Source organism: Olea europaea, chromosome 13 (genome assembly GCF_002742605.1).
Source record: "Olea europaea var. sylvestris chromosome 13, O_europaea_v1, whole genome shotgun sequence".
In the NCBI taxonomy this organism is placed as follows: domain Eukaryota; kingdom Viridiplantae; phylum Streptophyta; class Magnoliopsida; order Lamiales; family Oleaceae; genus Olea; species Olea europaea.
In genome coordinates, this window is record NC_036249.1 from 26,251,127 (window position 1) to 26,322,634 (window position 71,508).

Here is a 71,508-nt window from a genome sequence, read left to right on the forward strand (position 1 = left end):
CAAATCAGTTGTTATTTGACAATCATCTCAGCCATGTCTCTGCACAACTCTAGCTTCTCTCTTGGGAACCACCTTTGTTAACATATCCGCTGAATTCTCATTTGTGTGAATCTTAACTAGTCTTAGCAATTGTTCTTCCATCACCTCTCTTATGCAATGATAGCGGATGTCGATGTGTTTTGTCCGAGAATGATACATTGAAGTCTTACTTAAGTCAAGAGCACTCTTGTTGTTACAATATACTTTGTAATCTTTCTTCTTGATTCCTAATTCTTGGAAAAATCACTTTAATCACAACATTTCTTTACCAACTTCCATCGCTGCAATATATTCTGCTTCTGTTTTAGATAAAGAAATACACTTTTGTAGTTTTGACTGCCATGAAACAATTTTCACTACAAAAGTGTAGAAAAATCATGGAGTAAATTTTCTATTATCAAGATCTCTAGCCATATTTGAATCCGTATAACCTTCCAAGATTGAATCAGCTCCCCAGTAGCATAGACATATCTTTGATGTACCTTTAAGGTACCTGAGAATCCACTTGACTACCTCCCAATGTTCTTTTCCAAGACTAGAGAGAAAACTACTGACCATGGTCACTTCGTGAGAAATATCTGGCCGGGTAAATACCATTGCATACATTAGATTTCCAATAGCTAAAGAGTAAGGTACCAATGACATCTCATCTATCTCTTTCTTGGATAAGGGGCATGAGTTCGTGCTCAACTTGAAATTGTTGGCTAGTGGAATGCTCACAGGTTTGGCTTCATGCATGTTGAATCTCTTGATCACTCGTTCAACACACTTCTCCTCGGATAACCATTACCTTTTATTCTTTCTATCTCGAGTTATGTGCATTCCCAAAATCTGTTGAGTTGTTCCTGAGTCCTTCATGTCAAAGGACTTGGAGAGTTCCTTATTCAGCTAGTTGACTTTTGTTGCATCTTGTCCAATTATTAACATGTCGTCTACATATAATAAAAGAGCAATGAAGTTGTCATCTGGAAACCTCTAGATATAAACACATTGATCTGCAACAGTTTTTTTGTAGCCTTGGCTCAGCATAAACGAGTCAAACTTTTTGTACCACTACATTAGTGTTTGTTTAAAGCCATACAAACACTTTTTCAGTTCGCGAACGAAGTTCTCTTTTCCTGAAACTTCAAAATCTTCTAGCTGCTTCATATAAATTTCTTCACATAATCACAATGAAGAAATGCAGTCTTGACATCCATCTATTCAAGCTCTAGATTTTAACTGACTACTAATTCAAGAGTAACTCGAATTGAGGTCATCTTTACAACAGGTGAAAAAATCTCATCAAAGTCAATTCCCTTCTTCTGAAGAAATCCTTTGACTACCAAACGGGCTTTATGTTTCAACACCTTTCCGCTACCATCTTTCTTAAGCTTGAAAACCTATTTATTCCTCAATGCCTTCTTTCCCTTCGGAAGCTCAACCAACTCATATGTTTGATTCTTTTGTAGTGACTCCATCTCATCCTACATTGCTTGTATCCACTTATCTTTGTCCACGTAAGTTTGTGCTTCCTGAAAGTTCTCATTCGTCAGTGAGCAAAATGTACTCTGATGCTGGATATCTTGTTGATAGAATCGGTCCTCGTTCATATCTTCTTACATGTGGATCTTTGGTTTCAAAAGTTACATCATCATCTGGTTGATGTGGTGGTCTTATAGCTTCCAGTGAAGAGGATTGTGAATTCCCCTTATCAATATCCTCTTCTTTATCCTCATGTTCCTTCTGGCATTTCCTCATGCACATCATCATTCTCTATGGTGATTTGTGCTGATACTGGATTTGGAACAATATTTTGGGCACCAAAGGAGATATTGTGAGTTTTCAATGTCTTCTAATGTCGGGTTTTCATGGAACATTACGTCCCTGCTTCTGATGACCTTCTTTGTCTTTGAGTCCTATAATTTGTTTTCGAATTCCTCATCTCCATAGCCTATAAGGATGCATGGAGTGGTTCTTGTATTTAGCTTTTTATCTTAGCTCCTTGGATACATGTGCAAAGGCTAAACGGTCGAATACTCTCAAGTGAAAGTAGGAGGGATATTTACTAGACCATACTTTCTCCAAAATTTAAAAATTTAACGGTATTGATAGTGATCTATTGATCAAGTAGCAGGTGGTTCGAACAACTTTTCACCAAAATGGCTTTGGCAACTTAGCCATATTTATTATGCTTCTGACCTTTTCCATGATCATATGATTCATCCTCTTGACAACTCCATTATACTGTGAGGTGCGTGAGACTATTTTCTCATGTCGAATGTCGTATCTTCTGCAATAGGCATTGAACTCTTTGAAAGTGTACTCATCTCCATTATCTATACAGAGACAGTTTAGCTTCTTTCCTATTTCATGGTCTACCATAGCATAAAATGATTTGAAGTTACCTTACACTTGGTCCTTCATCTTCAAGAAATATACTCACACCTTTCAAGAAGTATCATCAATGAATGTCAAAAAATACTTGTTACCACCTAGTGATTCAACCCCCAAGGGACTACAAACATGAAAGTGTACCAGATTAAGCAACTCTGATCGTCTCATCAAAGAGAAATTGAAGGAGACTCTATGCTGATTACCAAATAGATAGTGACTGCAAGGATCTAGCGCAGCTTCCTTGGCAACCGTGATTAGCTCTTTCTTTGTCAAAGTAAACAACCCCTTCTCATTCATGTGACCAAGTTTTTGGTGCCACAAATTTTGAGAAGTTTCATGTTCTATTACGTTGAGGCTATCCATATGCATTTTTACATGAGTCTTGTATAAAGTATCACATATATATTCTCGAGCGACAACCATAGAACCTTTCATTATTTTCCATGTGTCATTGCTAAATTGATTGATATAGCCCCGTTTGTTAAAAGCTATCCGTGAAAGTATATTTAGTCGAAGATCAGGTACATGTCTAACATTCTTCAGGATTATTTTGCACCCAAGATTTGTTTGTATCTAAACATCACCAATTTCCACGATCTCAGAGGAACTAGTATTTCCCATATGTACTGTACCAAAGTTTCCAGCTTTATATGTTGTAAGAAGTCTCTGCGTGGAGGGGCATGATAAGATGCTGCAATGTCTATTATCCACTCAATATCTTAGTTTGAGACGTGAAGACATGTCTCCTCATGGATGGAACAGATGGTCACCTCCCTAGAAATAGTGATTAGTGTCTCTCCTTCCTTATTCTTCGACTGCGAATTGTTCTAACCTTGCTCTCGTAGCAATTTTTGACATTTCTTCTTCAAATGGCCCTCCATTCCATAGTAATAGCACTTGTAAGCAGGCTTCCTTCCATATGTGGATCTACCCTACTTTTGCTTTTACCTCTCTCCTATCTCAAACACCTCATTACTGTCTTTCCCAGTTCTCTGTGACAAAGGCATGTAACTGATCTGTGTCGACGTCCTTTCTCCTGGTCTTTTCATTAAATAGGGCATCCTTAACCATAGACATGATAAGTTAGCCATTAGGGGTTGAGTTGCTAAGAGATACTACTAGTGTCTCCTAACCATCAGGAAGAGAACTTAAACGTAGTAAAGCTTACATTTTATCCCCGAGCAGCATCTCCACAGATGAAAATCACCAAGCTCTAAAATTCATTGGTGTGCTCGACAACGGGATTTTTACTCTTTAACTTCAGATTCATCAAACGCCTCATCAACAGGGCTTTATTTCGAGCGGTCATGGCCTGGTACATGTTATCCAGAATCTTCTAGAGGACATGCATTTGTCTCTTGTGCCACATGGTGAAAGACATTATAGTCAATCTATTATCGAATTTGTTTTTCTATTTAGCTTCTTCCACTCTGTTTTCTTGGTAGGATCGGGGTTTACACCTTTGGCTTCCAGAGGTTCATACAAATCCTCACAACTAAGGAGGTCTTCCATCCGAGGCCTCCACAGTGTATAATTGGTGGCGATGAGCTTGATCATGGCTCTTGATAAAGATTTCTCCATTGACATGTTGGCTTGAAAATGCTATATCAAAACCAAAGCTGTATAAAAAAAAGTACAAGGGCCAGTTGATATACCTTGCTCTGATGCCACTTGTTTTGATACTCCGATCACGAAAAAAAGAAGATAAAAGAGGAAAAAAATACTATATTTCTTACTTGAATAAAATTATACAAAGGAGTATTACAAACTCTTAAAAAAAAAAAAAAAAAAAAAAATCTCTCTAATCTTTCCCTTTTTTCTTCTCCGTACTCTATTTTTCTTCCTCTCATGGGACTTGTTTCCCTTTGAGGCAACCTCTATTTATAGAAAATTTCAGCTACAAGAACTGCCTCAATTTATGGCCAAATTCTACCAATTAAAGGATAAAATGGAAGTCAACAAAAGTTGTGCCTTCATGCATGAAGAGGCTGGTTTTAAAAATTTTATTACATGCATGGAAGCTTTCTTCATTAAGAAAACCAGATTTGTGGCTGTTAACCAATCACAAAGGCAACTGAAGGGAGTTTTAATCTAATTTTTCCACTTTGCATGTAGATTGCTACTTGTTTCATGCTATACTATACATGGTGGTTTCTTCTTCATTAAGTAGGCACTTGTGGTTGAATTTCAATATCCTCAGCTTGAAGAAATTGAAAAATGCAACTAGACTTATCGTAATTAATCCACTTTCTTCTTCGTCATCCTCATCTTCTTCCCTACTCTCTACAGTCAGAACCCTACTGTCTCTTTCTTCTACTTCTTCTTGTTTTTCCTTGTGGTCCTTCTCTTCCTGTGAAATTGCAAGCTTTTCTTTAGTGGCATAAATCAGGCCTGATGCTTCTTTATCTTCAGGAGGCGTAGCCTCTTTCAAATTAGAAATTGGGTTCATGTTTTCGCTATTTAAGGAAGAGTTGAAACTCAGGCTCTTGGCAAAAAATCCAAGAATACCCTTACAAAGAAGGAACTCGTATTTTCTACTTAGAGCATGAGAGAATATCAATGGTGAAAATTGAACATTATAGGAGAAGCTGAAATCGAAACTTGATGTGTAAGAAAATACTAAAGATAAGATAGACATTGGAACTAGAATTAGTAATAATGCTCTGATAAACTCATCATACTTACGAGTTTCTGGAGCTGTTTCAATCATCTATTCATCATTTTGATCCATCTTGTTGTTGGTCCTGAAAGGATTGTAGTGAATGAGATTAATGACGCGATATGAAGTAATGAAGATCGCAATAAGAAACAATATTTAAAAGTTAAGAAATTAACAAAGAGAGTTAATTGCGGAAACACGACGTTTTATTAATCAACAATACGGAGAAAAATACAAGAACTCAGCATTCTTACCTAAACAAAACTGAAAGAGAATACCACTATTTATAGGTATATCGCATAACATAAAGATAAAAAAATGTAGAATAAGGAAATAATATATTTTCATAAAAATAATGTGAAATATAAGGAAACAAATTTTTCCATATGAAAATAAAGAAATAATTTATATTTCCAAAAAAAATCATCCTAATTTGGGTCACAAACCTAACAATCTCCACCTTGACCCAAATTTTGGTGCAATGAACGAATCTCTAAGATTTCAAATCCGTCTGCATCAAAATAGCCCTCAACACAATAACCAAAACTCTCCAACAAAACTGTCGTCTTCTACAAGGCGTCCACAAGCAACACCTGAACCCAAATCCTAGATTCTCAAAATTCCACCAAGGAATTACTATTTACCAAACAGGATCGAAACACACCCTGTAACAAAAACCATACCACATGTTGCATCAGAAGGCCCATTGCTAGAACTGTCGCCTTTAATGTTCCCAAAAGCATCCTAAACATTATTGACACCACAGTACCCAGGCTCTATGACTCCAACCCTAGCAAATGAACACAGTGTATCCGCTGAAATTGGTGGCAAAATGAAATCACCAATGTTCTTCTGAGTAATGTTCTGAATCGATTCAAAGCCCGTCACAAGAGGTACTGTACCAAACTGAATATCCACCACGGTACTGAACTTGTCCCAATATATCTAAATTGATTATGTGCTTCCTTGCAAGATGTACAACTGAGACCTTCTTAGTCCTTCATGTACAAACCAGACACTCCTTCGGACCTTCAAAACTCCACCTCCACCAAAAATTTTATGCCTTTTTGCATCCAGGGTACTCAGAGAGATAAGATTCCTTTTCAGGTCAGGAACATGTCAAACCTGATCAATTGTTCTGATCATCCCATCCTGCAACTTTAATCCGACTCAATCGATTCCAGCAATACGACAAGATTGGTTGTTTCCTATCACAACTCCACCTTGCTTGACAGCCTCATATGTCCAAAAGAAATTGTGATTGGAACACATACGATGATAACATGCTAAATCGAGAATCTACTCGTCGTCCGACCTATATTCCATGTCAGATACCACGGTCAACTTCACATCTCCTCTGTCTGAAAAATCCTCAACTGCATTTGTTTCTTTTGAAGTCAAAGGTTACGCTCCACAATTTGTAGCTAAATCACATTTAGTCTGCAACTTATCACATTTCTTCTGAATATGTCCTTTACATCTGCAGCAAAACAAATTACTGTTATTCTTCGATCTGCCCCTCCATTGACCAGCATGAGATATAAGAACTTCCTCATCCCTCGATATAGCACTAACTAAATGCTTCAACTTCTCATTTGAGTGTAAAGTATCATAGACATCGTCTATAGTCAAAGTATCCTGACTATACAAAATGGTGTTCCGAAATGACGTATAAGAGCCGGACAACGAACACAATAGGATCAAGGCAAGATCTTCTTTACTTAACTTCCAACGTTTCCAAATCTACGACAATTTCTTTGAACACGATAATATGGTCTACCAAAGACTCTCCTTTCGCCATGCGATGGGAATACAACTTCTGCTTTAGAGCCAATTTATTGGTAAAACTCTTGGTCATACATAACTGCTCCAGTTTCAACCACAAAAAAAAAAGTTGTTTTTTCATTCAAGACATCCTGCAGAATATTATTGGGTAAATGAAGATGAATCAGCGACAAAGCCTTCCAATCCCTCTATTGTTTCTTCTCCGTTGTCCAATTAACTGGCATCTTCTCAAATCTCAGTAGCGCATCGTCCAAATCCAATTGCGCCAGAATAACCTTCATCTTTACTTGCCACAAAGAAAACATTGTATTATGATCCAGCAACGAAATGTCATACTTCATGGTAGTCATATCTGAAAAAACCTCATCCAATCTTCAAAAGAAGAACCAAGCTCTGATACCACTTGTTGGACCCGAAAAGATTGCAGTGAATGAGATTAATTATATAATATGAAGTAATGAAGATTGTAATGAGAAACAAGATTTACAAGTACAGAAATTAACAAAGAGAGTTAATCGCAAAAGCATGACGTTTTATTACTTGTCTAAAAAATTCAACAATTCTTGTCTAAAAAAACTGAAAGAAAAGAACACTATTTATAAGTACATGGCATAGCATAAAGATGGAAATAATGTGGAATAAGGAAATAATATATTTTCACAAAAATCACATGAAATATAAGGAAATAAATTTTCCCACATAAAAATAAGCAAACAATTTATTTCAAAAAAATTCACTTAGTATTCAATTTATAAGTGTGAGGGAAAACCTCACCTCTTAAACTAGCTTTTGGGGTTAAGAATGTCCAATATCACCCAACACTGGTATCAGAGCCCAATTTATCAATAAGTCACCTGCCCATCAGTTTCTGAGATACGAGATTGTACGAGGATGAGAAGCGTTTGGTCTCCCTCAAGCCCAGTTTTATGAGGGGGAGACGAGTTTGATCTCCCACAGGGCCGATGTGTGGGGGAAGACGTGTTTGGTATCCTGTAAAGTCCGATGTGTGAGAGGCAGATTGTTGGGGTTGTCCCACATTAATTGTGGATAGGGTTGGTATTCAGTTTATAAGTGTGAGGGAAAGCCTCACCTCTTGAGCTAATTTTTGAGGTTGAGAAGGTCCAATACTACTCAATACTTCTCCTCTGTAAAGTATAAACCTAGCTAAGAGAGAGTACATGAAGAACTAGTGGCGGCAAATGGCTTGGAATTTGTTGGAATATGCACGGGTTGGACCATAGAACGTGTATACATATTGAGTTCAATATAAATTTTTTGATCTTTTGACAGGATTTTCCTGTTAATCTCAAAAACAACTTTCTACTTTTCAGAAGTGAAGGTATCAAACTACCTAAACTATTATATTGAATGCCCTTAAGTATCGGGAAGGGGCTCTGAATGAGTATGTGGAGAAGTCAATTTCTATGACAAAGGTAGATTTTTCCATAACAAATTAAATACAATATGTAATTGGAAAATGAGAATAGAAATTTCTAGAATTCACTGTAAAGCAGCTTTTTCTATCATTTTTTCCCCTCTTTCAACATATAGCAGGATAAAAATCAAACATAAGTGACAGGGACAAGCTCAAAATTTGAGCATTTTATATTCATATTTCCAACCTTTTTTAACTTAAAACCCTAGAGTTATAATCAACTGACCTGAAACAGAAACAGGAAAGTCATGTGATCGAAGTTGTATGTACTAAAAAATAAAAATAGACAAATAAAAAGACATTGCCGTCACTGAGCGATTTTGTAGTGAACGAAGGATTCGTGGAGTAAAGTGTATGGTTCTTGACTTATGTTAACGAGTTCTAAAAGTTCCCGATGAATTAAATAATAACATAAAATAGGATCTAATATTTACAGTTTCTTCAATCGAATCGATTAGAGTCTAATTAAATTTGGATAAGAAATGTAAGTGAGCGTCTGAATTTAATTTTTTTTGGTTATACTAAAGTACTTCAACTTTCATATAAAATTTAGTATAATGTGTTTGTCGAGAGATATATTAAGAGAAATGTAACTGAAATTAGGCCCTGTTTGATTACACTATATTTTTCATGGAACTTGAAATTCGAATTCTAATTTTCACTTTTGGTCTGTTTGATTAACATAATTTTCGAGGGAATTGATTTTCCATGATTTTCTAAGTACAAATCGGTAAAGCATGAAATTCCACCTTTTATTTTCCCATGGGGTAGGTAGTTTTTGGAATTCCACCTTTTATTTTATTTTATTTTAATTGTTGACAATTTGAACAAATTCTAGGAATAATTGTAAAAGATGATAGTCCTTAAATTGACAAATTCTATGTAAAACAAAGCTAAACGAACACCAAAATATAGATAATTTTTTGATCTTTTTTTTTAGTTGGCAATGGAAACAAATTCGAGGAATAATGGTGGAAGTGAATATTCCTTAAATTGAAAACTTTCATGAAAATTAATGTCAAACGAACACCAAAAGACATTTTTATTTCAACATTTTTCACCTAAAAAATTATACCAATCAAACACTACCAATTGAAAATCATCAGTAAAACAATTTTTAGGCAATTCAATTCCCTGGAATTCATTTTCTTTCCACCCAAATTTCATCTTTACAATCAAATAGACTCTTATATTTATTTTTAAGTATCTAAATGAATAAAGGAATAAAGGAATAAAGGCCAAACTGATAAATGCAGGCGTAATATTCATAGGTTTCTACATTTTCAAAATGGAAGTTTTTTAAATTTATTTTTGAAAATAATTTGTTTCCACAAAGTATTAGAAATAACGCTATCTATTGATGAAATCCAAGTTGATTGGACCAAATACATATTTCCTAAAGGAAGAATTTGGCAAAATTGTTAGAAGCTACAGATTTAAATGGTTTGAGCCTTCGGAACGAAATCTAACAAGAGCTCATTTGGTCAGATTTCAGTTTTTAACATTTTGTAGAGAAAATTTTAAAAAATCACAATTTACCAGCTTTTCTTTAAAAGTTTGTCTAATAGACAAAATATTTCTTTAAAATTATCCAAATATATTCAAAACTATTTTTTAGTCTTTTTACTTTTTTCAAAGCCTTACCAAACGAACTCTAAGCAACTTTTAAAATAAAAAATTAAATTACCATTAAAATATGTTAGTTAATATAGCATATAAGATGTCATATCAATTAATATTACATAAGACTATTAACAAGCCTTATAAGAATTGAGCGATCCCAACTCTAAAGTAATGAATTTTGTCGCCGTTAAAGGTGATGTGGCATCTTTCGACTCAACTTGAAAAAATTATGAAAAGCTAAGGAAGTGGAAGGTTGGAATCTAGATTGTGCCCGAACTCGAAAGGTAGTATGCAAGCCTGAAGTGTATAATTAATAAGAGAGAATTTGATTGTTAATCCCCCTAAACATAAGTTCGGGCCATGTCACCCCTAGGAGAGGTCGACTTGAGCTCGAACCCTGTTTCACCTAGCTAGGTTCCTTGTGTAGAACAGGGAAATTTTTTTGAAAACTTATTTTTTTACATTTCAGATTTTTTTTTTTTTTTTTTTTTTTTTTTTTTTTTTTTTTTGGTATGATGATTTTGCATATAAAAAGGCAGTGTCACTACAATTTTTCGACAACTTCTGTAATCGTCACTCTTCTAATCGTTTGATTGAATTTATTTCTAATTTCACAATTTGTTCATCGTTGGTATTATTATACTAGTTTGATAAAGAGTTTCTACTATATAATCTCTCTCTATATATTTTCTATTGCATTGTTATAACTCATAATTTACGTAATGCTAGTTCATCATTATATGCTTTGAACAAAAATAATTTATTCAATTTTTTGCCAAACTTTTAAAGATCTAATAAAAAGGTCAGTCATATTATGATGTACGATAAGATGAAAGAAAAATTAAAGCTATTTTTCACGAATATCAAGGGTGATATTTCTTTAGTCTTTGATGCTGCATATCATGTTGGCAGTAATGGATGCATATATTTGATAGCATTGTATCTTGATGATGATAATTTGACTCTTATAAAAAAGTTATTGCTATTAAACCCATTCTATCGGATGAATCTAATCATCAAGTTATTTTTATTCATGATGAATGGATTATATTCTTTTTATTTTATAATATGTTGAACATGTTTTCGTCTTCTATGCTATAATTTTTTTTTTAAGTCTTCTTACAGTACAAGGGCGAGGATCTCTGTTATCAAAGAATGTATCGCGATGAAAAATACACTTTGAAAAATATTTTTCGCTGTGTACCAATCTTTTTATTAGCTACAATATTCGATCCTAGTCTTAAATTACATGGTGCCGAACGTTATTTTTTGTTATATTCAAAATAATATAAATTTTATATTTAAAATAAATGTATCATCGTACGAAAAATATCTATATTATTGAGTAATTCGTACTTCGGGTCAAACTATGTATATTTAATTTCTTGAGTTCGAAGTCCATTTAACAGTACCACATATGTCAAATGCACAATTTATAATTCTTATAAGAGAGGATTTAATTTTTAATTATGACCTTTTTATGTTGACATGGATAAGTTGAAAGTGAAAGACAAGTAAATTTAAGGATAAGGATGTTTTTGCTACTTGGTGCTTGTTTGAATCTTATTATATTTTTTTTATAATTTGAAGTCGAAGTAATAATTTTCATTTATTTATTATACATATACTCATTACTACTAATAAAGAAAATAATAATTGATTTTATTTTATTGCCAAATTCCCTCCAATTTACTTTACCAAAAATGCTGTATTGTATTTCTTTTATAATAAATTTCATTATTCTCTAATCTAATTTTCCTTTGATGGTGTTGAGCTAGCCACTTGGTTTTGGTCATCAAATTTAGGGATAGTGACGAGGTGGGGACTATTTCCCTTGTTCCCGTCTTCGTCCTACCCTAATTATTAACTGGTGTGGGAATATTTTGCCTTATTTGGGACCAGGCACTGTGAACGAGGTCAATAATTTTATCATATCTAATTCAGATTCCTAAATTATTATTTTCTATTTTATTTTAATAAAATTTATCCAAATTTCTTTTGCATTTTCAAAATCATGTTATTTAAAAACCTTTTTCTTTCTCTATTTGATTCATGAATCTTTTTGAGTGGGAAAACGTGCGGAAATATATGAATCATTCCGCCTGGACCCTCTACCTTAGGTTGTTGGCACCTTACGTGAATTTGGAAGCTGGGCCTCAAATCGTAGTATGTAATGACATATTCAGGATTGGAGTTCAGTTAGGACGGATATTAATCGTTGACTATTGACCAACGATAATCAATGTCTGTAATAGCAAGGTCGTGAACTCGATTAGAAGCAATGACGGGACTAGATGCACTACTAGAACTACAAGAATTAGGTAGGGACTTTCGTTTTCGTTGAAAAAATCGTCCCATAATCTACAAAATGCCACGAATTATAATTCAATTAAAATTGGTTCAAAAATAAATAACACATTACACCTTGAAAAACAAAGCCTCAATAATCATTTTTTAACTAAAATTAATTAAACAGATATCAATATATTAACAAAATCAATTAAAATTGATTCCAATTTATCAATTAAAAATTTTCAAGTTACTTATAATATGCAAAATTCTCCAATAATCATTTAAGTAGGAATTAAGTTGGAATTTTTCTTGAATTATTTATCACAAATCACATTTATAACTCATAAAACATAAATTAAAACTCATAAACAATAAATTAAAAATGAATTAAAAAAAATGAGAAAGGCCAGAGGCTCAATGACACTGAGATCGGAGATGCCGACTCTAATGGCAACTCGTTGAAAGCAGCAGCAGGCAGGGGCGGATTTAGGTGGTGGGCAGCTAAATTCACTGGGAAGAATTTTTTTTTTTTAATAATAGATAAAAATTTCAGGTTATATAACTGATAATTCATTTTATTTTCAAATCCCTCCTAATTGGTTAGAGCTTGCATTTATATATTGCGAGTCTTTGGTTCGAGTTTTTCCCGTCTATTTCATTGTGCAAATTTTTTATTTCTACAATATTTACCAAAATTAATTCCTTAAGGAAAAGATTCGAACATATGATCTCTAGTTAGGATGATTGGAAGTTTAACCATTATGGCAATGGTTGAATTTTGAATCTAAATTTAACAAAATAATATATGTTAAGACTCTAGACGAGTCAATGACTATTTTTTTTTTTTGGTTTTTGTCGTTTTAAATATTTTATGCTTTAATAATCTATAAGATATGACTTATGAGTATTGAGTTTTAATTTATATGTTATTTGAAAATTTGTCTACTGTGAATTGTGATATTAAAAATTAATTTCAGTATCGTGAAATATGAATATGTGATTTATGAAAATTGAAAATGAGAAATTGGGGAATTTATCATTTGTGATGAATTGGTGTTGAGAATTGGAAATGAAACTTTAATTATATTTAATTTTTGATTAACGTTCAATTCTCATACTAATAATGGCATGATTTTTTCAACTAAATCTCAATCTAGTTCTTGTAGTAGTGTATCTAATCTCTCGACTACTTTTAGTCAAGCAAACGATTTGTTAAGCATTAATAACACAAATAGCTTATGTATCATGTAATTTATATTATTTCGAATTGTATTGAACTATAATATGATATAAATATACAATTTTTTACATTTTAGTATATTTACATATAGATTGAAGAATTTTTAATATTATTTAATTTAATATTAATAAACGACATTGCTATACGGCTATTGACTATCGATAGTCAACGGTCAACGGTCGTCCTAGTTGAGTCGAAATCCTGGATTCGCCCCTGGCAGCAGGTCGCAACTCGTAAGTGATGAGTTTGGAATTGCAAGGCCGCAAGAGGGAGGAAGGGTTTGTGGTGGAATTGGAAAATGTAATTGTTGAATTGGTTGGGTAGCGGAGTTGGTTGTTACTTTGCTCATGGTTATAGTATGGTTTCCCACAGATGACATCAATCTGTTGATCTCATAATATGTTGCCAACAGATATACTGGACCTACCCGCATGCATATAAGCCGGGTCCAACACGCAAAGGCACGTGGATGGTCTAGAAATAGTAGCAAAAAGGGGGTCGTGGGAGCAACTTAAAGGTGCGGGATGAGAACGTTCGGAATCCGATGAGATATTTGCATAACGATTGTACAATAATTACCAATCAATATTTGTAGAATGCAAGTATGAATTCATGTATGTTGTAAGAGAGTAAAATGTAAATAATGTTGTACTTGTTCTTGTGTTGAATCTTACATTACCCTTGTGAGAGATACATGGAGGAGTATTTATAGTATTACAACTTAGATCGTAGCCCTTGGTTGGGAGTACACGTGGCCTCATCTCGTAAGTTTACGTGTCAAATTATAGGCATCACATTTGACTTTCTAGCCTGCTACACATTTATTAATTGGCGGCTCTGCCACTACATTGAGAAGACAAGACAAGACATTTGCACTCTATGATGGGTCTCCCATCAATCAATCAGGAAGTATCCTTGTTTAAGACTGGATCTTTGGGGAGGAGTGCTGCTTAGAGCCTCAGGACCTCGGAGAAGATTGGGCCTCAGAGAAAGGGCCTCGGCTACAAGGTCAGGTTCGGCGTCAACACTTGCATCACATCTGGCCTAGGGCCTCGGATAAGATGCCATGTGGTTTGGAAGAGGTGGGCCATGAGCCCAGTGGGTCGGCCAAGTGTCAACACATAACAATAGTCCCCTAAGTCCAAGTATGATCATTTATGTAATGCGTGGACTTTTATTATGGTGACGCGTGTGGGGTAAAAATTGAAAGAATTTTTTGTACCTCAACTAATAGTCTCCCAAGTCCAAGTATAGATATTTATATCATGGTTGGAGTTGAAAATGGTGGTGTTGCTGTGATTGGAGAAGGTGACGAAGAAGCCGAGGCGGTAAATTGGATCGAACCAGCCGAGACTTACGAAGATGTAGCTGAACTGCAAAGAAGCAAACGAAGAAGTCGAGTCAGTGAGTGGATCGAACCTATCGAGGCTTGCGAAGATGTGGCCGAATTGCGAAGAAGCAGACGAAGAAGCCGAAGTGGTAAGTGGATCAAACTTGTCAAGGCTTGTGAAGAGATGATTGTCTTCGATGTTTGTGTCAATGATTTGAGGTTTTGTGCATGTTACCAAGAAAAGGCAGTCAAGCCGTTTTGACTTCCAAGGCACGTACGCCTGCTGCATTAAATGTGCAATGATGGCTACAGCTGAGGCTTCTAAAAGGAGACGCGTTTGGAGAGGTGCGTGGGGAGCACGTTTGAATCGGAGGCGTTGATTTTGAAAATGGTTTAAATTCTACGCCTCGAATTTGGTTTGTAATGAAGGGCCCAAATTTGATGAGCCTTGATCTGATGGCTGGTGTTCGTCCTGGACTTGTATAAAAGGTAGGAGACTCCCATTTTTTTTACCTTTCTATCTCTGTAATTCTCCGTGTTTTTTGAAAATATCATTTTTCGACGTTGAAGCTTTGCTCCATTCCCGTTTTTCGGCATCCTTCAATTTCCTTAGTCGATTTTGTAGGTATTTCTTGCGAGAATAAATTGTTTTGCGATCCTTGTCCATTTTCCAAACTTACTCTGATATGGAGTCCACTTCAAGTAGGGGACAATGACTGTCGCATCGTTTGGGGAGGGGATAGTTCGTAGGGGGCTCCGAGGTTGAACATTATGCTATGACCGAGGAGCCCGTAAATTACGAGGAGGAGTGGGGTGTGTCTAGGATACCCTCAAATATGACTCAGAAGAGGTTGGGGAGATAAGAGAGAGGAACTGCGTGCCTCATAACATAGAAATTTTAGTCCCCGAGACCGATGAACGAGCTTGTTATTCGAGGCCTGGATGTGTCATAGTTAGTGAATATTTGTTTAAGGCGGATATGCGTCTTTCTCTGCACCCCTTCTTCAGGGTAGTGCTAAGGAATTTTATGTTGTCCCCAACCCAGATTTTACCAAATGGGTGGAGCCAGTTGGTGGGGTCTTACTTCCTGTGGAAGGAAGTGTCGATGGGGGAGGATATGCCTTTGCATGTCTTCCAGACCCTCTTCCAGCCCAGAGTCTTGGGTAAAGATGAGTCGAAGGGGTGGTACTACATTACTCCCTGGGGGTCACACGTCCCTTTTGTGGTAGGATTGTCTTCTTCCATTAAGAGGTGGAAGGAGTCGTGGTTCTGGGTTTGGGGCAACTAGCAGGCAGTAGTTGGGGACAAAGCCTTGGCTTGCACGATACCGACCTAATACTACGAAGCTCGTGAGTCCCCCAGCCTAAGCTGTACTTTACATTCTGCTGAGCTTTCTGGAATTTTTTGCTAACTGTTGTCGCATGTTTTGTTGACTCGAGTACCAGGCACCAGCTCCACGAAGTGGAGTTTGACATCATAGAGGACATTTACAAGCGTCCTCTGAAGTTTCACCACTTCGATCATCTCATTGACCAAAGCCGTTATTTCCTTGACTTCGAACTGATGGCTTGTAAAGGTTAAGGGTAAGAAGTGCATATACTTTGTGATGGAAAAGTTTGCTTATTGATGTCGACCTCTCATCTGTTATTCATTCGTGTTGTAGATAAGTTCAAGAGGAGGGAGTACCCCGCCCCGACATGGCTACCATAATGAAGGCCACTACTACTGTTGGGGCCAGGCCTCTAAAACCCGGGTCAAGCAGGGCAAAAGAGGTGAGAGGCAAGGTGGAGCGCCTCTCCAACACTAATACCTCCCAGGTTGCTGAGGAAGAGGCTCCTAAGAGGGAGAAAGATAGCAAGCCTCGGGGAAAAGAGAAAGTCCCTGAGAACTCCCAGAAGAAGATGAAGCTAGTCCACCTCACCAGTTCTTCGAGAAAGTTTGGGACTTCAATTTCCCAAACCAGCAAGGACTCCCGACCACCGAAACTCATGGACTCTGCCATGAAGGCGGTGAAGGTGGAAATGGTCTAGAAGGTCGAGGCTGAGGAGGCTGTGGAAGAGGCAGCGATGTTGACTGCGTTGAAAGCAGAAGAGGAGGTTGCACGGCAGCAGCCTGTTAGGACCCAGGGAAAATCCCCTAACTTCTTGCCTGGGCGTGACGAAGAGCTTGCCCCAGGGTTGTTGGAGGCTCTTCCTAAGGAGGTTCGAGGTACTGCAGCCAATTTTTATAAATTTTGGACTGATAGGTGGGTGCGGCACGCCTCGTCCTACGACGTCGTCGACCTCTCGAAGGCCCTAATGAGCCAAAGTGCGAGGACATTTTGCCTCGCATTGGAGTGTAGGGAGGTCCTCACTGACTTCCAAACGAGGACCATGTCCTCAGAAAAGAAGATGGCCTTTGCTGAAGAGGAGTTGAAGAGGTTGAGGCCCGAAGCAGAGGAGACAAAGGCCCAAAAAGTTGAAGACGCTACCAAGTTGAAATCTGCTTTAGCCCAAATAAAGGCCTTGAAGAAGGAGGCATATGAGTCTCAGTGTGAGGTGGCCTCCCTCACTAAAAAGATGGAGACATCGAATAATCATCAGAAGGTTACTGCCGAGGCCCTGAAAAAAACAAACCTTGAGCTTGCTGGGGCCAGGGATGCATATAACTTCTTGAATGACCAAATAAAATGGCATGTTAATGAACTGGCCAAGGCAAGGGAGGTAGCTAAGGTAGCGGGGAGGAGGCAGTTAAATAGTTCATTGTCAATTTCTACAACACCGAGGAGTAGCAAAGCTTCTGTACATACTGGAGGATCTTTGGCTACGCTCAAGTGATAGAGAGGGCTGAGGAACTTTACCTAAGCTACGACTTGTCTCAACTTAGGTTCGAGTTTGTGGATGAGGTACCTCAGACCCCAGCTGAGGAAATAGTAGGGGAAGAAGCAGCGGAAAGAATTGAAGAGGGGTTTAAAGCTCAAGCTACTGAAGCTCCTGCTACAAAAGCACTCCCTCCATCATCCGAAGCTTAGTTTAGGATTCCTTTTTAGTTTATATCAATGTACTGGCCTTGAGCCCACCTCTTGTAATGTATTCAATATCAATGAATGCCATGTTTTGCAAAATTTTATTTTCTTTTCAATATCAAGTGCATGAACCTCAGTAAATAATCGAGCATAAGTTTGAGTTAGCTATCTGAACTTGACATCTCGCTTCAAGATGAGCTAATAATCAAGCCATATAAATGATGACTTAATGTGTTGTACTTAGGTTCCATCACTTTGAGATAAACCACGATGTCCAAATTGCACTTAGGTTATTTGACTGGATCTTTCCATTGAGTTCGAATTAGGGAGGTAAAATGATGGTGGATGAGATGTGCATGTCGAGGCATGTGGAGCAAGTCTTGGAGTTCAGGCGAGGTGGCCCCAAAGTTGGGGATCAGGACCTCTCCTCCGAGGCTCCCATACTTCCCTACATGGTGGATAGTGCAGCCATGTAGAGGCTTCTCCCTTTGGCGTTCAGCCTTGCCAAAGGATGGCATGTGGAGTGAGTCTCAAAGTTCAAGCGAGGTGACCCCGTAGTTGGGGATCAGGGCCTCTCCTCCGAGGCTCCCATGCTTTCCTACATGGGGGATGGTACAGCCATGTAGAGACTTCTCCCTTTGACGTACAGTCTCACCAAAGAAAGACATGTGAAGTGAGCCTCGGAGTTCAGGCGAGGTGACCCTAGAGTGAAGGATCAGGACCTCTTCTCCGAGACTTCCACGCGTCCCTACATGGTGGATGGTGCAGCCATGTAGAGGCTTCTCTCTTTGGCGTTCAGCCTCGCCAAAGAAAGGTATGTAGAGTGAGTCTTGGAGTTCGGATGAGGTGACCCCCAAGTTGGGGATCAGGACCTCCATCCCAGGCTCTCATACTTCCTTACATGGTAAATGGTGCAACCATGTAGAGGTTTCTCCTTTTGGTGTTCAGCCTCATCAAAGGAAGGCATGCGGAGTGAGCCTCGGAGTTCAGGCGAGGTAACCCCAGAGTTGGGAATCAGGACCTCTCCTCCAAGGCTCCCAAGCTTTCCTACATGGTGGATGGTGCAGCCATGTAGAGACTTCTTCCATTGGCATTTATCCTCGCCAAAGGGAGGCATGTGGAATGAGCCTTGGAGTTTAGACGAGGTGACCCCAGAGTTGGGGATCAGGACCTCTCTTTCTAGGCTCCCACGCTTCCCTACATGGTGGATGGTGTAACTATGTAGAGGTTTCTTCCTTTGGCGTTCAGCCTCGCCAAAAGAAGGCATGTGAAGTGAGTCTCGGAGTTCGGGTGAGGCAACTCCAGAGTTGGGAATTAGGATCTCTCCTCCAAGGCTCTTACGCTTTGAGAGTCGTATCTAAATTTAATGACATTTTATTTGAGCTGAAAATCAGTTACATAAGCTAGGAAAAATCCTCCAGCGATGTAGTGCAATCATTGGTAATAAACTTTGAGATGCTCAATGTTCCATGGACGAGGTTGTGCCTTGCCATCCATGTCTTCAATTATGTAGGTACTGGGTCGGAGTTCTTCTTTAACTCTGTAAGGACCTTCCCAGTTTGGACCCAATGTACCTTCTCCAGGTCTTTTGGAGGAGAGAAAGACTCTCCTAAGGACCGGGTCATTGATTCGGAAGGACCTCTTCTTCACCTTGGAATTGAAGTATTTGGTCATTTTCCTTTCATAAGCAGCGAGCCTCAGCTAGGAGTCATCTCTTCTTTCATCAATGAAGTCGAGGTTGAACCTCCATAGCTTGTCATTAGATATTTCACTGAAGTGTAGGTAACGCGGTGATGGTAAGCCGACCTCAACTGGGCTCATGACTTCAGTTCCATAGGCCATGAGGAAAGGAGTTCCCCCGTGGGAGTTTTGGTGGTAGTTCGGATCGCCTAAAGCACTTGAGGCAGCTCATCAACCCAGGCTCCCTTTGATGCATCCAGTTTTCTTTTGAGGACATGTTTGATTGTCTTGTTTACGGTTTCAACTTGGCCATCGGCTTGAGGATGATGAGGCATTGAGAAGTACTTCTTGATTCCAAGTTCTTCGCAAAGGTTCCTAACCTTTTTATTGTCGAACTGCCTTCCATTGTCTGAAACTATGGAGTGAAAAATTCTGAACTAGCATATGATATTCTTCCAAAAGAACTTGGAGGTGTTTGCTTATATGATTTTTGCTAGCAGTTCGGTCTCAATCCACTTCGCAAAGTAATCAATGGCCATAATGGCAAAGTTTGCGCCTTCTCTACTTTTAGGTAAGGGACCTATCAGGTCCACGCCCCACTTGGAGAAGGGCCATGGGCTGGATACGGCAGTTGCTCCTGCGAGGGTTGCCTCTGAATGGGATAAAAATGTTAGCACTTGTCACATTTACGCACAAATTGAAGCGCATCATTTTTCAAGGCGGGCCAGTAGTACCCTTGCCTTAGTACCTTTTGTGTCAATGCTAGTCCTTCTGAGTGATTACTACAAACACTTTCATTGATTTCCCTCATAATGTAAGTGGCCTCGTCTCCCCCACGCAACGAAGAAGTGGGGAGGAGAAGCTTCTTTTGTAGAGTACGTCATCAATGAAGAGGAAATGAGCTGACCTCCTTCTTAGCTTGTAGGCCTCATCTTTGTCAATGGGCAGGACCTCGTCCTTTAGGTAGGCTATGATTGGTTGCATCTAGGTAGGGGTTCCTTCAACCCAGGGGCTTTGATAGATGGCGTAAGGAGGTATTCAATTGGAACTATTGCAAGTAATTCCAAGTCCTTGCTGTTAGCGAGTTTAGAGAGCGCAACTGCATGTGCGTTCTTGAGGCGAGAGATCTGTATTATTTCGACTTTTTCAAAAGATAGGAGGAGGTTTATCACCATCTTCAAGTAGGAAGCCATGGTTTTATCCCTAGCTGAAAAACTGTCATTCACTTGGCTTACCACCAGCTGGGAGTCACTGTTGATACGTAGCCTTCGTATTTGCATTTCTTTGGCTAATCTGAGGCCTGTGAGGAGCGTCTCATACTCAGCAGCGTTGTTGGTGGCCTTAAATCTAAACCTTATGGCTGAGTTCAACTTGTGACTTCTGGGCTGACTAGAACTATTCCAACTCTCGAACCTGCTCCAACCGAACCATCCACGAACAAGTTTCACGTGGGGGGCTCAACAAGTTCCATAACCTCTTCTATCTCGGGTACATTGGCAAACTCTGCCACGAAATCAGCTAAAGCTTGGGCCTTGATGGCTGTCCTTGTCTTAAAGATAATGTCGAATTCGCTTAATTCCACTGCCCATTTCAGTAGCCTTCCTGAGGCTTCTGGCTTTTGTAGTACTTGCCTCAAAGGGAAGTTGGTTAACACGTGAATGGTGTGTACCTGAAAGTAGGGTCTCAACTTTCTAAAAGTCATGATCAAGGCTAAGTCTAGCTTCTCCATATCGGGTTAGCGAGTTTCTGGAGATAGGAGTATCTTACTGGTATAATACACGGGGAATTGGTTGGTTCCTTCCTCTCTAGTTAGGACCGAGTTGATGGCCTCATTGTAGATGGCTAGGTACAACTGAAGGATATGTCGGGCTTTGGCTTGGAGATGAGGGGAGCCTACCCTAGATGCCTTTTCAGGCCTCTTCACATTCCTCATTTCATTCGAACTTCTTCCCGACTTTCAATATTTTGAAGAACGGGAGGCATTCATTGGTGGCCTTGGAGACAAAGCGACTGAGGGCTACCACTCGTCCCATTAGGCTTTGGACTTCCTTGGGTTTCTGGGGTGATTTCATCTTGAACAAGGCATTGATCTTTTTGGGATTGGCTTCGATCCCTCTTTGGTTGACCATGTACCCCAGGAATTTATCGGAAGCAACGTCAAAAGTGCACTTGAGAGGGTTGAGCTTCATTTGGTACCTCCTGAGGGTTCGAAAAGTGTTATCTAGGTGCGTTACATGGTCGCCCGCCTTCAGGCTTTTCACAAGCATATCGTCCACTTAAACTTCCATTGTCTTGCCGATGAGGTCCACAAACATTTTTTTCACAAGCCTTTGATAGGTGGCCGCGGCATTTTTCAACCCAAAGGACATCATTTTGTAACAGTAAAAGCCTCTGTCAGTGATAAAGGAGGTGTTCTCTTCATCGGCCGGGTGTATGGGCATTTGATTATAGCCCGAGTAGGCATCCATGAAACTCAGGAGCTCATGTCCGACGGTGGAGTCTACCAATTGATCAATTCTCGGAAGGGAGAAGCTGTCTTTGGGGCATACCTTGTTGAGATTCGTAAACTCGATACATACCCTCCACTTACCGTTGTGCTTCTTGACTAGCACTAGGTTGGAGACCCACTTCGGGTAGATGGCCTCTCCGATAAGCCATTCTTGATTAGCTTCTGTACTTCTTTCTTCAAAGCCTCATACCTTTTTGGGTTGAGGGTTCTCCTCTTCTATCGATGTGGGGCAACCTTAGGATCTATCTTTAGGTGATGACAGCTGACCTTGGGGTCTACGCCCACCATGTCCTTATGCCTTCAAGCAAAGACATCAAGGTTCTTGCAGAGAAAGTCTTTCAATTTTTCTTTCATGTCGTTGTCCGGGCCTATGCCTACTTTCAACACCTTCGCAGGGTCGCGAGGGTCGACTGGGAAGCTTTCTAGTTCCTCAACCGGAGTTGTTTGGGGTTCATGTTGAGTTACACAGGGATCGATCATGGAGAGTTCTTCCTGCTCGAGAGATGCGTCGATCATGTCAACATCTTCTCGTTCAGGAGGGGCCTTGCTTGGCACGTCTGCTATATCTACATCAGTCAGGATGGTATGTACATCCCAGGGTTCAACCTTTCTAATAGAGCTCAGGTAGCATTCTCTGGAACCTCTTTGGTCACCTCTCACTGTTATCACCCCGTTTTCGGTTGGAAACTTCATGCATAAGTGGTGGATGGAAGTGACGGCCCCTAACTCCTTTAGGGCTGGTCTATCTAAGACTCCGTGGTAAGCTAACCGACTGTCTACAATAAGGAATTTCATAAAGTTCATAGTAGTTTGGGGAGACTCTCCCATCTCTATCGTCAACGTTATTTTTTCTCTCGGAGTGATACTATCTCCGGTAAATCCGTATAAAGGAGTGGTGGTGGGCGTCAGCTCGTGGTCTTGGATTATCTTATCAAAGGTGGGCCAGAATTGGATGTTAACGGAGCTGCCATTGTCTACTAGCATTCGCTTGAGTCCATTTCGGGCCACAATGGCCCTTACCACAAGTGCATCACAATGGGGGTAGTGAACCCCTTTAGAGTCCTTTTGGGTGAAGACGATGGACGGTACTTGGTTCTTTCAAGAGCTGCTGTCCATGATATAACTAGTTAGCGGGAGGCGTTTAGCCTCTCGAGCGTAGTTTCGTTTTGCGTTTCGGGTCTCACCTCCCACGCAGTGGCCTCCAAATATGGTATCTATCTCGTGAATAGGGGCCTCTTCTTGTGTGTGGTGATTTTTCCGATGCCTATGTCCTTCCCTGGGTCTTCCCGCATCACGTTCCCTTCGACAGGGGATACCTCTCGCTGGCGAGGCGTCGCCTTCTCACGCTTAGGTCGCCGGTTGTTCATAGGCCGGGACCTGTTTGCTTTTAGTGACTCGTTCCTCCTGTCTTAAGGGTGTTCCCGTCAGTTGCGGTATGCATACTCCCGACACTCTGATGTGTCATGACTATAAGAACGGTGGTATGTACAATAGTTAAGGGGTTCTGGTTAGGCCTATTCCTAGGCCCCAAACTGCGCCCCTGGCCTCCTCCTTTTCGGGGGGCCTGTTGTGTTCCTACTTGTGGGTAGGTGGTGGTTGGGTTGACATCTTCATATGCCAAAATTAGGATTGCGTTCAAAGTGGTTGTGGCAAGTGCTTGCCCTGAATTTTCATTACCCAGCAGGTTCATCTGGTAGTCCATCAAGTGGGAGGTCGGTCCTCTGGCTCACTGTCTCTATTGAGGTGGGAGGTTCCTGCTGGCCCAATTCCTGTGTTCAATTAGCTCCTCATTGATAATCTCTCACCTCTTCATTTTCAATAGGGCGTCATAGGTGGCGGGATCTTGGTTTTGCACGTCCTTCCAAAACAAGGTGTTCATATTCAAACCTCTCCTTAAGGTTGATAAAGCCTCACGATTGGTGACTTGCACGCAGTACATCATTTCGTTAGTAAAGTGTGATAAAAAGCTTTTTAAGGATTCCCTATGCGCTTGCCTCATGTCTTGAAGGAGCTGGATAGGGACTTCTCCCTCTTTGCTCATCGCAAACCTTTTTAGAAAGGTGTTCTTGAATTCTAGCCAACTCCTTATGCTCTCAGGTGACAGTCCACTATACCAAATTTCAGCCGCTCTGCTAAATGTCAAATGAAAAGCCTTGCACTTTATAGTTGGGGTGGCACTTCTAAGGCTCATATGAGTTTTGTAAGCGCTTAGGTGTTTCTCCGAGTCGCTTCTCCCGTCATACTTTGGTATTTTGGATATCACATAATGGCCCGGAACTTGGGCATTCCTTATTTCCCTTGAAAATGGGAGATTTTCATCGTTGTTGTCCAAGTCACAGGACCTTTACTATTCATCTGATTCATTGTTCTCTTCGGCTTCATACCTGGGTGGCTGATGAGAGGGTTCAGCTTGGGTCCTGACCTCCTCTTCCCTCTTTTGATGCCTATTTCTAGGCGGAGCAACACAGAGAACATTTTCTTGCCTTTTCTCCGATTGACGAGTCATTAGAGGTGGGCACTGTGGTCTATTCCAAGGCTCGCGTTGATGTTCCTGTTGCCTGTGCCTCGGCTCCGTAGGGCTAATTCTGTCAAAGACGCTGTTAGACCTCATAGGTCTTTATTTTGGCTTATATGCTGGTGGAAAGTTGTCCTGGTTATACCGGGCCTCGATGGGTCAGCTAGCAGCATAATTGGAGGAAACATCAACTTCTACTTTCCTCTCCATGTGGCTCCTGCCTCGGCTGTATTCTGGCGGTATAGCCCTTTGGCTTTGAACTTTCTCATCTTGGTCGTAATGTTCTTGGGGTGCATAGGAAGGAATAGGGAAGCCTACTTGGCTCTGCATTTGGGCCTGAGTTCTCTAATGGCCATGTTTTGGCTAGCAACGTCCCTCATGTTTATAGCCATGGTGGCCATCTCTCTTGATAGCTGAGCGGTCATCTGCATGCCACCTCTTTTGTGGTGGTGGTGAGGTCGATGCCGAGCTGCAGGGATAGCTGCTGGTGGGGACATCCCTGCATTTTCTCTTACCCTCCTAGGGGGTACATCCTCGTCTGAACTCATTCACCTGTTCCAACTTCAAATTATTGCTAAGTTATGGGGCTTCCACTTGTTTTTTTCCAAGAACAAATTATTTTTCAAAGGGGATGCTCAAATATTCTTTTCGATAAACTTTCTCCACATGGTTGCTCGTGGTTATAGTATGATTTCTCACAGACGGCGTCAATCTGTTGACCCCAGAATATGTTGCCAACAAATATACCGGACCCACCCTCGCGCACATAAGCTTGGTCCAACACGCTATGGCACATGGATGGTCTAGAAATAATAGCAAAAAGGGGGCATGGGAGCGACTCAAAGGTGCGGGACGAGAACGTTCGAAATCTGACGAGATATTTGCATAATGATTGTACAATAATTACCAATCGATGTTTGTAGAATGCGAGTATGAATTCATGTATGTTGCAAGAAAGTAAAATATAGAGAATGTTGTATTTGTTCTTGTGATGAATCTTGCATTACCCTTGTGAGAGATATATGGGGGAGTATTTATAGTATTACAACTTAGATCGTGACCCTTGGTTGGGAGTACACGTGGTCTTATCACGTAAGTTTACATGTCAAATTATAGGCATCACATTTGACTTCCTAACTTGCTACACATTTATTAATTGACGGCTTTGCCACTACATTGACAATACAAGACATTTACACTCTATGATGGGTGTCCCATCAATCAATCAGGAAGTATCATTGTGTAAGATCGGATCTCTGGGAAGGAGCGTTGCTTAGAGCCTCAGGACCTCGGAGAAGATTAGGACTCAGAGGAAGGGCCTCGGCTCCAAGATCAGCTTCGGCGTCGGCACTTGGGCCACGTCTGGCCTGGGGCCTCGGATAAAATGCCACGTAGTTCGGAAAAGGTTGGCCATGGGCCCAGTGGGTCGGCCAAGTGTCAACACATAACAGTTCCCATCACGAACTAAATTGGAAATTTGTTTTTTGTATTGAGGCATATATGAATTTTTCTGAATTACTTTGTGATTGAACTTCGGGTCCATGCTACATGAAAATGAATTTGGGCCAAATTTTTTGAAAAACAAGAGGCTAAAAAAAAGGCCCAATTCATAAACCTATGTTATCTTTCGAGTTTCATTTCTGCCTTTGTAATTCAAGTTTCCTCCTTCGGCTGGCGGGATCTCAACGGCAACTGTAAATTTCGACCACTCGTACCGGCTCCGCCACTGCTGTTATGCAATTCAATTAACTAAAAATTCAACAACTAAACGATAAAAAAAATGTAATACTTAAAATATTTATATGACAATCAATTAATAAGATTGAAAAATGTTCTACACGATCATTCAAGAAATTTTAAGCCCTTGATTTGAGTTCCATTCTTTTGGAAAAAATATTTTTCAACAGTGTTTTGACATCATTTCAACCACACATTCTTCAATGAATATTACACGCAAATCCAAAATTTTTAACCCCACATTTCCCCCTTTTTTTAACTACACATTTTCCATCAATACACTGTACAAAAATTTATTCTTCAAAAAAAAAATGGGGGTCAAACAAGAGCTAAAAAATGTGTCGCTAGGACGCAAATATTTACACGTTTAGAGTGTTATTTGGATATGTTCTAAGTACTTGTAAGTTGTGAATCATATGAAATATATTGAGTGAATATTAATATTAAGTTGCACATTATACAAAATCTTTGAATAAAAGTATGTTTGACGAATTTAACTTAAGCGCTTGTTTGAAATTGCTTAAGAAGCTACTATAAAGTTGAGGAGTTGAGGTCAAAGTTAAAAAATTAATTTTCATGACATAATTTATGAAATTCACAAATTTTTAATCACACATTCATCATATTTTATCAAAGTCTCGACAATCCTTAAATTTTAAAATTTGGATAAAACTTTTGTGCAGTGGGACCAGTGGCGAATCCAGGATTCAAGTTCAACTAGGGTGGTTTGACCGTTGACCGATGATCGTTGACTGTCGAGGATCGTAATTGTCCGATCGTTTATTAAAATTTGGTTACATAATATTAGAAGTTATTCAAAATATATGTAAATGAACTAAAACGTCAAAATCGTATACATATGAAAATATACTTCGATACAACCCAAAATAGTAAAAAAAAAATATACGATACAACCTTACTCAGTTACTCTGTAACTGTAAACTTAGACAACTGTATTCTACGGGGTCTCATAATTTGAAAGCGTTGCAATATTGCTTCATTCTCAAGCTGTTTAAAAATAGCTTTCTCCACGTAAATCACCAAATTGTCATTTAACCAGATATCACCCATTTTGTTACGCAAATCACTCTTGATTAGATTCATAGCAGAAAATACCTTTCAACACTTGCAGTTGCCACAGGTAATATCAAAGCCAAGGTGAGCAGCCTATAAACCAATGGAAAATAATAGGAACTTCTAGTTTCAATCAACTTCTGAGCTACACAGGATATACTATTGAGATTAAAGAAAGCTTTTTCCATTCTCACAAGCAAAAGAAACTTATCAAGTTGAGGTCTAAATAGTAAAAGTTCTTCACTATTGAAGTCCAAAGGACAGAACTGAGCAAGACGTAGCAATTTATCCAAATCTTTTGGACTTAAACATGAAATGCAAGTAAAGAGCTCAGTAGTTGTTTCTGAAAATCGATCATTCAACTCTTGCAAGATTGAGTCTATCACATGACAATACAAATCAACATAAAAGCGATGAAAATAAGTCACCTGCTAAGCTACACGCCTAGGTCGACCTTTCACCACTACAATATCCTCCATATTAGGCACTAAAATATGTCTATCAACACAAAACTCAATCACCCTACTGAGCAAAGTATCCCAACCATTCTCTCTCAAGTTCTGCAATGCACACTTACACAAATTCAATAACCTCATAGCATTCTAAATATCCTAATCCTTTTTCTGTAAGGCTTGTGAAAGGTCGTCTGTAATTGCAAGAATTTCAAACATAAAGTGAAGACTGAACACAAACTCAAAATCTTGCATATTGTTCGTCTGTCTTAAGGCCGAAGATTTTTGATCTGAATGTACGCCATCTTCTGATATATTCTCAAGAACATCTATAATAGCATTAAACATATTAATGAAATGAGTAACTGTCAATAAATGTGAGCCCCATCTAGTATCACCTGGGCGTGCCAAACTCATTTCTTGAAATTGACCACTTCCACCAGTAAGTTCCCCAGTATTAAGTTTCTCCACAATATTAGCTTATTAACTTGTTTGAAGAGCATCTACACGCTTACATGATGCACTAACCAAATTCACAATAATAGCAAGTACGTCCAAAAAATCACCAACCATACAATTCCTACGTGCCACATATACAATTGCCAACTGAAGCTGGTGAGCGAAGCAATGAACATACATAGCATGTAGGTTCTCTCTAAGAATTAAAGCTTTCAACCCATTGAACTCACTTGACATATTACTTGCTCCATCGTAGCCTTGACCTCTTAGACTAGATATACTCATCCCATGTGTAGAAAATATTACATCAATGGCATCCTTCAGTGATTGGGCACAAGTATCAGTGACATGGGATATACCCAAAAAATGCTCCTTCACTCGCCCACTTTTATCAACAAACCTTAAAACAACTGCCATATGTTCTTTCATAGATTTATCACGAGCCTCATCAACTAAAATTGAACACAAAGAATCACCAATCTCATTGATAATAGCCCTTGTCGTCTCTACAGCACAACAATTAATCAAATCCTTTTGGATGGTTGGTGAAGTCATTTGGTAATTTTCATGAGCATTACTAAATAATAGTTCTTTAATTTCTCACAACGAGCTGCATACCAGTTCAATACCTCAATTAGATTTCCTCTATTAAGAGACTCTTTCGATTCATCATGACCACGAAATGACAATCCTTGCATCAAGAGGAGTCTAGTACAATCTAGCACCGCAGTCAACCTGGTCCTATAACTTTGTTGTTGACTACTACTTTAGCTAGAAATAACGTAAGAAATACTTTGCTTTTGATTCATCAAGTTGGTACACTTTTCAAAAGCTTGATTATGAGAGCTATCAAAGAGACCGACATGATCTTTCAATGTCTCTTTGTGCTTTCAATCCCTAAAGCCGGTCTTAGTAAATATATGTCCATCCCCTTGACCCCCTTTATCAGGTTTGAACAGGTAGCAATGCAAACAATACGCCGCATCCTTTTCTATATTGTATTCCAACTAATGAAATTCGGAAAATCATTCTTTCCGAAAACATCTACTATCATTCCCCATCGGTCTTCTTGGAAAATTATGTTCATATGGTAGACAAGGACCCTTCTCCAAGTATGCCATCCTAACAATATCTCTAATATTAGGATCATATGATTCGATAGGGGGGCGTATCCCTGGATCAGATACAAGACCATCCACATTAAATTGAGTCCGAGACTTCTTTGTGTTATTCAATAATTCTTATGCTCAACTAGAATCAGTTTCGGGACTAGACCCACAACTAGAAGTAGAAGAATTGGGTATGGACTTTCATTTTGGTTGAAAAAATCGTTCCATAATCTGCAAAATGTCATCCTAAATGTAAATTCCCAAATCAATAATCATTCCTAATATCATATTCCCTCATCAAATCATAAATTACTCATCATAAATCACAATTCGCAAATACAATTTCGTAAACATAAATTCACATAAATTACTCATCATCAAACACGGGGATTGAAACCTAATGTCAACAAGTTTCTTACTGGAACCAGACTGTACATTTAATTTCATGTTTTTTGTTCCATTTATAGCATTCTGGAGATATTCTTTATGTTTCACTAATACATTATCGCAAAGATCCAATTCCATTAAATTGATGTCAAATTCTTTATGAGAAGGTAATTCTAATTCTGAGTGTCATTTTTGTTTTCAACTTTTGTCCCCTTCATTTTTGCTTAGTTCAGTGCTCAATAGTCAATACTAGACAGTGAACATACAACTTAAACAGGAAGTTCATGTCTCAATTTCTAAATCTAAATAATCAAAGTGAGCACCACTTCTGGTGTTTGTTCAGCAACTACCATGAAAGCTAAGCCCAGAACTTTAGATTGTGAGAATTCTAGTGATTTATCTTAACGCAATTCTAGTGATTTATCTTAACGCAAGAGTTCTATCTATTAGTCTTTGCTTGTATTAATTATAAAAATGAGAAGATTTATGTGATGACATGCTTCTTGATCATACTCTTCATTTATAAGATCTTCTACTTCGCCTCTTGCTGCTTGTTTATTTAACAAATTGAAATCCCTAGTAAAATAATTTAACATTTTTCGACAACATATTTTTCTATGTACTTATTGCGTATTGTGTTTGTTTACTAACTTATAGTGACATGACTTCAGTCTTCACGTATACGACTATCGAATTTTTTTTTTAACATATTCAAAAATTACTAAAACGATTTATTAACCTCAATATATTGTATAATTAATTCTACAATGTATGTACCCAAAAAAAAAAAAGAATAATAATAAAATTCTTTATTCCCGTCTTCAAATTCTCACTTTTCCATTTATCACTTCATTGCTTCACAAATCACAGATTCACAAGTCAAGAACATAAAATTCCAACCCCATCGCCATTTGCCTCTCACTGTCTCGCAAACTCAGGAAATTGGTTCACAGGAGCATTACACTTCAAATTCCTATTCTTGAAATTTGTTAGCATTTTTATGCACATCAACACCAAACCCAAAAAAATAATAATAATAATAATAACAAAGAGTGAAAGAAGGAGTCACCACTCACCAGTCCGAAATTCTAATGCCTGAAGTCTGTGGTGTGAATTTGGAGCAAGAAGAAGTGAGATTGAGGAAAAATGTTTGGTAATTTGGGGAAAATTCACAATTCTTGGCGCTGATGCCTGTTGCCTTTCGTCTTTTGCTGGCCTGAGGCTGGGATTGAAAAATGAAAATGTCAAGGGCAAATAAAATGGGTTATGGGTAACACTAACGGGTTGGTTAAATTCATTTGGGTTGGGCTAAATAAATTAAATAACAATAGCCCAAAATTTAATATACTTAAGCCCAAACCCAACCAAAAAAATAAAAACCCGACTGTGCCTTCAGTCTTCGTCTTCCTTCTTCAGTTCTTCTCCAATGGCACAACTGCAGTTTGCAACTCCTTAGTCCTTACTTACTCGGCGACTTTGTAGATTTCGACGGAGCCAGCACGCGCGGCCGCGCCCCTCGTCGAGCGCTGGCTCCACGCCTGAGTGGGACAATATATTAGACTAGAGCTAATGCCTAAGAATTAACCTATTTGGACAGGGTGAATTCTAGGGCCTGGTGCCCCTATTTTTGGCCTTAGAATTCATCCTGGCTGTCCAGAGGATTGAATGCGTAATCGGTATAAACATTCAAATATATATAATTATGAAAACTTAGGACAAATACAATTCTTTTTACCGTACCGTCGATCAGATAGAAGGAAGAAAAGATGGAGTACAAAAATGAAAATTAAAAATTAAAAAATTCCTTGACTTTGTCTTAGTTCTATGTTTTTTCTCTATCATTCTTTTCCAGACCAGCCATACATGTTATAGAGAGATATTCGGGTAGAACGGTCGTATAGTCTATGTGCAACCGTCCAATCCAGGTATTTCTCTCAATATATTGGAAAAGCTTAGCGTCCAATCCGGGTATTTCTCTCAATATATTGGAAAAGCTTAGAAACTTTACTTATTAATTTTCATTTATTAATTTGTGCGTTTTCACTTATAAGTAAAATGAAAAATTCTGTTTTCATGCTTATCCAAACTTGTTTGGAATGATGAAACTCCAATAATGTAATTGTAACTTTTTAGAAACTCTTATTTCCAATCATAGATATGCCCAACTTGTTTTTGGCAGTACTAAAATAAAATGTTACTTATTTCAATTTGTAACTTGTTTAACCAATAACACATTATTTTGACACTGTTTAGATTAAACATACTTATTCACTTATATTAAACTTTTTAAGCTTGGCCCAAACATGGCGTACCTCATTTGGGTACCAAGGAAATGTGTTGCAAAATTCTGCAACCCACAGTGTTTTCATGGCATTTGGCTCTGCCTATGCTCGCCTTCTCTTTGCCGAATATTACTCACTTCTCACTTTATTTAAGCCTTGACAGCCCAACAACAGCTACCACCTGATATCCTACTCAGGCTTGAGTCCGTGTCTTTCTCGGGACATAACTGAACCCGCGCCCTGGTTCTCTGTTTTTCTCAGGTCAAGTTCTAACACTTGTCTATATGTTTAGTTGCCATCTGTCTTTAGGGCTTGTTTCGTTTGTGGTGTCAATACAGCATAAGTTGAGGTTCGTGAGAAGTTTTTCTTTGTGTGATCATTGTTCTTTTCGGGTTGTGAATGCTTGTTGAGCCATTGAATGTGGATGGCTTTCAACTTAGTTAAAGCTTTTTATGTGGGATTCATTTTAGGCTTTGAGTGCCTCGTGTTTCTTGTTTTTCGAATTTGCCTCGTGTTTCTTGGCTTTTTGAATTTTTGGAACGTTCTTTATCTGCGCCGTTGGGTAAAAAACCCCTTTTATGTTTTCTGTTTTTTTTCGTAAATTTAGTTCAGAAATCAATTTTGTTGTTGTCTTTTCTATTTTTAATCTTTTGTTTAGCCTGTCATTGTTCCTTTATTAATTTTTTGTCGATTTTTCCTGAAGCTAGAATCATATCAGAGTGCTGTAGAATTTTGGGGTTCTCCAAATTGGTGTACAAGTTATTTGTATTTGGGGATGATGACATTCATTAAGCAATTTCATGAAGGGGTCATTGTAACATTGCACTTTTGGTTTATGACATATGATCTTTTATTTTTCAGTTTCATCAGGATGTCTGCAAATTATCATGTGTTCGTGGAATGGGAAGAGCGTATTATTTCTAAAGAAAGGGGCAACCGAGTTGTTCATTACTATTTGAATGAGTCCAATGGGAATTCAGTCCTTGCCATTGTGGGGACCGAAAAGAGTTTAAGGCACATGATCTATGTTCTTTCGGAGGACTTTGTAATCAATTATGGGTGTACGACAACAGTCCGTGCTGGCACAAAATGGCGAGCAAGACGAGATGTTGTGGAATGGCTCATGTCAATAGTCTCAAGAGGCCAACCAATCTCGACTACTCCAGGTATGTAGGGTTTTATTCCACAGACTTATTAATCTTTAATGACATATGCATATTGAATTTAAATTCTTTTAGTAAATTCTACTCTCCTTTTTAAGCTCTTGATAAGGAGTTGGTGACATTTTCCGAACCACAATCAGGTACGGGCACTTTGTTACCTTCGGTGATAAAGCTGATTGCATACGAGAAATCTGTTTTTGTTCCGATTAAGCTTATTGCACTTGTTCTACTATTTACATTCTTTGAACAGCTCACGCTCGGCATTTGTTATAAGCCATTAGCTTATAGCAGCCTTTTAAACTAGTGTGATAAATTGATGTCTTTCAAGTAAATGGTGAAGGTCTATCAATCCCTTCCTCTCGAAGTTTCGAAGTGAAGGTTGATTTGTAATTATTGATCTTAAATGAATTTGAGAATAAGAAAAGAAAAGAAAATGGAGCTTTCATTAGAATTACAGTAATGGTTTTATTTTTTATTTTCCATTTGTGTTAGAGTCATAATGTGGTTGTTTGGAAAATTGATAGATGTTATTTTTTAACTCATTTGGTCAGAAAGTAAAGAAAAGATATTTCCACTAGATATAAGTTCTATTTAAGAGCCAACCCTTAAGTTCTTATTTTGACACTTCGCATGTTTATACCAACCGATAGTTCGCGACGAACTAATGGTTTTCAATACGAGCCTTCTTGACGTAGTTCAGCTACTCCTTGCCAATTTCTTCAAGTTGATTATGTGAGTTATATTGTACCATTCCATGCTACTCTCTCGTGCTAAGGTCATAAATTAGTTTCACCATTTTAATGTCTCAGTTCAGGTTGATGCTTGTCACCCTATTTCCAGTGACCTCACTACTGATTGCCATCACGATCATGGAACTCTTCTTTTCTAGATCATTTATTTAGTTATTCTCTTACTTAAAAGGAAGTGCATTATAATTTATGATAGCCCTTACGATGCTTACCGACATCACTTATTTGTTAGGAGGGCTAGTTTGCCAGGCTTTCTTGTGGACCTCAATAAGTTTAACACGCAGGCTTACACACGCACACACAATCTCTCCGTGTGTGTCAAAATTGAGGATGTTATGAGAACTTGAAAATTGAGAAGATTTTCTTTATTGCATATCTGCTTAGAACTTATTAGTTCTCAGCACCTTGAAATAATGTAATTTTATGGGGGGAAAATTATAACCTAACCTGAATCCAAGATTTTCTTTACAAGTTAAATTTTATCTTTCTATTCCTAATCAAGCTTTGCTGAATAAATGTGTTCAAAATTAGTAAGTCATCAAGCCTATAATCCAAGTGCCAATTTCATACTCAAAATACCTTGGCAAAGTGTAACTTCCATAGAGTCTCGGTCAAAAATATTGTCCCCTTTTTATTCAATTGACACGGAGTGACAGGCTGCAGATACCTTTATCAAAATCAGTGGGCCCCAGATTTGAGCGTTATAACTTGGAGCCACCACAATCATCTTTAGAGCCAGAAGTAATCTCATCTGTGGGTGTACTCTCTACCCGATTTCGACCAGTTCTTGAAGTGCATTCTGTAATTTTATTGAACTTTTTATGCAAAATCACAAAAGCCACTGATTAGTGAAAGAAAGCTATAGTGATTGAATTACATAGGTTTTGTATTTTCCTTGCAACAGATACCGTAAATTTGCTTTAGAGAAATTTTTGCAAACAGTTTTAAGCCATTTTTCCCTTCCGTTCCCTGGCAGATCCAAAAATACTTCGCTCAAAACAATCTCTGGAATCCAGTGGAATCGGGATGTCTAGTTTCTTTAATTGTTTGAGCCGCCAGGGGGATGAAGTGGTGACTAGATATTTAATTCTTGGTTCATTTTTTATGATATTTTTGTGCTTAACTGTGTACTAACTTCAGATTACTAATAAAGGACCTTCATTTCAGATCCAAGTCTCAAGAAAATTGAATGTCAGAAATCCAAATATCGAGTGGAAAGGTGATGCTTGGATCTGCAGTAAACAGCTTAAGCATTATCCAGGTTTTTGCAGAAATGGAACTGAGATAGCTGTAAGCCTCAAAATGCTTTTTGTATTTGCGGCATGTTTGGTTAAGCTTATATAGTTTATTTATTAGTAAACAAGTTAGTTTGGAAAATGATCATTTTTTAGTGATCAAAATTGAAAACGAATAATTATCTATTTGAAGGTAAGGGTTATTTTCAGTTTTTCACAAATTAATCATTTTCTTTTCACTCGTTACGAAAAAACAATAAGCCCCCATTTGTTTCCCATTCTTTTTTCATTAAAATGAAAAATATAATCGTTATCCATCACATCAAGCCATCAAATTTGAATTTCTATCTCTTGTGTAGGACCCATAACAACTATATTTTTCATTCTTATTTTTACAAAAATGAGAAAGAAATGCCCCCTAAGTTGCATATACATGTTTGAGACAAAAATTGGCTCTAGAGTAACTCTACTAGTTTGTAAGCCTAACCAAACGAGTTCTTCATATACTTTGTAACAGCTTTCAAAACCCTCATCTTGATCTTCAGGTTTTATCCTTTGTACTGATAATGGGTGAAGAAAGAAGTCACTATCTTGGTTATCTGGAAGACTTATATGAGGATAAGAATGGCGAGAAAATGGTTAATGTGCAATGTTTTCAATTTAGGGAGGAAGTCATCAGTATGATTCCTCATGTAAATGCACATAAAAGAGAAGTTTTCATCACACCGCATAAGCAAGAGATCAGTGTAGATCGTGTTGACACTCTAGCTGCAGTTTTGACTCCAAATCATTTCCAAAAATGTTGGGCTAATTTTGTGCAAGGCTTGCCGTTGGGAATTTTTATGTGCCATAAAGAATTCAAAAACGACAAGGTCAAGTCCTTCTCTGTAAGTAAATTACATGGTTACTACAATCAACCAATCCTATCTCATCTGGATTCCAGTTTCTCCCGGACAAGAAATGAGGGACATAAACTAAGTGAAGAGGCAGCAAAATGTGGGCCACCTATCTTGAGATTGAAAATCAAAATGTCGAGTAAGGAACCTATTGGTATTGATCATGTTGGGCCTGAAGCCCAACTTCAAGTGCCGTCTAAGGTGAATGCAAATATAGAGCTTCTTTGTGAGGATAGCGGCATGTGAGGCTGCTGGTTTAGGTGTACGATCTTGCAATCACTAGAAAAGCGTATGAGGGTTCAATACTATGACGTCCTTGATGTTGATGGACCTGCAAAACTGGAAGTATATGAATCCTTCATGTTATTGCTTTTGTTTTGTGTACTTGGAGGATGAAAATTATCCTTCATTATTATTTAGGATGAAAATTATCCTTCATTATTATTTTTATATCTCTCATACAACTTAAGAATCAAGACATGGTTTGTAAACAGTGATTACTACATGATAAAATAAGTTCATTGCAGGGAAACCATCAGGCTGACTTTTGTCGGGAAGACACATTTATTGACCTATTTACAAAATTATTTGTTTATCCATTTGCACTTTGTATACAGGAATGGTATCCGGCATCTAGAGTTGCAGCTCCTGATAGATTGGGCATGAGATGTGAAGGCCGCCTTACTGTCCGTCCTTGGCCTTCTGAGGAGGATTCTTCAGGCAGTCCTTTTGTGGTTGGAGCAGCTGTCGATGCATGGTGGAGTGATGGTTGGTGGGAAGGTGTTGTGATTGGATGCGACACCATTCAACTAGATAACATTCAAGTTTACTTCCCTGTTAAGTATCATAGTTGGCAAAATATGGTTTTTCCTATCATCCTTGTTACTCTTATAGGCTTGATTTTATAACAACCAGTAACTTTATCTCCAACTGTGGTAATAATCATAATCCCAAACTTGCCATTCTATAAGCTTTATACCGCCATTTGAACCACATAATGCCCCTGTTTGATCCCCATTAAATTACATTCTATTTTTCTCTCTCCTATTTTCAATCACACAATCTTTCATAAAATAATGTTACACGTAAATCGAAAATTTTTCCTTCTTTTTCAACCACTCATTTTTTCAACAAAACACTATTCCCCCCATTTTCAGTACCAAAAATGAGGGCCAAACAGGGGCAATAATAGCTACTTGATAAATTGAAGGATGGGAACATTCTTCCTACGAAGTTTATCTTTCCACTGCACTCGTTTTGAGTGCTGAACATAATAGTTAAATGAATAAATTTGTCCTTTTTCTAAAAGCTTGAGCTTTTAGATGATGTGGAGCAACATGGTATACAAAAGAATCTAAGTCTCTTTGCCACCATTTTTGAACAATTGTGCATGTGTCTGGCCATTGATGAGAAAATGGAACCAACCTGCACATGAAGGGGCGATTTGAAGACAACATACAAATATTTGTCCTCTCTTATTTATAGCTGAAACTTTTACAAGAGGTAGTTCAACGTTGGGTTATTCATGCCTCGGCCTTAGAGGTTCTGATTTAGCTTCTACTTTCTTGTAGGTGAGAACAAGTTTATGACTATCCCAAGGAAAAAGACAAGGACTTCAAGAGATTGGGTTGATAACATATGGGTGGATATAAAGCCAAAGCCTGATATAATTTCTTTCTTATCTCCAACTGTCATCCTGGTTGTGAATCTTCGATCTTTCCCAACTTCGACTGGCCCATCTAAACCTAATTACAAAGCTCTCACTTCTTCAAAATGTGAAGGCTCCGAAGATGATAAGTTGCAGTTACCAGATCCAATCACATCTATAGGTGCTGAGAGGCTTAACATGTGGAACCGAGTTGTTATCAAAGACGACGAGGACAGGGTTCATACTCTTGCTCATGCTGCAGTCAAGGGGAAAGCTGTGAAGAAATAGTGATGTTACTTGAATACAAATAAGAAACTGCTATGGAGTAATTTTGAATCTGTAACCTACTCCTGAAGTTGGCAAAGCTATTTAGTGTTTTGTTGTTACTAGTTGCTGGTAACTAGGATGTATATTAGATGTTCTGTTTTAAATTTAGAATAGACAGCATTTGGTGCAATCATGTCAACTAGTTTTGAGTTCCGCTTTTAATATAATATGAAGTAGTTATTTCTGTTGTTGTTGTTATTATTATAATTATTAATATTATTATTGTGAAAGCGATTATTTTAAAAGTAATTTTTATTTTTATTCTTATTTTTTGGGGTTAAAAGTAGGAAAGAGATGGGTAAATGTGAAAAATGACTTTATTTTAATTTTTTAAGTGTAATTTGAGCGTGGATTAGAAGTGATTTTCAGAGAATCAAAATAAAACAAGGGCTAAGTTTGCACACTTCGAATAAATTATGGGCTTGTTCGGTAGTGATTTTTAGAATTGATTTTTTGACCCTTGAAAAGAAAAGTGGGTCTATCTGTGAAAGAAGAAGTAAATTATGATGGCTTTAACAGTGAAATAATGGTCAAAAAATTGATTTTTTGAAGTGAAAAATCAGTATCAAATATGTTGTATATGTATCTTGATGCTGTCCCCAATGCATTTTGGTACCAACGAAAAAGTAGAACCAAAATTAAATTAAATTTAATAGTATCATTCATGTATCTTTTATAATAGAGACCCTAGAATACAATGAAGAAGAGAATTTGATTTCACAAAATATGTGGATAATAAATATGTAGTAATTTGTCCATAAATTATGAGGATATTATTATGAAACTAAAACGAGCATTAAATGCTAGTTTGGATTAGCCTAATGAGTGTGGGTACTATCGCCTTAAAAGTATGTTTGACCAATTTATTTATAAATAAAGATGTATCATGATTAGGTGGCAATGACTCACTTGCTCATTGTTCAATGAATTAAAGTGTAACACGACTTCATTGTGCAATAAATATGAAACTCGTTGCACCTAATCAGTGATGCATACTAATGAATGATGATTTATAACATTATTCTAAATTGTCATTTGACTTTGCCAAGAATGTTGTGATTCTATATTAATTGTCCAAGATTTAATTGGTAACTAGTCTCTAATAGAATATCGAATAAATGTGACACATTCTCGCAGTCAGAACAAAAAAAAAAAAAAAGTGGTTGACACTTTTCAATCTTTCAATTATCACACATTGAAGCACTGTTACTCAAAATATATGACAAATAAGAGTTTGGCTATGTAAGCTTTCAACTAGTGCACTTTCAGGTAACCTTTAAAAGTGAGATTATAGACATATTCAAATCTGTAAATTTAAATCTTTACATGACAAATTTTCTAATATGAATTGTAATTGAATTTCACATGACTAAAAATTAGAGGGAAAAATTCTCAAACCATTTAATTACGTGCAAATATTCATATTAACATTCCAAATTCATATACATTTATGAGCAGTACTACACTACCAAAAGAATTTCTATAGAAACTCTACAAGCTACTCACAGTATGGTGAGTTAGCTTTTTTTTTTTTTGCAATATTTTATTACATGGGGTCCCATGTCGGACTCACATCCCATGTGAGTATCTGTACACACCTTGTGAGAAAGTCCCCCCGTACGTGCAGACTAATTGTATACTTATATATGTTGAGGACTTAAAATCTTATATTTAAATATTAGGGAAATCAAACCACACTCCCTCAAAGGTCAGGGAGTCCACCCTGAAATATTTGAATTCAGAGAGCGGTAAGTCAATAATGAGAGTACAATATTATCATTTAAAAAAAAAAAAAAAAAAAAGAAGAAAAAAAAGGCAAATTCTCCCGCTATCCTAAAATTGCAAGTCATTTGAATCACTCCAAAAGATTAACATAAAAGGGGGAGTAAATTCCTTCCTCTTCACATTCCCAAAGAAGAACAATGGCTTCAATCAAACCCTCAACTCGCTATGCTAACAGCCTTAACAGCTCCACAAAATCTGACCCTTCTTCATCCACCGAGTTCCCAACATCACGCACCACCTCGCGCGCCGTCACGAAAGCTACCTCCAATAAAAACGTCACTGCCACCGACAACATTAATCTGAGCTTCATGGTCAAGAAATTTATGGAAAACAAGAAGGCAAAGAATTCAAGTAAAGACCCAAAATTCATTGTGGCAGCTGATTTTTTAGCCGAGGATTTGAAAAAGAATAGTGCCAAGAAGGCTACCGCCTACCGGATTAAGTGGGCTGCACAAGAAGTTATTCAAGGGTTCATCAGGGGCAAAAAAGGGAGATGAAAGCTCGAAGAAGGCGTTGACTGAGGTCAAAGGAAATACAAGGACTTTGGCTATGGTGTTGAGGAGTGAGAGGGAGCTGTTGAGTGCAAATAAGGAGCAGGAGCAGCAGATAGCTGAGCTCAAGTTGCTACTTGAAGAGAAAAATGGAGAGGTAATATGTGTGTTTCTATGTGGTTCTGTACAGAAGAATTTATGGTTTTATAGTTGAACTTTGATGTGTGTTTCTTAATTATCTAAGATGACATAGAATCAAGATTCTTGTGGTAAAATGTGTGAAATTTACTGAAATTTGAAGATTTCAGATGATAGGAGTAAAGTGTACGAAAAAATGGAAGCTTTGGAACAAATGGGGAGTCAATAGCATGATAGTTAAAATAAAAATCTTTTAGGATCACTGTAATTCGGGATGTATTGATAAATATGAGTAAATTAACTGAAATTTGGGACTTCTTATGTGTGAGATTGACTGATAATTGAAATCCCGGTTTTTTCAGTTTAATCTTCTCTTTCTAGGGGATCCCTCCGAGGTCATGAGATTTGGTTGAGGCAGGTTTTTCTGAATATCCCATGTTTAGATTTCATTTAATGATTAAAGAATTTGTAGGTCGAGAAGCTGAAAGATTTGTGCTTGAAGCAAAGGGAAGAAATAAAGTCTCTTAAAAGTGCCATACTTTTCCCAGATGTGATGAATTCACAACTTCAGGAGCTTTTGGAGAAGCAGGGTTCGGAACTTCAGCAGGCAAAACAACTTATCCCGAGCCTTCAGAGACAAGTCACTTCTCTTACCGGCCAACTTCAATATCTTGCCGAGGATCTAGCTGAGGTAAGCATTCATATTTTGTACATATATCAGAGTAAAATGTAAGATTAGCACTTCTTCAAAATTGATAAGGAAGTAATTACATTGAACTATTGTCTTCTCTTCTTCATAATTTATAGCTAGGGTTGGACAATTCTTGAATGGGACCCTAAGTGAACCGAAATGAACCAATCAAGTTGTTCTTCTTAAGTTAAATACCTGAACGGGTATTTGAATAGAAAACTGTGGGGTTCGGTTATGTTCTGGACGAAGAACTGAAGAACTGAATTTCCCTATTTTTTTAATCTTAAATTAGCCAAATTATTTTATTTTCTTTAAATAAATTTGCTAACTATTTAATTTAGCCCAAACCAAAAATATAATTTTCCTATTTTTAATTTTCAGCTCAAATCTAACTTAATCAAATTGACTTATTTTTTTATCCAAATCTCTTATTTTACTGTAATCTGTTTTTGCCATTACGAAGAAATCGAATTGGAAGCTCAGTTGGGTCTCTCTTTATTATTTTGAGCTCGTTATCTGCCCTTCTCGTAATTTTAACAGTTAAATCTATGAAAAACTCAACAAAGAGAGGTGCAAAATATATCATGTGATTAGACTACATTTTTTTATAAAAGTTAAAATTGAACATGTCATTTGTTAAATTAATGTAGTGTTGTTGTAAATATTAAAAAATTAATTATTTTACGGAACCTAGAAATCGAACTGAACTGAACTGAACCAAACCCGAATAATTCAATAGTTAAATTTGGACCCGACAGTTCCATTTACTGAATACTCAAAAATTCTAGTTCGATTCGGTTTCTTTAGAACCTAATGAAGCCAAACCATGTCCAACCTTACTTGTAGCTAACTGCTTTCTGTATATAAAGCTCTAGGGATTCTGCATGTTTGGTGCTAAACCATTGTTTGGTTCCGAAGTACATTTACATGATAAAAACTAAGACTTATTTCCAATAAGAAATTGGGATATTTTATAAGGATTCAAGACAAACTAGTTCGCTCATTATCCCATGTCCTTGCTGTTTTCTCTAAGGAAGCAGAAAGAAACAAAAAAACTTTTTACTTCTGTTCTTAATTGTCAAGATATTTACTTTCTTGCCAGTAGCTGCTTGTTGGAGTTTACACACAGAGCAAGAAAGAAAATGAGAAACTGTATATTATAATCTTGTTAACTTGAACCAATAGTAGCTATTGAAGCTATTTTGAGTTTGGTCTTCAATTTTTTCAAGGAAATTTGCTGGTAAGCCCTGTTGTCAAGATGTCAGCAGTCTGTTCTGAGGACGTAATATGTTGAACATCATGTTGCTTAGCTTCCACTTTTTCTCTTACAAAATAAAGATCAAGTTTTATGTACTTTGCCTTTGAATGCAATACTAGATTAGCTGAAAGGTAAGCTGTGCTAAAGTTATCACACCATACAGTAGGTACTTTAGATATTTGAATATGTAACTCTATCAACACGACAACATATCAGCAGTAGCATTAACCAAGCTTTCGAATTAGACTTTGAAATGGCCTGTTGTTTCTTTGAACTCCAGATAATGTCATTGCCACCAAAATAAATGAAAAAGGTTGAAATAGATTTCCTATAACCCCCAATCTGCAGCTAAAAAATCATGAAGTTGAATAGTAGAAGCTATGTCTAGAATAACCTGTGATCGAAAGTTCCTATCAAATACCGTAGAATTCTTTTGACTGCTTTCAAATATGTAACAGGTGAATTTTGCATGTTTATCTGTCTTTTGAGTGTGGCATAGTGAAGTGCATTATGATTCTATATAATATGGGATTGGGTAAAGGATCTCCTATCCTTCTGAACAATTAAGTGCTGCTATTGGTGGAGGAAATGCCCTAAGCGTCAGCCATCTTTGTTTTCCTTAAAAGATGTTGAATATATTGAGTTCGAAAAAGATGCAATCCCCCATTTGTAGCCTTTTAACTTTTATTCCAAAAGATAGCTAAGATCCCGAAGATCGTTCAATGCGAATGGGTTGTTTAACAACGACAGCAACTCTGGTACTTCTGAGCTATCACTGCCTTTGATGACTATGTCATCATCATAAACTAAAATTTTTTGTATATCTCACAAAAAATGATGGATCAGCTTTGGAGTTGGTGAAATGCAGCTGCAGCAGATATGTTTTAAGCCTCTCAAACCGGGTCCTTGGAGCCTGTTTCAATCATAGATAGTTACTGCAGTATATTTTTGTTAACTAATTTTGAGAAGTTGTTGCCTGGTATCAACTAATCCTAATTTCATTCTGCTCCATAATGTTTTGAATTCATACATAACCTTGTCAGATTTAGGATCACTTTTGCTTGTGAACTTGATAATACATATTTGTTGCTGTAGGTGAAGGCTGAGAAATATTCATCGGGAGGATATTGTGACGATCATGTTAACTCTCCAAGGACACCGTCATACGATCAAGATGAAGCAGCAAATTCTCTGGTAAACACATTCTATCCAAGTGGTGATCTTATTTTGGAAAGGTTGATCTTGTAATTTCCTATTAAGATCATAGACTCATAGATGGAGAGCACAATCGAGTTCATATTTGTTTCAAGAATTATTAACCGAAATGGACATGGGAACTTTGCAAGTCATATTTACTATTCTCTCAAGCATAAAACAATAACATCGTACTTAAATATCAGAAAATCATGTCGTAGAAATGTTTGAAAGACACTCTTGGCACGTTTTCTCTGCTAATATTTATATGATTTGTTCTTTTACCACCAACAGAACTCTCAGGGCTAAAGCATTAACTGTCTCATATTTATCATGCACATGTTCTTTTCTTAATATAAATACAAATTCAACCAATTTTACTTCAACATATATTAGCAAGGATATCTTAGTTTTGTATATTGAGCAGTTTGGTAACGAGTTTCAGCTCATGAGATTACACAACTCCAGGCAGTCCAGATGACATGTTTCTCAAAGATTTAAATCCCTGCCTAACGCCTAATTATGCCAAGACAAAGTCTAAGGTACCTATATTCAAACTTAAACCAAATCTCTTTGCATTTCCTTCACTATCTAAATCTTGATTTTGAATTCAGAAATCTTATATTAGCTTATACGAATGGATAATATTACAATATCTTATACGAGTACTCCTTGTAGGAATTTGATGCATATAATTCCCCAGATGAGGTGTTCAAGTCCAATACGCAAAATTGCAATGGATTTAACACATGTACCAGGAAGCTTTCTAAAAGTTCGGACCGTAGCCAATGCTCAAAGACAGGAAGTGGTTCCATTCGTGTAGCTTGGAGGTCAGATGAAAGCAAATGCAACTACAGAAAGCCAATGAATAATAAACTTATCTAATACTCAGGAACTTCGAAATTTTTCTTGAGCATTTTTACTTTGTTCCAGCATCCTACTCTCCGTTGCAAAAATTTGAACCTTTGTATGGTCAGAATATTCAGTTTTCTTGTCTTGTGTTAGATATACTGGCTAAATTGCCCATTTAATCATTTTAACCCATTTAATGTGTTTTTTCTAATATTAATATAATAAAATTCAGTTTTGCTATGTGTAAAGAAAAAGTGCCGCCAGAATTGTTACAAAACACATTTAGCAGTTTTTTATTGGACAATGACAAAAAAAAAATAATAATAATAATAAATAAAAAATGAAAAACAGACCAAACAGAGATGCTGGCAGTAATTCCTTTGTACAAGGGGAATTGCTGAATAAAATTTTAAACACAACTGGACAATACACAAATAAGATTTTAACAGTTTTTTTCCCTAAACTGGAAAGAATGAAACCTATTGTAGAAATGAACAGAAGGGGGATTCATTAGAAACGGTGCTGTTCATAATTCATAATCTGTATAATTGTTAAAATCCCCAAAACAAACGAAGAAAAGTGCCAACAAGAAATAACTTCCAAGCATTGAAACAGATCCATTTTCTCAGCTCATTCATCCGTTAATCGCCGTCCTGACAACCTGATAAATAACTGCAAAAGTAGAAAAAATATAACGTCTGCCGACAATTGAATAATTATATTATTCCCAGTTAATAGTATTCAATTAAGCACAGAGAAGAAAAAAAAAAAAACCTTACATGACAATAGTATCAGAACTGCAAAGAGGACAAGAACCATGAGTACAGGTTCCCATTCTTCTTTCTTAGATGATTGAGGAGCCAGTCCTCTCCTTGTGATATTCTTTTCAAATTTCGCTGTTTTCTTTTCTGCCAGACTTTTCGAAGTAGTCTGCAAATCTTTCTTATCATCAAGATTTAATGGAGTTGGAAAACAAACTTGTATAAACTGCCCCTTGACATGGGGACGCTAGAGAATTTTCATGATTATCCTTAATCTCAAATAAAGCCTATTGGAGATGCTCTTACTGTCTTACATAGCAAAATAAATAAATAAGGAAAAGAAAATTCAGAATCAGATCCCCAGGAAACTGCTATTAATCTTTATCTTTTCATCCCAGGAAATTCCAATTGCGTCCAAGCTGTATATTTCTTGAAATAATAATTTCATATTTAATGCAAAAACAAGAGCATCAACCAAAAATGGAATATGTGGAAATGTAAAAATAAAATTATATTCCTTATTCTCTGTATCATAAATTGCGGCTTAAAAGAAAGGAAGAAGAAACTGAAGGTACTCTAAATTTCGCTTCAGAACTATCACCGCTCAGTCATCTATATTCAGACAAATTCATATATCACGTTCTATGGATATGAAAGAAATGAAGACATCTACGGAATCGATTCTCGTATATTAGACTATTTAGCTTAGCTGGCAATAGCTGGCAATTGATTGTAGTACCGTTAGTTAGTTAGATGAAGTTAGTTAGTTAAAGTTAGTTAGTTAACTGCAGTTTAGTGAGCTGGGATATTCTGTTTGATGCTGGCATATTCTGTTAATGAACCAAGCTGTATTTATATCTGGATGTACGACATTTTTAGATGAATGAATCATTTCTTTCATTTCATAGCTTTCTTCTTCAATATGGTATCAGAGCATTTCCTTTTTCTCTGAGAAATCCTATTTGATTTGAAGTTTCATTCATGGCTTTGAATGTACCGAACTCAACATCAAATAATCCTTCATCGTCAGTCAGTAATTTAGTTACTGATGATGGAACCAGCCCGTATTTTCTACATCATTCGGATAGTCCAGGTCTTGTCCTCGTTTCACAGCAGTTGGTTGGGGACAACTATGCATCCTGGAGCCGATCGATGATGATAGCACTCTCAGTGAAAAACAAATTAGGATTCATTAATGGATCTATTCCTCGGCCTGAAAATGACCAGGAATTACTCAATTCATGGATCCGAAATAACAACATTGTCATTTCCTGGATTCTCAATTCTGTATCCAAGGAAATCTCTGCAAGTGTCATATATTCCGAATCTGCATATGAGATTTGGAAGGATCTAAAGGAGCGATTTCAACAAAAGAACGGGCCACGCATATTCCAGTTGAGGCGAGACCTGATGAATCTCACACAAGGTCAGTTATCTGTCAGTGCATATTTCACAAAATTGAAGACAATTTGGGAGGAACTCAGCAACTACCGACCTATGTGTTCATGTGGAAAATGTGACTGTGGAGGTACTAAAAGACTTGCTGAACATTATCACACGGAATACGTTATGTCCTTCTTAATGGGGTTGCATGAGTCCTTTGCTCAAGTTCGGGGTCAATTACTGCTGATGGACCCTATTCCTCCCATTAACAAGGTCTTTGCCCTTGTTTCTCAAGAAGAACACCAGAGGAAAGTTAATGAAGCTATGAATGCATCTGGATCTGACTCCATGACCTTTCAAGTTCAAAGTAATACTAGAAAGGATGGTGGATATTATTCCAACAGAAATCAGAAGAAAGAGAAACCTGTGTGTACCTACTGTGGATACACAGGCCATGCAGTTAACAAGTGCTACAAACTGCATGGTTATCCCCCGGGTTATAAACCTAAGCAAAGACCTGTAATGAACAGCCAAGCTGGATCAAATAATCATGCTGTTGCCAATCAAGTTTCTGAACATCAGGTCACTGATCTTGCCGTGGATCAATCACAAGGAAATGTTGAAGGATTTGTGAAAGACTTGATGCTGATCAATACCAGCACCTGATTAATATACTAAATAGTCACCTCAAGGCTGCAAAGATAGATACAGAGATGAACGTTATCTCTGGAAATGAATCAGGTACCTGTTTCTCGATTTCTGTTAATCCATCAATTACTTCGCCTAAGTACTGGATAGTGGACTCGGGTGCCACAAGCCACATTTGTTTTAACCATTCGGCTTTTCACACTATGAATCACATTGAGAATACATATGTTACATTACCAAACCACACCAAGATCCCAGTGCATTCAATTGGGACTGTGCATTTGTCACCGGAATTGGTACTGAATGATGTATTATTTGTCCCGCGATTCAAGTTCAATCTGCTATCAGTAAGCTCCTTAACCAGAAAATCATCATTGTGTATCAAATTTCTCACTGATTCATGTATCATTCAGGATCTGCAAACTATGAAGATGACTGGCAAGGGTGAGAGGAATGCAGGCCTTTATGTGATGGAAGTTGATTCTGGTTCATTTCATCATCCCAAAAGTGTTAATTCCCCTTGTTTTTCAATAGTTAATAATGTGACTGATAAGCTTTGGCACAATAGGCTTGGTCACTTATCATATCAGAAACTGAATTTGTTGAAGGACCAATTACGGTTTGATTGTAATAGACAAAATGGTGACATTGTATCTCCTTGCCCCATCTGCCCTTTAGCTAAGCAAAGGAGGTTATCTTTTGTTTCAAATAATCGTTTATCTGCTGCTGCTTTTGACTTGGTACACTGTGATATTTGGGGGCCATATCACACCCCAACACATGGTGGTCATAGATATTTTCTCACCTTGGTAGATGATTGCACAAGGTTTACTTGGATATATCTTATGAAACAGAAATCTGATGCTAATTCTGTCATTCCCAAATTTTTCACTCTTATTGAGACTCAATTTCACAAGACAATCCAGAAATTCAGATCAGATAATGCTCGGGAATTAAAATTCACAGACTATTTTAACGCAAAGGGAGTCATTCATCAGTTTGCATGTGTAGAAAGACCTGAGCAAAATTCTGTAGTGGAAAGGAAGCACCAACATCTCCTTAACGTGGCTCGGGCTTTATTTTTTCAATCACGAGTTCCCATTCAATTTTGGGGAGATTGTGTGCTAACAGCTACATTTTTAATTAACAGAACCCCTTCCCCAATCTTGAAAAACAACACTCCATTTTCACTATTATATGGCAAAGCAATAGATTACAGTTTTCTAAAGGTCTTTGGTAGTCTTTGTTTTGCCTCAACACTACCATCCCATAGACATAAGTTCCATCCCCGAGCCACAGCATGTGTATTCATAGGCTATCCTCCGGGCATTAAAGGCTATAAATTGTATGATATCTCATCAAAATCTTTTTTTGTCTCTAGAGATGTTGTATTTCATGAAAACCACTTTCCTTTCCATTCCATACCTCACACAAATGATCTTATTGATCCATTTCCTGATATTGTTTTGCCACACATTACTTCTGACTCAATACCCTATCACTCAAATCCATCCACAACATCCAATCTACCCTTGGTTGATAATGATAATGGCCAAGACTCCTCTGATGATGATAATGGCCAGGACTCCTCTGACCTGCCCATCATTCCTTCTACATCTTTAACCTCAATTCCAGATTCCATTGAGGAACGAGTACTAGATTCTACTCAACCTTCATCCTCTCTCCGTAGAAGATCAACTAGAATCAGCAAAATTATATTATTCCCAGTTAATAGTATTCAATTAAGCACAGAGAAAAAAAAAAAAAAAACCTTACATGACAATAGTATCAGAACTGCAAAGAGGACAAGAACCATGAGTGCAGGTTCCCATTCTTCTTTCTTAGATGATTGAGGAGCCAGTCCTCTCCTTGTGATATTCTTTTCAAATTTCGCTGTTTTCTTTTCTGCCAGACGTTTCGAAGTAGTCTGCAAATCTTTCTTACCATCAAGATTTAATGGAGTTGGAAAACAAACTTGTATAAACTGCCCCTTGACATGTGGACGCTAGAGAATTTTCATGATTATCCTTAATCTCAAATAAAGCCTATTGGAGATGCTCTTACTGTCTTACATAACAAAATAAATAAATAAAGAAAGAAAGAAAAAAAGGAAAAGAAAATCAGAATCAGATCCCCAGGAAACTGCTATTAATCTTTATCTTTTCATCCCCAGGAAATTCCAGTTGCGTCCAAGCTGTATATTTCTTGAAACAATAATTTTATATTTAATGCAAAAACAAGAGCTGAAGAGCATCAACCAAAAATGGAATATGTGGAAATGCAAAAATAAAATTATATTCCTTATTCTCTGTATCATAAATTGCGGCTTAAAAGAAAGGAAGAAGAAACTGAAGGTACTCTAAATTACGCTTCAGAAATATCACCGCTCAGTCATCTATATTCAGACAAATTCATATATCACGTTCTATGGATATGAAAGAAATGAAGACATCTACGGAATCGATTCTCGTACAAAGTGAACAAGTAAAAACTAAATTTTTGTTTTAAAAAAAAAAAAATTCCAGATGCATTAGCGCATGCAAAAGGAAAGTTATCGGGATAGAAAAATCTACGGTGAAGCCCAAGTTACCAAAAGATCAATGGGGAGGGAGGGAGGGGGAGAGAGAGAGAGAGAGAGAGAAGCCTCTACCATGATCTTTCCGCTTGGAGACTGGTAATGCTACCCGAGAGAGAAGAAGGAGATGAGACAGAGAATGCGAGTCTGAAAGACCTTTTGGTAACAGCACGGAAACCTAGGACTTTTGACACAACTTATTCAGTTATCCCATCGTGCGATGCTTTGTTTATTTCAAGTGCGTATTCAATTGAGTGACTTTTTAGATTTAAAAAGGTATTCAATATAAATTTTTTTAGATTCTTTAAAAGTATTGATGTATTTAATTAAAATTTTTATAAATTTTTAGTAAGTCTCTAAAATTTACGGTATATTCAATTGAGATTTTTATAAACTTTTAAAAAGTCTCTAAAAATTACGGTGTATTTAATTAAAATTTTATTAAAGTCTCTATAAATTTTGAGTATTCAAATTTTAATAATTTCTAAAATTTCTAGAGTACTAAATTTTAAGCAAAAAGTACTCTATAAGATCTCAAAATTTGTCAATCATTAATCAAGAAATTTTGGGAAAATTTTACTAAAATTTGATTTTTTTTTTCAATCTTTCTTTCATTTTCCTTCTATGATTAAAATTTATTTATTTTTATTGATTATATTTACAATTTATTTCTCTCTCTTATTGTTTATCTCTATTTTCTATGAAAAAATTAAATTGAATTTTTGTAATTTTTTTTCTTTTTTTTCATTCATTTTTTTGTGAAAAAATAACTATTTTTTATTAAATGATTAAATTTTATATGAAAAATTTATAATTAGATTTAACTATATTGATTTTTATTTATTTTTAAAAATATATTATATTAATAATATTGAATATTAAATTTATTGTTTATCATATATATGAATAATTTTGATTATTATTTATTTATTTAATGTCTTAAATTTTTATTCTTTTATTATTATTTTTTTATTTATATGGGAAGAAAAGGGGGCAAAATGAGGAATTGTGGAAACCAACACTTCGTATGTGAGAATTTCACACCATTATACTAAATCCACTGAATTCTATTTCAAATGAAAATTTTCAAAAGTTTTTTGAATTATATAAAAGTTTATAAATATTTTAAAATGAAAGTTCATAGAAGTTTACGAAAAACTTCTACTAATTCCATACAAATCTATATAAAAAGAAAATCCATTAAAGTCTTTAAAAGTCAATCAAAGTTTTCAAAAGTTTCAATTGAATACACTTAATTTTAAAAATAAAAATAAAAATAAATCGATTCGTGGCTGGTTCGACTCAGCTCACTAATTGAAGAATTGAGCCGAGCTCAAATCGTTCATAGGGTCAGTCAAAGCTTGGACATCTACGCTGACTTAGCTCATTATCACCTCCAAGTCGACATAATTCACCCTTTGTTTTCATTTTGGAGAGAATAACCAAAATGTGCGTTGTAAACGCTTTTGAGCTCTCACATTGGCGAGTCTATGATTTCCTTGGAGTTCTGTATTGCGAAGTCATGAGAAGGAAAATCATGCTGCTTGGAGAGAATGTCTTTTGTCACAAAAAATATTTTGATTATTTTTTAAATATTTTTTTGAAGGAAATAATCGCAAGAGGTACCAAGCCTTCTCAAAGTTGTATCAATCAGTTAGATACAAAATCATCAATAAATAGATCCAAAAGTAAACAAACAAGGCATTCGATAATATAATTGAATCCAATAAACTAGAGGAAATACAATGTTGATTTTACTACCATTTTGTAGTAAATAAATTTTTTTTTAACTTGTCACGTGAAGAAAAGCTCTTGTGTATGTGGGAATTGAATACGAGATAATTCATAATTTAGTATCTTAAATCTTTTTTATAACCAAGAGCGGAGCTAGGGAAAAATGTTGGGGTGGACTGAAAAATAAAAATAAAAAATCAATGAATTCACGCCATGAAAGATTCTACATGCCCCCCAAACATAGTTGAAAAGGCTCAACTTATTACACTAATGACAAAGTGAGTTAGATACTCAAATAAGTTTAAACATATCAATCCTAAAGATGTTTTACTAAATCTTCATCGCTTTTCTTGCCAAATAAAAAATCTTGACACCTCCCTATAAAATATAAAATGTCGAAAACATGGTAGCCATGAACAAATAATGTATACCTAGAGGCGGAGGCCCGTATAATTTTTTTAAGTAAAGATTTTAGAATTGTAGTCCAAATGTTTGCATTAGCCCAGCTCTAATTTAAATCTTAACCAAAGTCCAATGCTCAATTATTCAAATTGTAATAAAGACACTACAATTATTAATTACTCTTTTCAAGACATTCATGAAATGTGGATATTTTATTGTCAAATTAGATATTCTATTTAATGCATGTTTGACTAAAATTTATTTATAATTATTAAGTAAATTTTATTATAGATAATTTGTATTGATTAGATCTAAAAGTAAATTACTTATTCTAATAGTTAGAGACACTATGTATTTTTCTAAATTACGTACGTTTTCATTCATTACTAATTCGAATTTGTAAAAAAAAATACTTATTTTGACCATAAAGTATATATTATGATCAAAAAACAACTTACTATAAATTTGATATTGAAAATAAAAAGAATATGTGTTAAACAACTTATTTATTTATATAAGTAATCTATATCAACAATGTAAATAACTTTTTTTAAAACTTTCAGTTGTTTGGAAAGACTGGTTGTCAAAGTTATTAGAAAAGTACTCACTAATTTATTTTTTTAAATGTTCATTGGTGAATATGTATATTTTCTTAATTCTATCATGATTCGGTTAATTTATATTTCTTAAGGTAGGCATTGATTTTCTATTTGGTAAAAAAAAATACAAAAATTTAGTGGAATATTTTAATTCGAGACATCTAAACTTTATTATTTTATTAAATGTCATATACTTTCTATCATGAATGTCACGAAAATAACCTCCGAAACTCAATTTCTTGTGGCGTAAGTTCATTTAAAAAATTTTAAATTTCAGCCCATCCTAACATCATTTTCTAGCTCCACTCTTGTGTATACGCACCAAAAAAATTAAGAAAAACCTATTTTCACTACTATGAGACATAGGGTCTAAAAAGAACAAGAAGTCATCCAGTTATTAAAGGTTTTTAGTCAAAATACACCGTTTTGAAAATATTATCTAATATGGACATTAGTCTTCTATATATTTTAATTCCAAATGAAGTGGGAAAAATTGGCCAAGAATATTGAGAGTTAAAAATTGGATTTATTTCACTTCATAATTTTAATAATGTTAAGTTATAAATAAATAAAATTTTAAGACATATTTTTCTAATAAAATTAAATATAGAGCAAGTTACCCATTTTAATAATAACATCTATTTATGGTCAATAAGTATTTTTTAACTTATAAGTATAATTAATAAATGAAAAAAAATTTAAATTTTAATTACTTTTAAGATAATAATAATTATTATTATTATTATTATTATTATGTCCCTCACCATATTTTACACGTATGGTCAATTTCATTAGATAATTTTCTTGCTCATAAGCCTACTAACATGGAAATGCTTTCTGATGTGAAGAGGTTAAAATATCAATTAATCCAATTCTGTCATCTCATTTGGGTTTTATTTCTTTATACTACTGCAGCAAAAATAAAGTTGTTTTTGGCCTTTTACCTACAATCTTAAATTTTAAAAGTTTTACTATTTTGAGCAATAAATTTAGAAGTGGGCTAATTCTAAAATTTGGTCTATTTAAGAAATTAGGCTGGAAGTGGTCAAATACTCAAATATTAGAGAAAGTGAATAGTGGGTTAATTCTAAATTTGGGCCTAAATATAACTTTTTAAGAAAAACGTTACAAAGCAAAATAGGAAATGGCCCAATCCGCCCCTGGTTATAACTTTAATAAAACGTTGCTATATTGACTATTGAGGCATTAGACTCGATTATTCTTATATGGAGTTCGTATTTGGAGGCAAAGATAGGTTGGTTTATGCAGTTGGGGGGCCATTGTCACAATGCTATTTATTGATTAACGTTTATTTTTGTCTGTTTATGTGGTAATAGAATCCTTGTCAAAATTTATTGATTAATAATATTTATCACTATTGGTATTGTTTACCCACCCCTCAGTCACTACGAACACCCATAATCAGTGCAATGAGATGTGTCTATTTATCCATCTCTTCACTCGAAATGGGAGCAGGTCGTACGGGCCAATCCGCCCCTGGTTATAACTTTAATAAAACGTTGCTATATTGACTATTGAGGCATTAGACTCGATTATTCTTATATGGAGTTCGTATTTGGAGGCAAAGATTGGTTGGTTTATGCAGTTGGGGGGCCATTGTCACAATGCTATTTATTGATTAACGTTTATTTTTGTCTGTTTATGTGGTAATAGAATCCTTGTCAAAATTTATTGATTAATAATATTTATCACTATTGGTATTGTTTACCCACCCCTCAGTCACTACGAACACCCATAATCAGTGCAATGGAATGTGTCTATTTATCCATCTCTTGACTCGAAATGGGAGCAGGTCGTAAACTCCATCTCATTGCCTAACAGACTTGTGGTCATATATAGCCTTGTTCCAGTTTATTTCATATATTGAATTATGTTGCTTTTCAAGTAGGATTAATCCATCTCACAATAAAACTCTATCGAAATCTTGTTAAGAGCACTACAGTATGCAACACATTTTAATTGCAATAAAGGTCTTAAACATCTACAATTAATATTGATGATTGGTGGGTCCGACGCCTATTTGGCTTCTTTTATTGACATAGATCATGTCTTGAATCCACTAAAGTTACATAAGGCAAGGCGTATCAAGATATCTTTCACTTCGTGATTGCAAAGCTAATGTAATTTCCATCAAAACCTCGGGAGTATGTAATACGTTGATCAACTCGTGAAAATTTAAGTCATTGGATTGGACTTAATTTTCATAATACATTATTGCTAGACTTAATCCCAGAGCTTCTTATCACAGATATCACCTTGAATCACTAGTTCTTGTTTATATTACGACCAAAACCAGTAGTATCTTTCACATACGTTTCAAGGGTTATGTCTTAAAAGACAATGCAAGAACCATAATTGAACTAGTACTGTGTCTGTGTATACACATATGAATGCCTGTGTATGATCTTAGTCTACCAGCTTGCATCGCTCTTCCCTTGGTTTCCTCCGTACAAACGGAAGAGACTGAAAGCAGAAATGGCAGAGAGAAGCACCATAACAAGGCTTGCAATGACAGCACTGGCAATGCCTTCCCCAATTTGATTACAGAATTTCCCATACCAGTTGCAAACCTTTATCCACTGCAGTTCACTCTGCCCCATCTAGGAAAATACAGCAGATTGAGCAGCTGCTGCAACCGCAGACAAAGTCAAGTACGCCATTATCCGCACAAGTACGTTAATTTCAGATGTTAGGAAACGAGCAAGAATAAAACTGGACGTCCAGGCCCCTGGACGTCCAGGCCCCTGGACGTCCAGGCGCCTATTTGGCGCCCCCTATTGGGGGGTCGTCTGACAGTGACAGGCGACCCCCAGTACAAACGGAAGAGACTGAAAGCAGAAATGGCAGAGAGAAGCACCATACCAAGGCTTGCAATGACAGCACTGGCAATGCCTTCCCCAATTTGATTACAGAATTTCCCATACCAGTTGCAAACCTTTATCCACTGCAGTTCACTCTGCCCCATCTTGGAAAATACAGCAGATCGAGCAGCTGCTGCAACCGCAGACAAAGTCAAGTATGCCATTATCTGCACAAGTACGTTAATTTCAGATGTTAGGAAACGAGCAATATACATAGAGGTTTATAGTGGTTTACTCTTAACGTCGCATCTCTTTTGCACCCAAAGAAATAGTCTCCTAAAAATTATAATACATATATGGCATAGTCAATCTACTGCAATAATATTTGTGACTCGCAATGAAAAGGATAATTGAACAATAAGATAAGGCTCCACTTAATCCGTGAAATGGACCACTCATTGTAAATACAGAGAAGGATTGAACTGTAAACTTTCCCCCATCTCAGTACTCTGCCTAAATTGTATGGCCCCTTGAAGTTTAGAGAAGGATTGAACACATTTAATGCAGGATGATATGCTTCATTCAAATTACTCGTAAACTTTGGCACTAAAATTATCTAATTTTCCAGTTGCCAATCCCCTATTCCAAATAGGAAGACATCTGAAAGAAATCACCTTTTTGTGTCTATTACATAAAAATCAGTTTTCTTGGAGTGTGTGGATCTTAAATGAATCTGTCTGTTTGCTTATTATTACTCTGGAACAGGGCTTGATCTTAAATTATAAGTATCAACATGCCCTATGGTTATGAAGTCAAAGACTCGTGACAGATACAGACAGACTGAAGAAATTAAGCTGTAGAAGAGTGATATTTGGTACCTGATCTCCAGAGAAAATGACCCAAGCCAAGGGCTTGTTAAAGAGCACACTTCCTCTAATCATACTCAAAACACACCTCAAAACTTGGATCACGGAATAGGCAGCAGCTAACCCACTGGCTATTACCAAGAATCTGTACACTCAAACATAGGGAAATCATAATTTAATTAACAACCCATTTTTGGATCAGGGCTTAATCTATAATGAGAGAGAGAGAGATCTAGATCTTACACAAGGGCTTTCATGTCTGTAAATTTAGCCTTCTTTTGTATAGTAAAGATCACTTTAACCTGAGAGTCGGTTCCAATAAGAACAGCAGCAAGAATGGCTAGACCACATACCAAACACCTTAAACTCAGCTCTGCAACCCTAACTCTCCTATCAATTACCTTCAAATTACTTCCATGAACATTATTAATACTAGTTCCAACACCAAGATAACTCATATTTACTCCTATTACCGAAGTAGGAAGAGAACCCACAAAATATATAAGCACAAGGTTCACCTACCTACCACATTCCACCACTTATGAACACCTAATCAGTATACTTTTTTCTTCTGTCGAGTATTTTTTTTTTTTTTAATGGAATGGGAGAGAGGACGAATGTTCAATCTTATCGTTTGAGGAATAGTGGAAATTATGAACCATATTTTCCTACATAGTGAAAGAGTTGGTGTGGATGAATGTTTGACAATTGCACAAGAGTAGAGTTGGTAAAATGATTGAAGTGAACACATTTGGAACGCGATTTTGTGCTCTGGTGGGCCATTGCGGGTACACGTTTACACCTTTGTAATAATAATCCTCTCCTAAAATAATTTCTTATGCAAACTAATCTCTCAACCATATGGTATAGATTCAAAATTTGATGATAATAAAGTGTAATTTATTGTTAGATCATTACCTAACCATGATATTTACTTCATGTTTGACAAAGTTTTTTTGACATTATAAGTTGATATTTTCATAAAATGTGAGATTAAAAAATGAATAAAAATTGTGGATTCAATCAAATATGAAATTAAAAATAAAGTTTGAATTTGAATAACTTAGAATCTTAGAAGAACTTTGCCAAACATGGACTAAATCAAATACTTCTCTCCAAAAATGTAAAATACAAAAATATAAATTTGAGCACTTACAAAAAGGATAAATTTCCAATATTATTTTTTTGCTCGGAGACAAAAAATTATGTGATATCAATTAATGATATCAGAACACCTAGACCAGTTCTTAGCGCCAAAGCTCTAAAAATTTTCACATTGTTAACAATGAACTACATCTTAAGAATTCTGAAGCTGATATCACATAAAATGATTCTATTATTGGTATTTCTGCTTAGTTACGTTCAAGATTTAGGGCGCAAATGGCTTGAAATCCTGCCTGGTTTTTATCAGCAATTTTTTTAATAGTGGGAAAATAATATTTAACAACTAACATTCGACTGAGCTTATACTCAGAATTCATGATATATTAATCGGGAATTTAGTATGAGAGTTTTGCTAATGCTTTTACATAAAAATCAAAACATTCTTGGGACAAGACAAGAAGCCCCGCCCGGTTCAAGAATTGGTGATCAGGGAAGATACTCAAACTTGCACGAACCATGACCTGTCAGTATGGAAAAAAAAAAATTATATAAAATGTTGCTTATGAACATCTATCACATGAAAAAATACCAAGCACATGGGATTCACCATATTTTCAAGAAAACGAAGATCTAGATTTCGGAAAGTTTAGGCTTCTTTGTTGGCAAGTTCATATCAAGACATTTTTTTTACATGTAAAGTCTCAACATTTAAAAGTTCTGAGTTCAAGTTTCTCCACTGTACCTAAAAAATTATATACTTGCCAACCGCACACATGAGGAGCATAGTGAAAACAACTTAAATAACTAAACTCTAACCTCTTGAGCTTATTGAAGAAGTTGTCCTACATGTGGACGAGAATATTTGTTTGCTTACTTGGATTTTCAGCGGTTAAAATTGCAGCAGAATTGAAGTAGCAACTTCCTCCTTTATGCTTGAACTTCTGATAGTAGCTATTGAATGCATAAGAAGCATGATCCTTTACTGTATTTGGAATATGGCAAGCTTGGTTTGCCTGTATCTTACTGCACTCTGCACCATTGCTACAGGCCCAACCAAGAGCCCTCTGCAGTTCATCATCTGGTGTTTGCTCATCTGCTATGCACCAGTCCGCGAACTGTCCCTCTAACATCAACCAAAAAAAAAACGTAAAGCGAAGTTAGATGACGTGTAAATGAAAATCCAGGCACTCATTCCGATGCAGCCAACGAGAAGTTAAATTTCAGCACGACAGAATTCCGACACAACCCAGGGTAATTAATTCCTACGACAACAGAGCAAATTATAAATCTAGCAAGGACGCGTAATGTACAGATCTAGATATGTGCTTCGCAAGTAACACAGTTCAATGTTTACCAGAATTCCACGATAAAGATAAGAAGAAGATCAAAGCTAATAGAATCTTCATCACGGCTGACGGCATCGACCTGAACTTGTATCAACTCGTAGACTTTAGAAGGATGACACCAAGAAGTTCCTGGATTTTTACAGAGTCTTTGCACACAGCAAGAAATATATAAACCTTCTCCAGATCCAAGAACAACAGCTTCAGATGTAATCCACTTGTAATACCAGTAATATCCTTTCTTTACAAAGTGAATACTGTTCACCAAAAAGATTAGTAGCAATAGGAACAAAATGAAATTTAATAATGAAGAAATATATATATATCAGGTCGGACGGAAAATTTTGTTTGTACATAATTATTGCATATAATAGTGTCTATAATGTGATGTGGCAATCATCCGATTATTAACGTGCGTGTGTGAGATTTGAATTAAAGGTTGGATCCAGTGCTACATATAATTATAAACATCATTATATAAACAATTATATACATATAACACTTTCCCAGGTTGGACTTGTTATAAAATTCGACGAGATACACTATAAAGAGGGGAAAAAGAAAAGATAAATCTGCGTGGATATTTTAATTTCTGCTTTTTTAACTGGTAAACTTGTCAGGGCAGATGAGTCAATACATATAAAGATGGATAGCCTATGATATGATTTGCTGTCAACAGAGAGCATCAAGATTTTCCTCCTCCTGAAGGAATCATAAAAGGGTAACAAGATTCTTCTGTTTCGCTTTTCCAAATTGATTTTGCACTTTTGTTTCTCTACAAGATCTGAAGAGATTTTATTTTAATCCCGTTTTAGATCTAGTAATTAATGTGAATGAAAAGATTCTCTGGTTAATGACCCACAAATTATCCTTTTTACTGTATAAGTCAACTTTCTATATCATGTGATGTCTGGTTTAGGCTCGGTACTGCCCCATCGGGAAATTAAAAAAAAAAAAAATTGCAATCCACACCAAGACGATCACAAAGTTTGCATAGCTATAACAGATAATAGATCATTGACACAAAGTATCCTAAACGTAGTCTTCAAGTAACTTAAATCATTTATATCGTTCCACTTTTAAAATTTGAGCATTCAAATCGATTATTCTTTGAGCTTTCTGTTTGATTCTGTCCATTTATTTTGTTAAATAAATAGGTGGGGGCTTCGCATATGATGTCAAAAATACAATCTTGCGCTTAAAAAATTTAAATAAACAAAGAAACGATATTAAAAAAGGCAAAATAGAAATATAAAAACAAAACAAAGGAAACAAAAATTAAAGATAAAATATAAATTAAAAAAAAAATCTCTATCTTCTCCAAACTCCGTTCCTGTCCAAAAGTGGTCAAGAAAACACTAAAAAAATAATAAGAAATAAATAAATAAGAAATCACAATTGAAGTCGAAGAAAAATTTCGCCAAATGCTGATGCAGAAACAAGAAACAGGGACCCAAAGATATAAACAATGACAATCATGAGTATAAGATGAAAATAATTCTATATATACATTATGGTGTTCATAAGAGTATTCATAATGTACACGTCGAATTCCATGATTGGAGGGATGAAAAATTTATTTTTCAACTCCCTAATTATATTATTCCACTTGTACATTATGAATACCCTTATGGACACCATAATGTACATAAGATAAACACTCGTAAAAAATTCTATCAACTTCTTGTTTGACAAATAAACTATGCAAAAAATAGTTGGTGGCGATTGTCAATGCTCTTGATATGTTCAATGCAGGAAATTCCACCAAAGAGTGACTGCATTCTGGAAGATCTAAACCATCCATGTTCCCACATAATTCATCTGTCAGCTTATGAGTAAGTTAATAAATGTAGATATAGCTAATTAAAAAAAAACCTTTAAAAAATCAGCAAGTGAAGAATGCATCTCTTCAAAAATTGTGTCCTATGAAGAGGTTTCAACAAATCCTATTAATATTTGTCATTTAGCATCCAATAAAGCTGATTTCCTAACAAAAATTAGGGCAAGAGATAACATGATTATGTCCAAATAAAAAACACAATTACGTACATCATGTGAGCATGTGCAAATACAGAAATATCTGCACACACACACACACACATAGGAGCGTGCAGGTGTGAGGGGTGGTTTGACGATGGGGCAAAGCAGAAAATTTAAAGTTGCAAAAGCACAAGCGATTCAATTTCCTTTAGAAATTAGAATTATTATTCTTCTATAGGTAATTTCATTCTAGATTTATTTATCATGGATTTTATACAAATCACGTAAAACAAAGTGCAAGCAACTGGCATGCAGCTCAAGTTCCAAATAGACCAATGCTTCGTTCTAACATAGTGATGTATTACATCAAAAGAGGTTACAAAAACATCAACAATGTAGTTCTTTGTGAGTGAGGCATGAATAGAAGGATGTGATTTTGGTAAATCTCATGGAAAAAGGGTGTCCTTCTACACTATGAATGGCCAAAACACCAGAAAAGTAGAGCCTCAGATTTTATATCTTTACTCTTTGTGTCAAACAATGGTGTAGATAGGTGGAGGAGGGTTAAACAATTTATCATTCCAAATATATTAGGATATCATGGTCCACTGGGGTGTTGGGAACCTGAATCCTACGTCGAAAATATGGGCTTCCTTTGGTTTATAAAGGCTTGGATTCTCCAACCTCAACGGCCAGCTTTTGAATCTGGCTCTTCCATGCTCTATTACAATGTGCCCAAACCAAACTAATTTTTCCATCATAGCAAGTCGTTGTTCAGTCATTCAGTTCTAAATGGCAAGATGTTAGCTTCACTCTTCAGTTACTTGGAATAGTTAATGTACCTTAAGTTATTACTTATAACCCATTTCTAATCTCACCCATTCTCCATTTTTTAATCTTTTTTGTTTTTTTGTTTTGTTTTTTTTGACAGAATTCAGCAGTATAGATTCTTTAACAGAAAAGCAAACATCGTATGACGACATTCCAATAAAATGAGACATAAATGGCTAAAACAAGAAAAGGCAAAAAATAAAAACTTACCCACTTCTTGAATTAATTAATACAACGTATCCCTAAATTTCTCTCTCTCTCAAGTCCGAGATCAAATGGAGATCAATGGAGGATCAAACTAATTTAACGGTTGTGGATTTTGGGAAGACAAAGATTAGCGCTAGGTTTCAAGATTTGATGAGAGAAGAGAAGACGTGGGGTTGGGGAAGAAAGAGGGGAGAGAAGAAGCCAGTATTCACATGAATTGAGACAGATGGCTTTATGAAGAAAAACCGGCCAAATTTGATCCAGGCATGTGGCGGATTCACATGTATACACGCATATTTCTGTCCGAATCCGAAATTACAGTAGCCTGGAATACATTCAGCATTCTGTATGTATTTTGTTGACCCCAAAAAATGTTGTCAACAGATGTCGGTCCCACTCGCGCACACGTGGGTGAATGTCCAACACGCTAAGACACGGGGACGGTCTAAAATGAGCGGTTCAAAGGGCGTGGGAGTAGCCCAGCGACGCGGGACGAAGACGTTTGAAATTCGACGGGTTGTTCGTGATTCGATTGTACAATAATTACCAATCGGTATTCATCTATGTATATGTAAATGTGTATAAACTCGATTTGTATATTACAAGTAAATGAGAGAGAGTTGAATAAAGTGTAGTTCTTTATATTAATTCTTGCATTGGTCTTTTGATGTTATACAAGGGAAGTATTTATAGTGATACATGTGAAATGGGAGCCTTTGGATGAGGTGGCACGTTGCCTCATCTTTTTGATTCAAACATCTTATCCTAGGAAGGGGGCTTGACTTACTAGCTTGCTGCGCATTTATTGCTTATGCAGAGCCTCCATACTAGTGACAAGATTTGACCTTTATGCTTATGACAAACGTTCCATCAATCATTCGAATGAGATCTTTGTACAGATGATTTCTTGGGAGAAGTGAACATGGAGGAAACTCCCCTGTTCTTCGGAGGCTCCTGCATCAGTTTCGGGGCTTCGGCCATTTCACACAATACTTCCGCTTGAGGGCTTCAGCTACCTTCAACTAGCTTTAGCATCATGACTTCGGTGAAAGGCGCCTCGACTATTGGACTTCGGCTTGAAGGGCATTGCCCAACTCGGCTGGAGTGCCACGTGGTTCGGCCTGAGTGGGCCATTGGCCCAGGTGGATTGACCAAGTGTGACAACAAGCAACAATAGTCCCCCAAGTCCAAGTATGATCATTTATGTAATGCGTGGACTTTAATGAAGTAAAAATTGAAAGAATTTTTTGAACTCCAAATAATAGTCCCCGAAGTCCAAGTGTATATATTTATATTAGAGTTGGAATTAGAAATGTGTTGAAATTGAAGACGAAAATGAGGTGGTTTGAGAAATCGAACCTGCGAGGCTTGATGGCTAAATGTTGAAGTTGAAGCCGAGGTGGTTGGGAAATCGAACTGCGAGGCTTGATGGCTGAATGTTGAAGTTGAAGCCGAGGTGGTTGGAAAACCGAACCTGCGAGGCTTGATGGTTGAATGTTGAAGTTAAAGCCGAGGTGGTTGGAAAATCGAACCTACGAGGCTTGATGGCTGAATGTTGAAGTTGAAGTCGAGGTTCAATGGTAATGATTATACCTCGATGGCTACGCCAATGATTTGATATTTTGTGCTTGTTTTCGATGAAAAGACGGCAGACCCGTACGACTTCCAAGGCGCCTGCTGCCGTCGAATTAAAAACACAATTATGAGGACAGCTGGAGGTTCTAGAAGCAGACGCTTGAATCTGGGGACGGGGTGACTGGAATGCACGCTTGAATCTGAGGCGTAGGTTTGAAAAATCGTTTGAATTCAACGCCTCGAATTTGTTCTTCAGTGAGGGTTCAGATTGACTGAGATTCGATCTGACGGCTGGGGCTCATCCTGGACCTCTATAAAAGGTAAGAGAATCCCATTTTTTAGGACTTTTGAAACTTTGCAATTTGATTCTCTCTCAAATTCCTGAATCTTTTCGGCGTCAAGGCTGCTCGTTTTTTTATTTTTCGGCTTATCTCCGTTCGTGTAGTGTTCTTCCCTTAAGTATCATTCGCAGAAGAATCTCTTTTTTGTTGCATTAATTTTGTGAGATGGAGTCCACCTCGGGTAGGGAGTTGGTGACGGTTGCGTCGTTAGATTATGAGGTCAGTCAGAGGGGGGATGCCGAGGCTGATAGTTATGCCATGACCGAGGACCTAGTAGATTATACTGAAGAGTGGGGGGCATCTAGGGTGCCCTCAAGTATGACGTGGAAAAGGTTAGGAGAGATACAGTGTCCCTCATACCATAGAAATGCTAGTACCCAAGCCAAATGAGCGAGCCTACTATCCAAGGCCCAGATGCGTGGCAGTCAGTGAATACCTGTTTAAGGCAGGTATGCGTCTTCCTCTGCACCCCTTCTTTAGGGCAGTGTTGAGGAACTTTATGTTGTCGTCGACCCAGGTTCTGCCAAATGGGTGGAGCCAGTTGGTCGGCTCGTACTTTTTGTGGAAAGAGGTGTCACTTGGGGAGGACATGCCTCTTCATATATTCATGTCCCTTTTTCAGCCCAGGATCATAGGGAAAGAGTCCAGGGAGTGGTATTACCTTACACCTTGGGGGGCTCACGCACCTTTGTGGTGGGACTGCCTTCCTCCATTAAGGGATGGAAGGAGTCCTGGTTCTGGGTACGGGGAAAATGGCAGGCAGTGGAGGGGGACAAGGCCCTTTCTTGCACAGTGCTGACCCAGTACTACGAAGCTCGTGAGTCTCCCAGCCCCTGCTTGTACTTCTGAATTGAACACTTAGAAAATTTCTAACTGTTGGGGCTTCCATTGCAGATTGTAGTACGAGGTTCGAGCTCAGTACAGAAGAGTACGAGGTGATAGAGGACATCTACAAGAGGCCTCAGAAACTTCGTCATTTTGACCATCTGATTGACAGGAGTCGCTATTTCTTGGATTTTGGACTGATGGCATCCAGAGGTATGAGGCTCCCATAGTTGTGAATTTCCTTGTCATTTTGATTGGATACTGATGTGCCGACCTGACGTTCTTTTACAGATAAATTCAAGAGAAATGAGTACCCGGCTCCAGACATGGCTACAATTCTGAAGGCCACCACCACCGTCAAGGCTAGGGCCTTGAAGCTGGGGTCTAGTGGGGCCAAGGAGGTCCGAGGCAAGGTGGAACGCCTTTCCAAGGACAGTACTCCAAAGGCTTTCGAAAAGGGAGCTTCTCAGAGGCAGGAGAGGCCAAAAGAGCCTCGTGGGAAAGAGAAGGTCCCAAAGGAGGCAAAGAGGAGGAAGCTGATGCACGTTACTAGCTCGTCCGGGAAATTTGGGACATCAGTGTCCCATGAGGCCAAATCAACAGGCGAGCCAAAACTGCTCACATCTGCCTCCAAAGCCATCAAGTTAGAAATGGTCAGAGAGGCAGAGGCTGAGGCTGAGGAGGCCAAGGAGGAGGCTGCGAGGAGGGCTGCTGAGGCTACCGAGAAGGAGGCAGCTAAACAAAAGCCTGTTTGGGAAAAGGGGAAGTCTCCGAGCTTCCTAACTGGAAGGGAGGAGACCTTGGCCCCAGCCTTAGTGGAGGCTCTTCCCCAGGAGGTCCGAAGTGCCACGGAGAACTTTTACCGTTTCTAGACGGACAGGTGGCAGTTGCATGCCTCCTCCTGCGATGCCACCGACCTGACGAGGGCGTTGGTAAGCCAAAGTGTCAAGACTTTTGGCCTCGCTCTTGAATGCAGGGAGGCCCTGAGTGATTTTCAGACAAGGACTAGGTCTTCGGAGGAGAAGACGGCCTCCCTTGCAGAGGAATTGAAGGCGGCTAAGGCCGAGGTGGAAGAAGCCAGGGCCCAAAAACTCGAAGAAATGGCCAAGTTGGAGTCTGCCTTGGCCCAGATTGAGCCTTGAAGAAGGAGGTCCACGAGTCACAGTGTAAGGTGGCCTCCTTTACAAAGAAGGTGGAGGTCTCCAATGAGCACCAGAAGGTGACCGCCAAGACCCTGGAGAAGGCAAATCTCTCTTTGACGGGTGCCCAAGAAGCTTACCATTTCTTGGAAACCCAAATCAAGTGGTATGTGGATGATGCATCCCATGCCAGAGAGGAGGCCCAACAGGCGAGGGAAGAGGTGGTGCAGGAGTACGTTGCCAACTTCCACAACACAGACGAGTATAAGAGCTTCAGTGCGTACTGGAGAAACTTTGCCTATGCTGAGGTGATGGAGCGGGCAGAGAAACTGTATCCCAATTTGGATCTGACTCAACTCAGGTCTGAATTCGTGGATGAGGCACCTTAGACCCCTGCTGAGGACGTGCAGGGTAATGAAGCAGCTGAGACAGGGGAGACAAATGTCGATACTCAAGCTGCTGAAGCCCCAAGTACAGAAGCACCTCCCCCATCTACCCAAGCTTAGATTAGTTTTCTTTTCAGTCTTTTGAATGTAATGGTCTGAGGCCCACCTTTGTAATCTTTATTGAAGATCAATATGATGCCTTTTTGATTCATTGTTGTTTCTTTGTCCAAGTGTACGCGCCTCGTTAAACAAATGAACTTAAAAGTTGATAGAAGCACTAACTAAATAACTTTAACTTGGTACCTTAACTTCAATCACTTTAAACAACTGGATTGAACAACTGTATGAGCCTTGGACTTAAGCAAATGAGCTTTACTTAAGCATAATGACTGTATGAGCTTCGGACTTAAGCAAATGAATTTTACTTAAGCACAACTGTGTGAGCCTCGGACTTAAGCGAGCGTCGAGTTTAAGCAAATGAACTTTATTTAAGCATAACTGTATGGGCCTCGGAATGCACGTGAGGTGGCTTCTCCCGTTGGTGTTCAGCCTGGCCAAAGGGAGACATGTGCTAGCGCCTCGGAGTTTAAGCGAGGTAGCCCAGAGGTGGGGCGCAAGCCTCTCCTCCGAGGTGACGACGCATCCCAGACATGGTGGATGGTGCAGCCATGTTGAGGCTTCTCCCGTTGGCGTTCAGCCTGGCCAAAGGGAGGCATGTGTTAGCGCCTCGGAGTTCAAGCGAGGTGGCCCGGAGGTGGGGCGCGAGCCTCTCCTCCGAGGTGACGACGCATCCCTGACATGGTGGATGGTGTAGTCATGTTGAGGCTTCTCTCCTTGACGTTCAGCCTGGCCAAAGAGAGGCATGTGCTAGTGCCTCGGAGTTCAAGCAAGGTGGCCCAGAGGTGGGGCGCGAGCCTCTCCTCTGAGGTGTCGAGGTAATACAACAAGTTAATTTAATCACCGAATTTTATTGAACCATGAAAATGTTACAAGGGCTAGGAAAGGTCATCCAGCAAGATAGTACATTTATTGGTAATAGATTCTGAGGTGTTCAATGTTCCATGGACGGGGTTGTGCCTTGCCGTTCATGTCTTTAATCTAGTAAGTCCCAGGTCAAACCTCTTCTCTGATTTTGTATAGACCTTCCCAGTTTGGGCTAAGGGAACCGGAACCAGGTTCTTTTGAGGAAAGGAAGACCCTCCTAAGTACAAGGTCGTTGATTCGGAATGACCTCTTCTTGACTTTTGAGTTGAAGTACCTTTTCATCTTTCTCTGATATGTGCCGAGTTTCAATTGGGAGTCATCTCTTCTTTCTTTGATGAAGTCGAGGTCGAGCCTCCGAAGCTCATCGTTAGTTATCTCGCTGAAGTGCAGACGTCTTGGGGATGGAAGTCCGACCTCCACGGGGCTCATAGCCTCTGTTCCAAATGTCATGAAGAAGGGGATTTCTCCTGTTGGGGTCCTGGTGGTGGTTTGGATCGCCCAAAGGACTTGGGCCAGCTCATCAACCCAGGCCCCTTTTGATATATCAAGCTTCCTTTTCAAGACGTGCTTGATCGTCTTGTTCACGGCCTCAACTTGGCCATTTACTTGTGGGTGGTGAGGCGTGAAGAAGTGCTTCTTTATGTCGAGCTCTTCGCATAATTCTCTAACCTTCTTGTTATCAAACTGTCTGTCATTGTCTGAGACAATTGAACGGGGAATTTCGAATTGGCGAATAATATTTTTCCATAAGAACTTGGAGGTATTGGCTTCAGTGATTTTTGCCAGTGGTTCGGCGTCGACCCACTTCGTGAAGTAATCAATAGCCACAATTGCAAAACTTGCCCCTCCTCTACCTTTAGGTAAGGAACCTATGAGGTCCATACCCCATTTTGAGAAAGGCCAGGGGTTGGAAACGACGGTCAAATCCTGCGATGGTTGTCTCTGCACAGGAGAGAAGCACTGGCATTTATTGCATTTTCGTACAAATTCGAGGGCGTCCCACTTTAGAGTAGGCCAGTAGTATCCCTGCCTCAATATTTTTTGTGCCAGAGATAGACCTCCAGAGTGGTTGCCGGAAATGCCCTCGTGGATTTCTCTTAATATGTAGGTAGCCTCTTCTCCTCCGACGCACCGTAGGAGTGGGGAGGAGAAGCTCCTCTTGTAGAGAATGTCATCAATGAAAAGGAAATGGACTGACCTCTTTCTTAGCTTGTAAGCCTCATTCTTGTTAGTTGGCAGTACTTGGTCTTTGAGGTATTCTATGATTGGCTGCATCCAAGTGGGAGTTTCGGCGATCCACATTACTGTAGGGACATCGATCGAAGGTAGGAGGAGGTGCTCAATAGGTACTACTGTGAGTAGCTCTGAGTCCTTGCTACTAGCCAGCTTCGAGAATGCATCCGCATGCGCATTTTCGATGCGGGGATCTGGATCAGCTCAAACTTTTCGAAAGATGGGATGAGGTCAGCACCATTTTCAGATAGGAGGCCATCGTTTTGTCTATGGCTGAGAAGTTACCATTGACTTGGCTAACAACTAGCTGGGAGTCACTACTGATGAGTAGCCTCTTTACTTGCATTTCTGTGGCCAGCCTGAGGCTAGCAAGAAGTGCCTCATATTCTGCTACGTTATTGGTAGCGTTGAATCCGAACCTTACTGCTGAGGTGAGTTTATAACCTTCGGGGCTGATGAGGACAACCCCAGCACCTGAGCCGACATCTCCAACTGACCCATCGACGAAGAGATTCCACGTGGGTGGCTCGACGGGTTCCATGATTTCATCCACCTCGAATAGGTTGGCGAATTCAGCCACGAACTCAGCCAAGGCTTGCCTTTTTATGGCTGCCCTTGCCTTGAACACAAGGTCAAATTCACTTAGTTCCACTGCCCACTTCAATAACCTTCTTGAGGCATCGGGCTTTTGGAGTACCTGCCTCAGGAGGAAGTTTGTCAGTATATGGATGGTGTGAGCTTGGAAGTAGGGTCTCAATTTCCTGGAGGCCGTGATCAAGGCTAAAGCAAGCTTCTCCATATCGGGGTAACGGGTTTTCGACGATATGAGCGCTTTACTGGTGTAGTATACAGGGAGTTGGGTAGACCCTTCTTTCCGTATCAAAACCGAGCTGACAGCCTCATTGGAGACAGCCAAATACAGTTGTAGGATATCATCGGGCTTCGATTTGGAGAGGATGGGGGCCTGTCCCAGGTGCATTTTCAGGCATTGGAAGGCCTCTTCACATTCCTCAGTCCACTGAAATTTCTTCCCAGTCTTCAGTAATTTGAAAAATGGGAGGCATTTGTCGGTAGCTTTGGAGACGAAGCGGCTAAGTGCGGCCACTCGCCCGGTAAGACTTTGCACCTCCTTTGGCTTTTGGGGGGACCTCATTTTGCATAGAGCCTCAATCTTTTCGGTGTTGGCCTCAATTCCTCGTTGGTTGACCATGTACCCCAAGAATTTGCCGGATGCTACCGCAAAGGCGCATTTGAGGGGGTTTAGTCTCATCCAATACCTTCTTAGGATTTGGAAAGTGTTGTTGAGGTGCGTCATGTGGTCCTCGGCCTCCAAACTTTTTACCAGCATGTCTACATAATTTCAATCACACATTCTTCAATAAAATAATATTATACGCAAATTAAAAACTTTTCATTATTTTCTAACCACACATTTTCCATCAGTACACCATTCAAAAATATATTTTTATTGAAATAATATGGCTCAAACAAGGACTTATTAATAACAAGAATCGAATTTTAGCTTACAAACTCTGTATCTTCATGATCTTTGGCAACAACTCTCTCTCTTAGGAATTGATTAAGTTCTTGTTTGGGCTCCATTAAAATAGATTTTGAAAAAATAAAAATGAAAATTAGACTTACGTGTGACATGATTTTATTAAAGAACGCGTAGTTAAAAAATAAGAAAGAAAAAGTACATTTTTTTTCTAAAATGGAACCCAAACAAAGGCTAAATGATGCGCTCATAGGGTTAAGAATATAATTAATTTAATCAATGGTCACTAAAATTTACTATACATTACTATTCGCTCATTGAAATTTAAAAGGTTACCTTTTGCTCAATAAACTTTGCTATAGATTATAAGTTGTTCACCAAAATTTAAAAGATTATTTATTACTCACTCAAATTTAAACAAAGTTATACATTAATCACTCATATAATTTCCATAAGTGTCACCTATTGTAAAGTTCAGTGAGTAACGAGTAACGAGTAACTTTATCCAAACTTAAGTGGGCAACGAGTTACCTTTTAAATTTCGATGAGTAAGTAGTAATATATAGCAAAGTTGATTGAGCAACGGGTAACTATTTAAAGATCGATGAGCAAGTAGTAACGTATAGTAAAGTTCACTAACTATTCATTGAATTATCTCATTAAAAGAATATGATAAGACAAAAGCCAAGAAAAATAAGAATACACCAAAATATTGTTGGTTCTTTCTTGTATTATTAGCTTGGTCCATCTTTACTCGATCAGTTACCTAAAAAAAAAAAGGTTAAACCCCAATCTTGAGGGCCCCCACCACCCCGTCTCTAGAGCTTTGTGAAGGAGGTAAATCGCTAGATGTGTCCCAATAGGCCAGGGAACAAGAGCTGCTTGTACATTGCGCCTACAAGGAATCCAATTTCATGTCTCGAGAATCGAATTCCCACACTGCGGCTGCCAGCAATGCATGAGATAACTTCACTCCTGTCCTTTGCACTACTGGACTATGCCCCGGGGGCGATCAGTTACCAAATATTATGCAACATTGCTAGAGTGCCCTACTTACTAGAAAATGAGGATGAATACAGACACGAAATATAATAGCTTGAGTTTTTTTACAGTAGACTTTCACTTGATAAGTGATGGGAAATGATTTTCTATGAAATGTTAGCTGGAGTTTGTTACACCTTGAAATCTACGAGGTTTAAGTATCAACATGGCAACGAATCTCACATAGGCTCCCAACGGTGCAACACATGGCAGATCTATGCATTCTTAGCTGTGTTTAGAGAAGGCATGTAACTCACCAGTCCTTATCTTCGCCATTATTGTCATCCTTATAGTATTTGCACAACAATGCCTTTCAACGAAGGCATTGCTAGTCACATCAACTCCTTAATGCAGAATGATAAGAGCGAAACAGTTAGGTGACCGGTGGATGAAGGTGCATGTGACATTCGATTCTAATTTTGGCGTACTTCGAGTAAGACGTGCTGGATAAGGAAATTGCCTTATCAATTCCTAAAAATCAGTACATAATCCTTGGGGATCAAGAAAGATTTTGGGGAATCAATATCTACAAGAAAATCCAATCGCACAAAAAAATGAACTCGTGGAAGGAAAAATACCATAATTTGACCAGCATCAAACGAGCCAATGATAGTGTGACACATGGATTTTTATTTTTTTTGTTCGGGTGGTTGGTGTGGGTATGCATAGCTTAACGTAAGAAACCAATGTATACAATTATCAAAGTTCAAAGCCTCGTATGAATAACCAGAGCCTGATCTTGAGAGACTATTATTATGCATTTACCTATGTGGTAAGTTACATGACTACCAGTTAAACAAAATGCCAAGCAAGCATT

At 37.6% G+C, this 71,508-nt stretch overlaps 5 protein-coding genes across 10 annotated transcripts; 1 reads left to right on the forward strand and 4 right to left on the reverse strand.

Moving 5' to 3' along the window:
• Nucleotides 1-27,324: 27,324 nt before the first annotated feature.
• LOC111408601 lies at nt 27,325-27,894 on the reverse strand. The gene is made up of 2 exons (XM_023038345.1): nt 27,753-27,894; nt 27,325-27,677 (listed from the first exon to the last, which is right to left on the reverse strand). Exons 1-2 carry the CDS (start codon nt 27,892-27,894, stop codon nt 27,325-27,327), a joined length of 495 nt encoding a protein of 164 aa, XP_022894113.1.
• Nucleotides 27,895-27,909: 15 nt separating this feature from the next.
• On the reverse strand, nt 27,910-28,764 carry LOC111408602 (zinc finger MYM-type protein 1-like). Its single transcript, XM_023038346.1, has 2 exons — nt 28,279-28,764; nt 27,910-28,215 (listed from the first exon to the last, which is right to left on the reverse strand). The coding sequence occupies exons 1-2, from the start codon at nt 28,762-28,764 to the stop codon at nt 27,910-27,912; spliced, it is 792 nt and encodes a 263-aa protein (XP_022894114.1).
• Nucleotides 28,765-39,883: 11,119 nt separating this feature from the next.
• On the forward strand, nt 39,884-44,611 carry LOC111408046. Of its 2 annotated transcripts, none has more exons than XM_023037804.1 (5): nt 39,884-40,438; nt 40,892-41,110; nt 43,464-43,562; nt 44,008-44,104; nt 44,241-44,611. In XM_023037804.1, exons 1-4 carry the CDS (start codon nt 40,340-40,342, stop codon nt 44,041-44,043), a joined length of 453 nt encoding a protein of 150 aa, XP_022893572.1. In that variant the 5' UTR covers nt 39,884-40,339; the 3' UTR covers nt 44,044-44,104; nt 44,241-44,611. The 2 variants fall into 2 exon arrangements, with proteins under 2 accessions (XP_022893572.1, XP_022893571.1); XM_023037803.1 differs by having other exon boundaries at nt 39,887-40,438; nt 43,990-44,104.
• A 10,091-nt stretch (nt 44,612-54,702) lies between these two features.
• LOC111408047 (CASP-like protein 2B1) lies at nt 54,703-57,207 on the reverse strand. 5 transcript variants are annotated; one of them, XM_023037806.1, is made up of 3 exons: nt 56,448-57,206; nt 56,217-56,349; nt 54,703-55,200 (listed from the first exon to the last, which is right to left on the reverse strand). In XM_023037806.1, the coding sequence occupies exons 1-3, from the start codon at nt 56,660-56,662 to the stop codon at nt 55,138-55,140; spliced, it is 411 nt and encodes a 136-aa protein (XP_022893574.1). In that variant the 5' UTR covers nt 56,663-57,206; the 3' UTR covers nt 54,703-55,137. The 5 variants fall into 5 exon arrangements, with proteins under 5 accessions (XP_022893574.1, XP_022893575.1, XP_022893576.1 ...); XM_023037807.1 differs by having other exon boundaries at nt 54,703-55,166; nt 56,448-57,204; XM_023037808.1 differs by having other exon boundaries at nt 54,703-55,163; nt 56,448-57,203.
• A 315-nt stretch (nt 57,208-57,522) lies between these two features.
• Nucleotides 57,523-58,956, reverse strand: LOC111408048 (glucan endo-1,3-beta-glucosidase 4-like). Its single transcript, XM_023037811.1, has 3 exons — nt 58,663-58,956; nt 58,183-58,431; nt 57,523-57,829 (listed from the first exon to the last, which is right to left on the reverse strand). The coding sequence occupies exons 1-3, from the start codon at nt 58,727-58,729 to the stop codon at nt 57,795-57,797; spliced, it is 351 nt and encodes a 116-aa protein (XP_022893579.1). The 5' UTR covers nt 58,730-58,956; the 3' UTR covers nt 57,523-57,794.
• Nucleotides 58,957-71,508: the final 12,552 nt, after the last annotated feature.

What these genes read in the sequence shown, in the direction of transcription:
- LOC111408601 (XM_023038345.1), bottom strand. Translation starts at nt 27,894, where the DNA reads ATGAGGTTATTGAATTTGTGTAAGTGTGCATTGCAGAACTTGAGAGAG. An exon ending in GGATATTGTAGTGGTGAAAG is followed by an intron (nt 27,678 to 27,752) that starts GTCGACCTAGGC and finishes GTCATGTGATAG; the next exon opens with ACTCAATCTTGCAAGAGTTG.
- LOC111408602 (XM_023038346.1), bottom strand. Translation starts at nt 28,764, where the DNA reads ATGACTTCACCAACCATCCAAAAGGATTTGATTAATTGTTGTGCTGTA. An exon ending in TTGCTATTATTGTGAATTTG is followed by an intron (nt 28,216 to 28,278) that starts GTTAGTGCATCA and finishes AATATTGTGGAG; the next exon opens with AAACTTAATACTGGGGAACT.
- LOC111408046 (XM_023037803.1), top strand. Translation starts at nt 40,340, where the DNA reads ATGGTGTTGAGGAGTGAGAGGGAGCTGTTGAGTGCAAATAAGGAGCAG. An exon ending in TTGAAGAGAAAAATGGAGAG is followed by an intron (nt 40,439 to 40,891) that starts GTAATATGTGTG and finishes AAGAATTTGTAG; the next exon opens with GTCGAGAAGCTGAAAGATTT. An exon ending in TTGCCGAGGATCTAGCTGAG is followed by an intron (nt 41,111 to 43,463) that starts GTAAGCATTCAT and finishes TTGTTGCTGTAG; the next exon opens with GTGAAGGCTGAGAAATATTC.
- LOC111408047 (XM_023037805.1), bottom strand. Translation starts at nt 56,662, where the DNA reads ATGAGTTATCTTGGTGTTGGAACTAGTATTAATAATGTTCATGGAAGT. An exon ending in ACAGACATGAAAGCCCTTGT is followed by an intron (nt 56,350 to 56,447) that starts GTAAGATCTAGA and finishes TTGAGTGTACAG; the next exon opens with ATTCTTGGTAATAGCCAGTG.
- LOC111408048 (XM_023037811.1), bottom strand. Translation starts at nt 58,729, where the DNA reads ATGCCGTCAGCCGTGATGAAGATTCTATTAGCTTTGATCTTCTTCTTA. An exon ending in ATCTTTATCGTGGAATTCTG is followed by an intron (nt 58,432 to 58,662) that starts GTAAACATTGAA and finishes GGTTGATGTTAG; the next exon opens with AGGGACAGTTCGCGGACTGG. An exon ending in TTTAACCGCTGAAAATCCAA is followed by an intron (nt 57,830 to 58,182) that starts GTAAGCAAACAA and finishes CCATACTGACAG; the next exon opens with GTCATGGTTCGTGCAAGTTT.